We start from the raw sequence: 69,177 nt of genomic DNA, 5'->3' as shown, positions 1-69,177 counted from the left end.
GGTGTGAGCTGCACCTTTGGGTCCGGACTGGTCTGTCCGCAGTGCCCAGCGCTGGGTGTGAGCTGCTCCTGATGTCCAGACTGTTCAGCCCGCAGTGCCCAGCGCTGGGTGTGAATGTCGACTGTGTGGCCGGACTGGTCTGTCCGCAGTGCCCAGCGCTTGGTGTGAGTGTCTCCTGTGGGTCTGGACTGGTCTGTCCGCAATGCACAGCGCTGGGTGTGAGTGTCTCCTGTGGGTCCGGACTAGTCTGTCCGCAGTGTCCAGCGCTGTGTGTGAGCTGCTGCTGTGGGTCCGGACTGTTCTGTCTGCAGTGCCCAGCACTGGGTGTGAACCTGCTCCTGTGTGTCCGGACTGGTCTGTCCGCAGTGCCCAGCGCTGGTTGTGAGCTGCTCCTGATGTCTGGACTGGTCTGTCTGCAGTGCCCAGTGCTGGGTGTGAGTGTCGACTGTGTGGCCGGACTGGTCTGTCCGCAGTGAACAGCGCTTGGTGTGAGTGTCTCCTGTGGGTCCGGACTGGTCTGTCCGCAATGCCCAGCGCTGGGTGTGAGTGTCTCCTGTGGGTCCGGACTAGTCTGTCCGCAGTGTCCAGCGCTGTGTGTGAGCTGCTGCTGTGTGTCCGGACTGGTCTGTCTGCAGTGCCCAGCGCTGGGTGTGAGCGTCTCCTGTGTGTCCAGACTGATCAGACCGCAGTGCCCAGCGCAGGGTGTGAGCTGCTCCTGTGTTTCCAGACTGGTCTATCTGTAGGGCCCAGCGCTGGGTGTGAGTGTCTCCTGTGTGTCCGGACTGGTCTGTCTGCAGTGCCCAGCGTTGGGTGTGAGCTGCTCCTGTGTTTCCAGACTGGTCTGTCTGCAGTGCCCAGCGCTGGGTGTGAGCTGCTCTTGTGCGTCTGGACTGGTCTCTCCGCAGTGCCCATCGCTGGGTGTGAGTGTCTCCTGTGTGTCTGGACTGGTCTGTCCGTAGTACCCAGCGCTGGCTGTGAGTGTGCCGGACTGGTTTGTCCGCAGTGCCCAGTGCTGGGTGTGCGCTGCTCCTGTTTTGTCCGGAATGGTCTGTCCGCAGTGCCCTGCGCTGGGTGTGAGCGTCTCCTGTGTGTCCGGACTGATCAGACCGCAGTGCCCAGCGCAGGGTGTGAGCTGCTCCTGTGTTTCCAGCCTGGTCTATCTGTAGGGCCCAGCGCTGGGTGTGAGTGTCTCCTGTGTGTCCGGACTGGTCTGTCTGCAATGCCCAGCGTTGGGTGTGAGCTGCTCCTGTGTTTCCAGACTGGTCTGTCTGCAGTGCCCAGCGCAGGGTGTGAGCTGCTCCTGTGTTTCCAGACTGGTCTATCTGCAGGGCCCAGCGCTGGGTGTGAGTGTCTCCTGTGTGTCCGGAATTGTCTGCCCGCAGTGCCCAACGCTTGGTTTGAGCTGCTCCTGTTTTGTCCGGACTGGTCAGCCCGCCGTCCCCAGCGCTGGGTGTGAGCTGCTACTGTTTTGTCCGGACTGGTCTGTCCACACTGCCCAGCGCTGGGTGTGGGCTGCGCCTGTGTGTCCAGACTGGTCTGTCCGCATTACCCAGCGCTGGGCTTGAGCGTTTCTTGGATCCGGACTGGTCTCTCTGCAGTGCCCAGCGCTTGGTGAGAGCATGTCCTGTGTGCCCAGACTGGTCTGTCCGCAATGCCTAGCGCTGGGTGTGACTGTTTCCTGTGTGTCCGGACTGGTCTGTCCGCAGTGCCCAGCGCTGGGTGTGAGCTGCTCCTGTGTGTCCGGACTGGTCCATCCGCAGTGCCCAGCGTTGGGTGTGAGCTGCACCTGTGTGACCGAACTGGTCTGTCCGCAGTGCACAGCGCTGGGTGTGAGCTGCTCCTGTGTGTCTGGACTGGTCTGTCCGCAGTGCCCAGCGCTGGCTGTGAGCTGCTCCGGTGTGTCCGGACTGGTCTGCCCGCAGTGCCCAGCGCTGGGTGTAAGTGTCTCCTGTTTGTCCGGATTGGTCAGCTCACAGTGCCCAGCGCTGGGTGTGAGAGTCTCCTGTGTGTCCGGACTGGTCTGTCCGCAGTGCCCAGCACTGGTTGTGAGCTGCTCCTGTGTGTCCGGACTGTCTGTCCGCTGTGCCCAGCACTTGGTTTGAGCTGCTCCTGTTTTTTCCGGACATGTCTGTCGACAGTGCCCAGCGCTGGGTGTGAGCGTCTCTTGTGTCCGGACTGGTTTCTCCGCAGTACCCAGCGCTGGGTGTGAGCTGCTCCTCTGTGTCCAGACTGGTCTGTGCGCAGTGCACTGCGCTTGGTGTGAGTGTCTCCTGTGTTTCTGGACTGGTCTTTCTGCAGTGCCCAGCGCTGGGTGTGAGCTGCACCTGTGTGTCCAGACTTGTCAGACCGAAGTGCCCAGCGCTGGGTGTGAGTGTCTCTTGTGTGTCCGGACTGGTCTGTCCGCAGTGCCCAGCGCTGGGTGTGAGCTGCTTCTGTATGTCCGGACTGGTCAGCCCGCAGTGCCCAGCTCTGGGTGTGAGTGTCTCCTGTGTGTCCGGACTGGTCTGTCCGCAGTGCCCAGCGCTGGGTGTGAGCTGCACCTTTGGGTCCGGTCTGGTCTGTCCGCAGTGCCCAGCGCTGGGTCTGAGTGTGTCCGGTGTGTCCGGACTGGTCTGTCCGCAATGCCCAGCGCTGGGTGTGAGTGTCTCCTGTGTGTCCGGACTGGTCTGTCCGCAGTGCCCAGCACTGGGTGTGAGCTGCACCTTTGGGTCCGGACTGGTCTGTCCGCAGTGCCCAGCGCGGGGTGTGAGCTGCTCCTGATGTCCGGACTGTTCAGCCCGCAGTGCCCAGCGCTGGGTGTGCATGTCGACTGTGTGGCCGGACTGGTCTGTCCGCAGTGCCCAGCGCTGGGTGTGAGCTGCTCCTGATGTCCGGACTGTTCAGCCCGCAGTGCCCAGCGCTGGGAGAGCATGTCGACTGTGTGGCCGGACTGGTCTGTCCGCAGTGCCCAGCGCTTGGTGTGAGTGTCTCCTGTGGGTCTGGACTGGTCTGTCCGCAGTGTCCAGCGCTGTGTGTGAGCTGCTGCTGTGGGTCCGGACTGTTCTGTCTGCAGTGCCCAGCACTGGGTGTGAACCTGCTCCTGTGTGTCCGGACTGGTCTGTCCGCAATGCCCAGCGCTGGGTGTGAGTGTCTCCTGTGGGTCCGGACTAGTCTGTCCGCAGTGTCCAGCGCTGTGTGTGAGCTGCTGCTGTGGGTCCGGACTGTTCTGTCTGCAGTGCCCAGCACTGGGTGTGAACCTGCTCCTGTGTGTCCGGACTGGTCTGTCCGCAGTGCCTAGCGCTTGGTGTGAGTGTCTCCTGTGTGTCCAGACCGGTCTACTCGCAGGGCCCAGCGCTGGGTGTGAGCTCTCCTGGTGTGTCCGGACTGGTCTGTCCGAAGTGCCCAGCGCTGGGTGTGACCGTCTCTTGTGTCCAGTCTGGTCTATCCGTACTTCCCAGCGCTGGGTGTGAGCTGCTCCTGTGTGTCCGGACTGGTCTGTCCGCAGTGCCCAGCGCTGGGTGTGAGCTGCTCCTGTGCGTCCGGACGGGTCTGTCCGCAGTGCCCAGCGCTGGGTGTGAGCTGCTCTTGTGTGTCCGGACTGGTCTCTGCGCAGTGCCCTTCGTGGGGCGTGAGTGCCTCCTGTGTGTCTGGACTGGTCTGTCCGCAGTACCCAACGCTGGCTGTGAGTGTGCCGGACTGGTCTGTCCGCAGTGCCCAGTGCTGGGTGTGAGCTGCTCCTGCTTTGTCCGGACTGGTCTGTCCGCATTGCCCCGCGTTGGGTGTGAGTGTGTCCTGTGTTTCCGGACTGGTCGGTCCACAGTGCCCAGCGCTGGGTGTTAGCTGCTCCTGTGTGTCCGGACTGGTCCGTCCGCAGTGCCCAGCGCTGGGTGTGAGCTGCTCTTGTGTGTCCGGACTGGTCTCTGCGCAGTGCCCATCACTGGGCGTGAGTGTCTCCTGTGCGTCTGGACTGGTCTGTCCGCAGTACCCAGCGCTGGCTGTGAGTGTGCCGGACTGGTCTGTCCACAGTGCCCAGTGCTGGGTGTGAGCTGCTCCTGTTTAGTCCGGACTGGTCTGTCCGCATTGCCCAGCGCTGGGTGTGAGTGTGTCCTGTGTGTCCGGACTGGTCTGTCCGCTTTGCCCCGCATTGGGTGTGAGTGTGTCCTGTGTTTCCGGACTGGTCGGTCCACAGTGCCCAGCGCTGGGTGTGAGCTGCTCCTGTGTGTCTGGACTGGTCTGTCCGCAGTTCCCAGCACTGGGTGTGAGCGTCTCCTGTGTGTCCGGGCTGATCAGACCGCAGTGCCCAGCGCTGGGTGTGAGCGTCTCCTGTGTGTCCGGACTGGTCAGACCGCAGTGTCCAGTGCTGGGTGTGAGTGTGTCCTGTGTTTCCAGACTGGTCTGTCCACAGTGCCCAGCGCTGGGTGTGAGTGTCTCCTGTGTGTCCGGACTGGTCTGCCCGCAGTGCCCAGCGCTGGGTGTGAGCTGCTCTTGTGTGTCCGGACTGGTCTCTGCGCAGTGCCCTTCGTGGGGCGTGAGTGCCTCCTGTGTGTCTGGACTGGTCTGTCCGCAGTACCCAACGCTGGCTGTGAGTGTGCCGGACTGGTCTGTCCGCAGTGCCCAGTGCTGGGTGTGAGCTGCTCCTGTGTGTCCGGACTGCTCTGTCCGCAGTGCCCAGCGCTGGGTGTGAGCTGCTCTTGTGTGTCCGGACTGGTCTCTGCGCAGTGCCCTTCGTGGGGCGTGAGTGCCTCCTGTGTGTCTGGACTGGTCTGTCCGCAGTACCCAACGCTGGCTGTGAGTGTGCCGGACTGGTCTGTCCACAGTGCCCAGTGCTGGGTGTGAGCTGCTCCTGCTTTGTCCGGACTGGTCTGTCCGCATTGCCCCGCGTTGGGTGTGAGTGTGTCCTGTGTTTCCGGACTGGTCGGTCCACAGTGCCCAGCGCTGGGTGTTAGCTGCTCCTGTGTGTCCGGACTGGTCCGTCCGCAGTGCCCAGCGCTGGGTGTGAGCTGCTCTTGTGTGTCCGGACTGGTCTCTGCGCAGTGCCCATCACTGGGCGTGAGTGTCTCCTGTGCGTCTGGACTGGTCTGTCCGCAGTACCCAGCGCTGGCTGTGAGTGTGCCGGACTGGTCTGTCCACAGTGCTCAGTGCTGGGTGTGAGCTGCTCCTGTTTAGTCCGGACTGGTCTGTCCGCAGTGCCCAGCGCTGGGTGTGAGTGTGTCCTGTGTGTCCGGACTGGTCTGTCCGCTTTGCCCCGCATTGGGTGTGAGTGTGTCCTGTGTTTCCGGACTGGTCGGTCCACAGTGCCCAGCGCTGGGTGTGAGCTGCTCCTGTGTGTCTGGACTGGTCTGTCCGCAGTTCCCAGCGCTGGGTGTGAGCGTCTCCTGTGTGTCCGGACTGATCAGACCGCAGTGCCCAGCGCTGGGTGTGAGCGTCTCCTGTGTGTCCGGACTGGTCAGACCGTAGTGCCCAGCGCTGGGTGTGAGTGTGTCTTGTGTTTCCGGACTGGTCTGTCCACAGTGCCCAGCGCTGGGTGTGAGAGTGTCTTGTGTTTCCGGACTGGTCTGTCCGCAATGCCCAGCGCTGGGTGTGTGACTCTTTTGTGTCCGGACTGGTCTGTCCGCAATGCCCAGCGCTGGGTGTGAGTGTCTCCTGTGTGTCCGGACTGGTCTGTCTGCAGTGCCCAGCACTGGGTGTGAGCTGCACCTTTGGGTCCGGACTGGTCTGTCCGCAGTGCCCAGCGCTGGGTGTGAGCTGCTCCTGATGTCCGGACTGTTCAGCCCGCAGTGCCCAGTGCTGGGTGTGAGTGTCGACTGTGTGGCCGGACTGGTCTGTCCGCAGTGCCCAGCGCTGGGTGTGAGCTGCTCCTGATGTCCGGACTGTTCAGCCCGCAGTTCCCAGCGCTTGGTGTGATTGTCTCCTGTGTGTCTGGACTGGTTTGTCCGCAGTGCCCAGCGATGGGTGTGAGCTGCTCCTGTGTGTCCGGACTTGTCAGACCCCAGTGCCCAGCCCAGGGTGTGAGTGTCTCCTGTATGTCCGGTCTGGTCAGCCTGCAGTACCCAGCGCTGGGTGTGAGCTGCTGCTGTGCGTCCGGACTGGTCTGTCCGCAGTGCCTAGCGCTGTGTGTGAGCTGCTCCTGTGTGTCTGGACTGGTCTGTCCACAGTGCCCAGCGCTGGGTGTGAGTGTCGCGTGTATGTCCGGACTGTTCAGACCGCAGTGCCCAGCGCTGGGTGTGAGCGTCTCCTGTGTGTCCGAACTGGTCTCTCCGCCGAGCCCAGCGCTGGGTGTGAGTGTCTCCTGTGTGTCCGGACTGGTCAGACCGCAGTGCCCAGTGCTGGGTGTAAGTGTGTCCTGTGTTTCCCGACTGGTCTGTCCACAGTGCCCAGCGCTGGGTGTGAGCATCCCCTGTGTGTCCAGACAGGTCAGACCGCAGTGCCCGGCGCTGGGTGTGAGTGCGTCCTGCGTTTCCCGACTGGTCTGTCCACAGTGCCCAGCGCTGGGTGTGAGCTTCTTCTGTGTGTCCGGACTGTTCTGTCCGCAGTGTCAAGCGCTGGGTGTGAGTGTCTCCTGTATGTCCGGAATGGTCTGTCCGCAGTGCCCAGCGCTGGGTGTGAGTGTCTACTGTGTGTCCGAACTGGTCTGTCCGCAGTGTCCAGCGCTGGGTGTGAGTGTCTCCTGTGTGTCCGGATTGGTCTGTCCACAGTGTCCAGCGCTGGCTGTGAGTGTGTCCGGACTCGTCTCTCCGCAGTGCCCAGCGTGGGTGTGAGCTGCACCTGTGTGTCTGGACTGGTCTGTCCACTGTGCCCAGCGCTGGGTGTGAGCATCTCCTGTGTGTCCAGACTGCAGTGCCCAGCGCTGGGTGTGAGCGTCTCCTGTGTGTCCGGACTGGTCTGTTCGCAGTGCCAAGCGCTGGGTGTGCGTGTCTCCTGTGTGTCCGGACTGGTCTGTCCGCACTGCCCAACGCTGGTTGTGAGTGTCTCCTATGTGTCCGGACTGGTCTATCCGCAGTGCCCAGCGCTGGTGTGAGCTGCTCCCGTGTGTCCGCAATGCTCTGCCCGCATTGTCCAGCGCTGGGTGTGAGTGTCTCCTGTATGTCCGGAATGGTCTGCCCGCAGTGCCCAATGCTTGGTTTGAGCTGCTCCTATTTTGTCCGGACAGGTCTGTCCACAGTGCCCAGTGCTGGGTGTGAGCTGCTCCTGTGTGTCCGGTCTGGTCTGTCCGCAGTGTCCAGCGCTTGGTGGGAGCTGCTACTGTTATGTCCGGACTGGTCTGTCCACAGTTTACAGCGCTGGGCGTGAGCGTCTCTTGGGTCCGGACTGGTCTCTCCACAGTGCCCAGCGCTGGGTGTGAGTGCCTCCTGTGTGTCCGGACTGGTCTGTCCACAGTGCCCAGCGCTGGGTGTGGGTGTATCTTGTGTGTGCGGACTGGTCTGTCCGCAGTTGCCCGCGCTGGGTGTGAGCGTGTCCTCTGTTTCCGGGCTGGTCTGTCCGCAGTGCCCAACGCTTGGTGTGAGCTGCTCCTGTGTGTCATGACTGGTCAGACCGCAGTGCCTAGCGATGGGTGTGAGCTGCTCCTGTGTGTCCGGACTGGTCAGCCCGCAGTGCCCAGCGATGGGTGTGAGCTGCTCCTGTGTGTCCGGACTTGTCAGACCCCAGTGCCCAGCCCAGGGTGTGAGTGTCTCCGGTATGTCCGGTCTGGTCAGCCTGCAGTACCCAGCGCTGGGTGTGAGCTGCTGCTGTGCGTCCGGACTGGTCTGTCCGCAGTGCCTAGCGCTGTGTGTGAGCTGCTCCTGTGTGTCTGGACTGGTCTGTCCACAGTGCCCAGCGCTGGGTGTGAGTGTCGCCTGTATGTCCGGACTGTTCAGACTGCAGTGCCCAGCGCTGGGTGTGAGCGTCTCCTGTGTGTCCGGACTGGTCTGTCCGCAGTGCCCAGCGCTGGGTGTGCGTGTCTCCTGAGTGTCCGAACTGGTCTGTCCGCAACGCCCAGCTCTGGGTGTGAGTGTCTCCTGGGTGTCCGGACTGGTCTGTCCGCAGTGCCCAGCGCTGGGTGTGAGTGTCTCCTGTGTTTCCTAGCTGGTCTGTCTGCAGTGCCCAGCGCTGGTGGTTAGCTGCTCCTGTGTGTCCGGTCTGGTCTGTCCGCAGTACCCAGCACTGTCTGTGAGTGTGTTCGGACTGTTATGTCCGCTGTGCCCAGCACGTGTTGTGAGCTGCTCCTGTTTATTCCAGACTGGTCTGTCCGCAGTGCCCAGCGCTGGGTGTGCGTGTCTCCTGTGTGTCCGGACTGGTCTGTCCGCAGTGCACAGCGCTGGGTGTGAGGGTCTCCTGGGTGTCCGGATTGGTCTGTCCGCAGTGTCCAGCGCTGGGTGTGTGTCTCCAGGGTGTCCGGACTGGTCTGTCCGCAGTGCCCAGCGCTGGGTGTGAGTGTCTCATGTGTTTCCGGACTGGTCTGTCTGCATTGTCCAGTGCTGGTGGTGAGCTGCTTCTGTGTATCCAGACTGGTCTGTCTGCAGTGCCCAGCGCTGGTGGTGAGCTGCTCCTGTGTGTCCGGTCTGGTCTGTCCGCAGTACCCAGAACTGTCTGTGAGTGTGTCAGGACTGTTATGTCCGCTGTGCCCAGCACGTGTTGTGAGCTGATCTTGTTTTTTCCAGACTGGTCTGTCCGCAGTGTCCAGCGCTGGGTGTGAGCGTCTCTTCTGTCCGTACTGGTTTCTCCGCAGTACCCAGAACTGGGTGTGAGCTGTTCCTCTGTGTCTAGACTGGTCTGTGCGCAGTATACTGCGCTGGGTGTGAGTGTGTCCTGTGTTTCCGGACTGGTCTGTCCACAGTGCCCAGCGCTGGGTGTGAGCTGCTCCTGTGTGTCTGGACCGGTCTGTCCGCAGTGCACACCGCTGGGTGTGAGTGTCTCCTGTGTGTCCGGACTGGTCTGTCCGCAGTACCCAGCGCTGGCTTTGAGTGTGTCCAGACTGGTCTGTCCGCAGTGCCCAGTGCTGAGTGTGTGGTGCTCCTGTTTTGTCCGGACTGGTCTGTCCGCAGTGCCCAGCGCTGGGTATGAGTGTCTCCTGTGTGTCCGGACTGGTCTGTCCACAGTGCCCAGTGCTGGGTGTGAGTGTCTCCTGTGTTTCTGGACTAGTCGGTCCACAGTGCCTAGCGCTGGATGTGAGCTGCTCCTGTGTGTCTGGATTGGTCTGTCCGCAGTGCCCACCGCTGGGTGTGAGTGTCTCCTGTGTGTCCGGACTGGTCAGACCGCAGTGCTCAGCGCTGGGTGTGAGCGCCTCCTGTGTGTCCGGACTGGTCAGACCGCAGTGCCCAGCGCTGGGTGTGAGTGTCTCTTGTGTGTCCGGACTGGTCAGACCGTAGTGCCCAACAGTGTGTCAGGGTCTCCTGTGTTTCCAGACTGGTCTGTCCACAGTGCCCAACGCTGGTTCTGAGCTGCTACTGGTTTGCCCGGACTGGTCTGTCCACAGTGCCCAGCGCTGGGTGTGAGCTGCTCTTGTGTGTCCGGACTGGTCTCTCCGCAGTGCCCAGCGCTGGGTGTGAGCTGCTCCTGTGTGTCCGGACTGGTCTCTCCGCAGTGCCCATCACTGGGTGTGAGTGTCTCCTGTGTGTCAAGACTGGTGAGACCGCAGTGCCCAGCAATGGGTGTGAGCTGCTCCTGTGTGTTCGGACTGGTCTGTCCGCAGTACACAGCGCTGGCTTTGAGAGTGTCCGGACTGGTCTGTCCGCAGTGCCCAGTACTGGGTGTGAGGTGCTCCTGTTTTGTCCGGACTGGTCTGTCCGCAGTGCCCAGCGCTGGGTGTGAGTGTCTCCTGTGTGTCCGGACTGGTCTGTCCGCAGTGCCCAGCGCTGGGTGTGAGTGTCTCCTGTGTGTCCGGACTGGTCTGTCCGCAGTGTCCAGTGCTGGGTGTGTGTCTCCTGGGTGTCCGGACTGGTCTGTCCGCAGTGCCCAGCGCCGGGTGTGAGTGTCTCATGTGTTTCCGGACTGGTCTGTCTGCATTGTCCAGCGCTGGTGGTGGGCTGCTCCTGTGTATCCGGACTGGTCTGTCTGCAGTGCCCAGCGCTGGTGGTGAGCTGCTCCTGTGTGTCCGGTCTGGTTTGTCCGCAGTTCCCAGAACTGTCTGTGAGTGTGTCAGGACTGTTATGTCCGCTGTGCCCAGCACGTGTTGTGAGCTGATCTTGTTTTTTCCAGACTGGTCTGTCCGCAGTGTCCAGCGCTGGGTGTGAGCGTCTATTCTGTCCGTACTGGTTTCTCCGCAGTACCCAGAGCTGGGTGTGAGCTGTTCCTCTGTGTCTAGACTGGTCTGTGCGCAGTATACTGCGCTGGGTGTGAGTGTTTCCTGTGTTTCCGGACTGGTCTGTCCACAGTGCCCAGCGCTGGGTGTGAGCTGCTCCTGTGTGTCTGGAGCGGTCTGTCCGCAGTACCCAGAACTGTCTGTGAGTGTGTCAGGACTGTTATGTCCGCTGTGCCCAGCACGTGTTGTGAGCTGATCTTGTTTTTTCCAGACTGGTCTGTCCGCAGTGTCCAGCGCTGGGTGTGAGCGTCTCTTCTGTCCGTACTGGTTTCTCCGCAGTACCCAGAGCTGGGTGTGAGCTGTTCCTCTGTGTCTAGACTGGTCTGTGCGCAATATACTGCACTGGGTGTGAGTGTGTCCTGTGTTTCCCGACTGGTCTGTCCACAGTGCCCAGCGCTGGGTGTGAGCTGCTCCTGTGTGTCCGAACTGGTCAGACTGCAGTGCCCAGCGCTGTGTGTGAGTGTGTCCTGTGTTTCCGTACTGGTCTGTCCACAGTGCCCAACTCTGGGTCTGAGCTGCACTTGTGTGTTCCGACTGGTCTGTCCACAGTGCCCAGCGCTGGGTGTGAGTGTCTCCTGTGTGTCTGGACTGGTCTGTCTACAGTGCCCAGCGCTGGGTGTGAGTGCCTCCTGTGTGTCCGGACAGGTCAGACCGCAGTGCCCAGCGCTGGGTGTGAGTGTGTCCTGTGTTTCCCGAATGGTCTGTCCACAGTGCCCAGCGCTGTGTGTGAGCTGCTTCTGTGTGTCTGGACCGGTCTGTCCGCAGTGCCCAGCGCTGGGTGTGAGTGTCTCCTGTACGTCCGGACTGGTCTGTCCGCAGTGTCCAGCGCTGTGTGTGAGTGTCTCCTGTGTGTCCGGATTGGTCTCTCCACAGTGCCCAGCATGGGTGTGAGCTGCACCTGTGTGTCTGGACTGGTCTGTCCACTGTGCCCAGCGCTGGGTGTGAGTATCTCCTTTGTGTCCAGACTGGTCAGACCGCAGTGCCCAGCGCTGGGTGTGAGCGTCTCCTCGGTGTCCTGACTGGTCTGTCCGCAGTGCCCAGCGCTGAGTGTGCGAGTCTCCTGTGTGTCCAGACTGGTCTGTCCGCAGTGCCCAGTGCTGGGCGTTAGCATCTCTTGTGTCAGGACAGGTGTCTCCGCAGTGCCCAGCGCTGGGTGTGAGCTGCTCTTGTGTGTCCGGACTGGTCTCTCCGCAGTGCCCATCGCTGGGTGAGAGTGTCTCCTGTGTGTCCGGACTGGTGAGACCGCAGTGCCGAGCAATGGGTGCGAGCTGCTCCTGTGTGTCCGGACTGGTCTGTCCAGCGTGTCCAGTGCTGGGTGTGAGTGTCTCCTGTGTGTCTGGACTGGTCTGTCCGCAGTACCCAGCGCTGTCTTTGAGTGTGTCCGGACTGGTCTGTCCGCAGTGCCCAGTGCTGGGTGTGAGGTGCTCCAGTTTTGTCCGGACTGGTCTGTCCGCAGTGCCCAGCGCTGGGTGTGATCGTCTCCTGTGTGTCCGGACTGGTCAGACCGCAGTGCCCAGCGCTGGGTGTGAGTGTCTCCTGTGTGTCCGGTCTGGTGAGACCGTAGTGCCCAGCAATGGATGTGAGCTGTTCCTGTGTTTCCGGACTGGTCTGTCCACAGTGTCCAGCGCTGGGTGTGGGTGTCTCCTGTGTGTCCGGACTGGTCTGTCCGCAGTATCCAGCGCTGGCTTTGAGTGTGTCCAGACTGGTCTGTCTGCAGTGCCCAGTGCTGGGTGTGAGGTGCTTCTGTTTTGTCCGGACTGGTCTGTCCACAATGCCCAGCGCTGGGTATGAGTGTCTCCTGTGTGTCCGGACTGGTCTGTCTGCAGTGCCCAGCGCTGGGTGTGAGTGTCTCCTGTGTTTCTGGACTGGTCGGTCCACAGTGCCCAGCGCTGGGTGTGAGCTGCTCCTGTGTGTCTGGACTGGTCTGTCCGCACTGCACACCGCTGGGTGTGAGTGTCTCCTGTGTGTCCGGACTGGTCAGACCGCAGTGCCCAGCGCTGGGTGTGAGCGTCTCCTGTGTGTCCGGACTGGTCTGTCCGCAGTACCCAGCGCTGGCTTTGAGTGTGTCCGGACTGGTCTGTCCGCAGTGCCCAGTACTGGGTGTAAGGTGCTCCTGATTTGTCCGGACTGGTCTGTCCGCAGTGCCCAGCGCTGGGTGTGAGTGCCACCTGTGTGTCCGGACTGGTCTGTCCGCCGTGCCCAGCGCTGGGTGTGAGTGTCTGCTGTGTGTCTGGACTGGTCTGTCCGCAGTGCCCACCGCTGGGTGTGAGTGTCTCCTGTGTGTCCGGACTGGTCAGACCGCAGTGCCCAGCGCTGGGTGTGAGCGTCTCTTGTGTGTCCGAACTGGTAAGACCGCAGTGCCCAGCGCTGGGTTTGAGAGTCTCCTGTGTGTCCGGACTGGTCAGACCGCAGTGCCCAGCGCTGGGTGTGAGCTTCTCCTGTGTTTCCGGACTGGTCAGACCGCAGTGCCCAGCGCTGTGTGTGAGTGTCTCCTGTGTTTCCGGACTGGTCTGTCCACAGTGCCCAACGCTGGGTCTGAGCTGCTTCAGTGTGTCTGGACCGGTCTGTCCGCAGTGTCCAGCGCTGGGTGTTAGTGTCTCCTGTATGTCCGTAATGGTCTCTCCGCAGTGCCCAGCGCTGGGTGTGAGTGTCTCCTGTACGTCCGGACTGGTCTGTCCGCAGTGTCCAGCGCTGGGTGTGAGTGTCTCCTGTGTGTCCGGATTGGTCTCTCCACAGTGCCCAGCATGGGTGTGAGCTGCACCTGTGTGTCTGGACTGGTCTGTCCACTGTGCCCAGCGCTGGGTGTGAGTATCTCCTTTGTGTCCAGACTGGTAAGACTGCAGTGCCCAGCGCTGGGTGTGAGCATCTCCTCGGTGTCCGGACTGGTCTGTTCGCGGTGCCCAGCCCTGAGTGTGCGAGTCTCCTGTGTGTCCGGACTGGTCTGTCCGCAGTGCCCAGTGCTGGGCGTTAGCATCTCTTGTGTCAGGACAGGTGTCTCCGCAGTGCCCAGCGCTGGGTGTGAGCTGCTCCTGTGTGTCCGGACTGGTCTGTCCGTAGTGCCCCGCGCTGGGTGTGAGTGTGTCCTATGGTTCCGGACTGGTCAGACCGCAGTGCCCAGCGCTGGGTGTTGAGCGTCTCCTGTGTGTCCGGACTGGTCTGTCCGCAGTGCCCAGCGCTGGGTGTGCGTGTCTCCTGTGTGACCGGACTTGTCTGTCCGCAGTGCCCAGTGCTGAGTGTGAGCGTCTCCTGTGTGTCCGGACTGGTCTGTCCGCAGTGCCCAGCGCTGGGCGTGAGCATATCTTGGGTCCGGACTGGTCTCTCCGCAGTGCCCAGCGCTGGGTGTGAGTGTCTCCTGTGTGTCCGGACTGGTGAGACCGTAGTGCCCAGCAATGGGTGTGAGCTGCTCCTGTGTGTCCGGACTGGTCTGTCCACAGTGTCCAGCGCTAGGTGTGGGTGTCTCCTGTGTGCCCGGACTGGTCTGTCCGCAGTATCCAGCGCTGGCTTTGAGTGTGTCCAGACTGGTCTGTCTGCAGTGCCCAGTGCTGGGTGTGAGTGTCTCCTGTGTTTCCGGACTGGTCTGTCCACAGTGCCCAGCACTGGGTGTGAGCTGCTCCTGTGTGTCTGGACTGGTCTGTCCGCAGTGCCCACCGCTGGGGGTGAGTGTCTCCTGTGTGTCCGGACTGGTCAGACCGCAGTGCCCAGCGCTGGGTGTTGAGCGTCTCCTGTGTGTCCGGACTGGTCTGTCCGCAGTGCCCAGCGCTGGGTGTGCGTGTCTCCTGTGTGTCCGGACTGGTCTGTCCGCAGTGCCCAGCGCTGGGTGTGAGTGTCTCCTGGGTGTCCGGATTGGTCTGTCCGCAGTGTCCAGCGCTGGGTGTGTGTCTCCTGGGTGTCCGGACTGGTCTGTCCGCAGTGTCCAGCGCTGGGTGTGAGCTGCTCCAGTGGTCCGGACTGGTCTGTCCGCAGTGCCCAGCGCTGGGTGTGAGTGTCTCATGTGTTTCCGGACTGGTCTGTCTGCAGTGCCCAGCGCTGGTGGTGAGCTGCTCCTGTGTGTCCGGTCTGGTCTGTCCGCAGTACCCAGAACTGTCTGTGAGTGTGTCAGGACTGTTATGTCCGCTGTGCCCAGCACGTGTTGTGAGCTGATCTTGTTTTTTCCAGACTGGTCCGCAGTGTCCAGCGCTGGATGTGAGCGTCTATTCTGTCCGTACTGGTTTCTCCGCAGTACCCAGAGCTGGGTGTGAGCTGTTCCTCTGTGTCTAGACTGGTCTGTGCGCAGTATACTGCGCTGGGTGTGAGTGTTTCCTGTGTTTCCGGACTGGTCTGTCCACAGTGCCCAGCGCTGGGTGTGAGTGTCTTCTGTGTGTCTGGACTGGTCTGTCTACAGTGCCCAGCGCTGGGTGTGAGTGCCTCCTGTGTGTCCGGACTGGTCAGGCCGCAGTGCCCAGCGCTGGGTGTGAGTGTGTCCTGTGTTTCCCGAATGGTCTGTCCACAGTGCCCAACGCTGTGTGTGAGCTGCTTCTGTGTGTCTGGACCGGTCTGTCCGCAGTGTCCAGCGCTGGGTGTTAGTGTCTCCTGTATGTCCGGAATGGTCTGTCCGCAGTGCCCAGTGCTGGGTGTGAGTGTCTCCTGTACGTCCGGACTGGTCTGTCCGCAGTGCCCAGAATGGGTGTGAGCTGCACCTGTGTGTCTGGACTGGTCTGTCCACTGTGCCCAGCGCTGGGTGTGAGTATCTCCTTTGTGTCCAGACTGGTCAGACCGCAGTGCCCAGCGCTGGGTGTGAGCGTCTCCTCGGTGTCCGGACTGGTCTGTCCGCAGTGCCCAGCGCTGAGTGTGCGAGTCTCCTGTGTTTCCAGACTGGTCTGTCCGCAGTGCCCAGTGCTGGGCGTTAGCATCTCTTGTGTCAGGACAGGTGTCTCCGCAGTGCCCAGCGCTGGGTGAGAATGTCTCCTGTGTGTCCGGACTGGTGAGACCGCAGTGCCGAGCAATGGGTGTGAGCTGCTCCTGTGTGTCCGGACTGGTCTGTCCAGCGTGTCCAGTGCTGGGTGTGAGTGTCTCCTGTGTGTCCGGACTGGTCTGTCCGCAGTGCCCAGCGCTGGGTGTGGGTGTCTCCTGTGTGTCCGGACTGGTCTGTCCGCAGTATCCAGCGCTGGCTTTGAGTGTGTCCAGACTGGTCTGTCTGCAGTGCCCAGTGCTGGGTGTGAGGTGCTTCTGTTTTGTCCGGACTGGTCTGTCCGCAATGCCCAGCGCTGGGTATGAGTGTCTCCTGTGTGTCCGGACTGGTCTGTCTGCAGTGCCCAGCGCTGGGTGTGAGTGTCTCCTGTGTTTCTGGACTGGTCGGTCCACAGTGCCCAGCGCTGGGTGTGAGCTGCTCCTGTGTGTCTGGACTGGTCTGTCCGCACTGCACACCGCTGGGTGTGAGTGTCTCCTGTGTGTCCGGACTGGTCAGACCGCAGTGCCCAGCGCTGGGTGTGAGCGTCTCCTGTGTGTCCGGACTGGTCTGTCCGCAGTACCCAGCGCTGGCTTTGAGTGTGTCCGGACTGGTCTGTCCGCAGTGCCCAGTACTGGGTGTAAGGTGCTCCTGATTTGTCCGGACTGGTCTGTCCGCCGTGCCCAGCGCTGGGTGTGAGTGTCTGCTGTGTGTCTGGACTGGTCTGTCCGCAGTGCCCACCGCTGGGTGTGAGTGTCTCCTGTGTGTCCGGACTGGTCAGACCGCAGTGCCCAGCGCTGGGTGTGAGCGTCTCCTGTGTGTCCGAACTGGTCAGACCGCAGTGCCCAGCGCTGGGTTTGAGAGTCTCCTGTGTGTCCGGACTGGTCAGACCGCAGTGCCCAGCGCTGGGTGTGAGCTTCTCCTGTGTTTCCGGACTGGTCAGACCGCAGTGCCCAGCGCTGTGTGTGAGTGTCTCCTGTGTTTCCGGACTGGTCTGTCCACAGTGCCCAACGCTGGGTCTGAGCTGCTTCAGTGTGTCTGGACCGGTCTGTCCGCAGTGTCCAGCGCTGGGTGTTAGTGTCTCCTGTATGTCCGTAATGGTCTCTCCGCAGTGCCCAGCGCTGGGTGTGAGTGTCTCCTGTACGTCCGGACTGGTCTGTCCGCAGTGTCCAGCGCTGGGTGTGAGTGTCTCCTGTGTGTCCGGATTGGTCTCTCCACAGTGCCCAGCATGGGTGTGAGCTGCACCTGTGTGTCTGGACTGGTCTGTCCACTGTGCCCAGCGCTGGGTGTGAGTATCTCCTTTGTGTCCAGACTGGTAAGACTGCAGTGCCCAGCGCTGGGTGTGAGCATCTCCTCGGTGTCCGGACTGGTCTGTTCGCGGTGCCCAGCCCTGAGTGTGCGAGTCTCCTGTGTGTCCGGACTGGTCTGTCCGCAGTGCCCAGTGCTGGGCGTTAGCATCTCTTGTGTCAGGACAGGTGTCTCCGCAGTGCCCAGCGCTGGGTGTGAGCTGCTCCTGTGTGTCCGGACTGGTCTGTCCTCAGTGCCCCGCGCTGGGTGTGAGTGTGTCCTATGGTTCCGGACTGGTCTGTCCACAGTCCCCAGCACTGTGTGTGAGCTGCTCCTGTGTGTCTGGACTTGTCTGTCCGCAGTGCCCAGCACTGGGTGTGAGTGTCTCCTGTGTGTCTGGACTGGTCAGACCGCAGTGCCCAGCGCTGGGTGTTGAGCGTCTCCTGTGTGTCCGGACTGGTCTGTCCGCAGTGCCCAGCGCTGGGTGTGCGTGTCTCCTGTGTGACCGGACTTGTCTGTCCGCAGTGCCCAGTGCTGAGTGTGAGCGTCTCCTGTGTGTCCGGACTGGTCTGTCCGCAGTGCCCAGCGCTGGGCGTGAGCATATCTTGGGTCCGGACTGGTCTCTCCGCAGTGCCCAGCGCTGGGTGTGAGTGTCTCCTGTGTGTCCGGACTGGTGAGACCGTAGTGCCCAGCAATGGGTGTGAGCTGCTCCTGTGTGTCCGGACTGGTCTGTCCACAGTGTCCAGCGCTGGGTGTGGGTGTCTCCTGTGTGTCTGGACTGGTCTGTCCGCAGTATCCAGCGCTGGCTTTGAGTGTGTCCAGACTGGTCTGTCTGCAGTGCCCAGTGCTGGGTGTGAGTGTCTCCTGTGTTTCCGGACTGGTCTGTCCACAGTGCCCAGCACTGGGTGTGAGCTGCTCCTGTGTGTCTGGACTGGTCTGTCCGCAGTGCCCACCGCTGGGGGTGAGTGTCTCCTGTGTGTCCGGACTGGTCAGACCGCAGTGCCCAGCGCTGGGTGTTGAGCGTCTCCTGTGTGTCCGGACTGGTCTGTCCGCAGTGCCCAGCGCTGGGTGTGCGTGTCTCCTGTGTGTCCGGACTGGTCTGTCCGCAGTGCCCAGCGCTGGGTGTGAGTGTCTCCTGGGTGTCCGGATTGGTCTGTCCGCAGTGTCCAGCGCTGGGTGTGTGTCTCCTGGGTGTCCGGACTGGTCTGTCCGCAGTGTCCAGCGCTGGGTGTGAGCTGCTCCAGTGGTCCGGACTGGTCTGTCCGCAGTGCCCAGCGCTGGGTGTGAGTGTCTCATGTGTTTCCGGACTGGTCTGTCTGCATTGTCCAGCGCTGGTGGTGAGCTGCTCCTGTGTATCCGGACTGGTCTGTCTGCAGTGCCCAGCGCTGGTGGTGAGCTGCTCCTGTGTGTCCGGTCTGGTCTGTCCGCAGTACCCAGAACTGTCTGTGAGTGTGTCAGGATTGTTATGTCCGCTGTGCCCAGCACGTGTTGTGAGCTGATCTTGTTTTTTCCAGACTGGTCCGCAGTGTCCAGCGCTGGATGTGAGCGTCTATTCTGTCCGTACTGGTTTCTCCGCAGTACCCAGAGCTGGGTGTGAGCTGTTCCTCTGTGTCTAGACTGGTCTGTGCGCAGTATACTGCGCTGGGTGTGAGTGTTTCCTGTGTTTCCGGACTGGTCTGTCCACAGTGCCCAGCGCTGGGTGTGAGTGTCTTCTGTGTGTCTGGACTGGTCTGTCTACAGTGCCCAGCGCTGGGTGTGAGTGCCTCCTGTGTGTCCGGACTGGTCAGGCCGCAGTGCCCAGCGCTGGGTGTGAGTGTGTCCTGTGTTTCCCGAATGGTCTGTCCACAGTGCCCAACGCTGTGTGTGAGCTGCTTCTGTGTGTCTGGACCGGTCTGTCCGCAGTGTCCAGCGCTGGGTGTTAGTGTCTCCTGTATGTCCGGAATGGTCTGTCCGCAGTGCCCAGTGCTGGGTGTGAGTGTCTCCTGTACGTCCGGACTGGTCTGTCCGCAGTGCCCAGAATGGGTGTGAGCTGCACCTGTGTGTCTGGACTGGTCTGTCCACTGTGCCCAGCGCTGGGTGTGAGTATCTCCTTTGTGTCCAGACTGGTCAGACCGCAGTGCCCAGCGCTGGGTGTGAGCGTCTCCTCGGTGTCCGGACTGGTCTGTCCGCAGTGCCCAGCGCTGAGTGTGCGAGTCTCCTGTGTTTCCAGACTGGTCTGTCCGCAGTGCCCAGTGCTGGGCGTTAGCATCTCTTGTGTCAGGACAGGTGTCTCCGCAGTGCCCAGCGCTGGGTGAGAATGTCTCCTGTGTGTCCGGACTGGTGAGACCGCAGTGCCGAGCAATGGGTGTGAGCTGCTCCTGTGTGTCCGGACTGGTCTGTCCAGCGTGTCCAGTGCTGGGTGTGAGTGTCTCCTGTGTGTCCGGACTGGTCTGTCCGCAGTGCCCAGCGCTGGGTGTGGGTGTCTCCTGTGTGTCCGGAATGGTCTGTCCGCAGTATTCAGCGCTGGCTTTGAGTGTGTCCAGACTGGTCTGTCTGCAGTGCCCAGTGCTGGGTGTGAGGTGCTTCTTTTTTGTCTGGACTGGTCTGTCCGCAATGCCCAGCGCTGGGTATGAGTGTCTCCTGTGTGTCCGGACTGGTCTGTCTGCAGTGCCCAGCGCTGGGTGTGAGTGTCTCCTGTGTTTCTGGACTGGTCGGTCCACAGTGCCCAGCGCTGGGTGTGAGCTGCTCCTGTGTGTCTGGACTGGTCTGTCCGCACTGCACACCGCTGGGTGTGAGTGTCTCCTGTGTGTCCGGACTGGTCAGACCGCAGTGCCCAGCGCTGGGTGTGAGCGTCTCCTGTGTGTCCGGACTGGTCTGTCCGCAGTACCCAGCGCTGGCTTTGAGTGTGTCCGGACTGGTCTGTCCACAGTGCCCAGTACTGGGTGTAAGGTGCTCCTGATTTGTCCGGACTGGTCTGTCCGCCGTGCCCAGCGCTGGGTGTGAGTGTCTGCTGTGTGTCTGGACTGGTCTGTCCGCAGTGCCCACCGCTGGGTGTGAGTGTCTCCTGTGTGTCCGGACTGGTCAGACCGCAGTGCCCAGCGCTGGGTGTGAGCGTCTCCTGTGTGTCCGAACTGGTCAGACCGCAGTGCCCAGCGCTGGGTTTGAGCGTCTCCTGTGTGTCCGGACTGGTCAGACCGCAGTGCCCAGCGCTGGGTGTGAGCTTCTCCTGTGTTTCCGGACTGGTCAGACCGCAGTGCCCAGCGCTGTGTGTGAGTGTCTCCTGTGTTTCCGGACTGGTCTGTCCACAGTGCCCAACGCTGGGTCTGAGCTGCTTCAGTGTGTCTGGACCGGTCTGTCCGCAGTGTCCAGCGCTGGGTGTTAGTGTCTCCTGTATGTCCGTAATGGTCTCTCCGCAGTGCCCAGCGCTGGGTGTGAGTGTCTCCTGTACGTCCGGACTGGTCTGTCCGCAGTGTCCAGCGCTGGGTGTGAGTGTCTCCTGTGTGTCCGGATTGGTCTCTCCACAGTGCCCAGCATGGGTGTGAGCTGCACCTGTGTGTCTGGACTGGTCTGTCCACTGTGCCCAGCGCTGGGTGTGAGTATCTCCTTTGTGTCCAGACTGGTAAGACTGCAGTGCCCAGCGCTGGGTGTGAGCATCTCCTCGGTGTCCGGACTGGTCTGTTCGCGGTGCCCAGCCCTGAGTGTGCGAGTCTCCTGTGTGTCCGGACTGGTCTGTCCGCAGTGCCCAGTGCTGGGCGTTAGCATCTCTTGTGTCAGGACAGGTGTCTCCGCAGTGCCCAGCGCTGGGTGTGAGCTGCTCCTGTGTGTCCGGACTGGTCTGTCCGCAGTGCCCCGCGCTGGGTGTGAGTGTGTCCTATGGTTCCGGACTGGTCTGTCCACAGTCCCCAGCACTGTGTGTGAGCTGCTCCTGTGTGTCTGGACTTGTCTGTCCGCAGTGCCCAGCACTGGGTGTGAGTGTCTCCTGTGTGTCTGGACTGGTCAGACCGCAGTGCCCAGCGCTGGGTGTTGAGCGTCTCCTGTGTGTCCGGACTGGTCTGTCCGCAGTGCCCAGCGCTGGGTGTGCGTGTCTCCTGTGTGACCGGACTTGTCTGTCCGCAGTGCCCAGTGCTGAGTGTGAGCGTCTCCTGTGTGTCCGGACTGGTCTGTCCGCAGTGCCCAGCGCTGGGCGTGAGCATATCTTGGGTCCGGACTGGTCTCTCCGCAGTGCCCAGCGCTGGGTGTGAGTGTCTCCTGTGTGTCCACACTGGTGAGACCGTAGTGCCCAGCAATGGGTGTGAGCTGCTCCTGTGTGTCCGGACTGGTCTGTCCACAGTGTCCAGCGCTGGGTGTGGGTGTCTCCTGTGTGCCCGGACTGGTCTGTCCGCAGTATCCAGCGCTGGCTTTGAGTGTGTCCAGACTGGTCTGTCTGCAGTGCCCAGTGCTGGGTGTGAGTGTCTCCTGTGTTTCCGGACTGGTCTGTCCACAGTGCCCAGCACTGGGTGTGAGCTGCTCCTGTGTGTCTGGACTGGTCTGTCCGCAGTGCCCACCGCTGGGGGTGAGTGTCTCCTGTGTGTCCGGACTGGTCAGACCGCAGTGCCCAGCGCTGGGTGTTGAGCGTCTCCTGTGTGTCCGGACTGGTCTGTCCGCAGTGCCCAGCGCTGGGTGTGCGTGTCTCCTGTGTGTCCGGACTGGTCTGTCCGCAGTGCCCAGCGCTGGGTGTGAGTGTCTCCTGGGTGTCCGGATTGGTCTGTCCGCAGTGTCCAGCGCTGGGTGTGTGTCTCCTGGGTGTCCGGACTGGTCTGTCCGCAGTGTCCAGCGCTGGGTGTGAGCTGCTCCAGTGGTCCGGACTGGTCTGTCCGCAGTGCCCAGCGCTGGGTGTGAGTGTCTCATGTGTTTCCGGACTGGTCTGTCTGCATTGTCCAGCGCTGGTGGTGAGCTGCTCCTGTGTATCCGGACTGGTCTGTCTGCAGTGCCCAGCGCTGGTGGTGAGCTGCTCCTGTGTGTCCGGTCTGGTCTGTCCGCAGTACCCAGAACTGTCTGTGAGTGTGTCAGGACTGTTATGTCCGCTGTGCCCAGCACGTGTTGTGAGCTGATCTTGTTTTTTCCAGACTGGTCCGCAGTGTCCAGCGCTGGATGTGAGCGTCTATTCTGTCCGTACTGGTTTCTCCGCAGTACCCAGAGCTGGGTGTGAGCTGTTCCTCTGTGTCTAGACTGGTCTGTGCGCAGTATACTGCGCTGGGTGTGAGTGTTTCCTGTGTTTCCGGACTGGTCTGTCCACAGTGCCCAGCGCTGGGTGTGAGTGTCTTCTGTGTGTCTGGACTGGTCTGTCTACAGTGCCCAGCGCTGGGTGTGAGTGCCTCCTGTGTGTCCGGACTGGTCAGGCCGCAGTGCCCAGCGCTGGGTGTGAGTGTGTCCTGTGTTTCCCGAATGGTCTGTCCACAGTGCCCAACGCTGTGTGTGAGCTGCTTCTGTGTGTCTGGACCGGTCTGTCCGCAGTGTCCAGCGCTGGGTGTTAGTGTCTCCTGTATGTCCGGAATGGTCTGTCCGCAGTGCCCAGTGCTGGGTGTGAGTGTCTCCTGTACGTCCGGACTGGTCTGTCCGCAGTGCCCAGAATGGGTGTGAGCTGCACCTGTGTGTCTGGACTGGTCTGTCCACTGTGCCCAGCGCTGGGTGTGAGTATCTCCTTTGTGTCCAGACTGGTCAGACCGCAGTGCCCAGCGCTGGGTGTGAGCGTCTCCTCGGTGTCCGGACTGGTCTGTCCGCAGTGCCCAGCGCTGAGTGTGCGAGTCTCCTGTGTTTCCAGACTGGTCTGTCCGCAGTGCCCAGTGCTGGGCGTTAGCATCTCTTGTGTCAGGACAGGTGTCTCCGCAGTGCCCAGCGCTGGGTGAGAATGTCTCCTGTGTGTCCGGACTGGTCTGACCGCAGTGCCGAGCAATGGGTGTGAGCTTCTCCTGTGTTTCCGGACTGGTCAGACCGCAGTGCCCAGCGCTGTGTGTGAGTGTCTCCTGTGTTTCCGGACTGGTCTGTCCACAGTGCCCAACGCTGGGTCTGAGCTGCTTCAGTGTGTCTGGACCGGTCTGTCCGCAGTGTCCAGCGCTGGGTGTTAGTGTCTCCTGTATGTCCGTAATGGTCTCTCCGCAGTGCCCAGCGCTGGGTGTGAGTGTCTCCTGTACGTCCGGACTGGTCTGTCCGCAGTGTCCAGCGCTGGGTGTGAGTGTCTCCTGTGTGTCCGGATTGGTCTCTCCACAGTGCCCAGCATGGGTGTGAGCTGCACCTGTGTGTCTGGACTGGTCTGTCCACTGTGCCCAGCGCTGGGTGTGAGTATCTCCTTTGTGTCCAGACTGGTAAGACTGCAGTGCCCAGCGCTGGGTGTGAGCATCTCCTCGGTGTCCGGACTGGTCTGTTCGCGGTGCCCAGCCCTGAGTGTGCGAGTCTCCTGTGTGTCCGGACTGGTCTGTCCGCAGTGCCCAGTGCTGGGCGTTAGCATCTCTTGTGTCAGGACAGGTGTCTCCGCAGTGCCCAGCGCTGGGTGTGAGCTGCTCCTGTGTGTCCGGACTGGTCTGTCCGCAGTGCCCCGCGCTGGGTGTGAGTGTGTCCTATGGTTCCGGACATGTCTGTCCACAGTCCCCAGCACTGTGTGTGAGCTGCTCCTGTGTGTCTGGACTTGTCTGTCCGCAGTGCCCAGCACTGGGTGTGAGTGTCTCCTGTGTGTCTGGACTGGTCAGACCGCAGTGCCCAGCGCTGGGTGTTGAGCGTCTCCTGTGTGTCCGGACTGGTCTGTCCGCAGTGCCCAGCGCTGGGTGTGCGTGTCTCCTGTGTGTCCGGACTTGTCTGTCCGCAGTGCCCAGTGCTGAGTGTGAGCGTCTCCTGTGTGTCCGGACTGGTCTGTCCGCAGTGCCCAGCGCTGGGCGTGAGCATATCTTGGGTCCGAACTGGTCTCTCCGCAGTGCCCAGCGCTGGGTGTGAGTGTCTCCTGTGTGTCCGGACTGGTGAGACCGTAGTGCCCAGCAATGGGTGTGAGCTGCTCCTGTGTGTCCGGACTGGTCTGTCCACAGTGTCCAGCGCTGGGTGTGGGTGTCTCCTGTGTGTCCGGACTGGTCTGTCCGCAGTATCCAGCGCTGGCTTTGAGTGTGTCCAGACTGGTCTGTCTGCAGTGCCCAGTGCTGGGTGTGAGTGTCTCCTGTGTTTCCGGACTGGTCTGTCCACAGTGCCCAGCACTGGGTGTGAGCTGCTCCTTTGTGTCTGGACTGGTCTGTCCGCAGTGCCCACCGCTGGGGGTGAGTGTCTCCTGTGTGTCCGGACTGGTCAGACCGCAGTGCCCAGCGCTGGGTGTTGAGCGTCTCCTGTGTGTCCGGACTGGTCTGTCCGCAGTGCCCAGCGCTGGGTGTGCGTGTCTCCTGTGTGTCCGGACTGGTCTGTCCGCAGTGCCCAGCGCTGGGTGTGAGTGTCTCCTGGGTGTCCGGATTGGTCTGTCCGCAGTGTCCAGCGCTGGGTGTGTGTCTCCTGGGTGTCCGGACTGGTCTGTCCGCAGTGTCCAGCGCTGGGTGTGAGCTGCTCCAGTGGTCCGGACTGGTCTGTCCGCAGTGCCCAGCGCTGGGTGTGAGTGTCTCATGTGTTTCCGGACTGGTCTGTCTGCATTGTCCAGCGCTGGTGGTGAGCTGCTCCTGTGTATCCGGACTGGTCTGTCTGCAGTGCCCAGCGCTGGTGGTGAGCTGCTCCTGTGTGTCCGGTCTGGTCTGTCCGCAGTACCCAGAACTGTCTGTGAGTGTGTCAGGACTGTTATGTCCGCTGTGCCCAGCACGTGTTGTGAGCTGATCTTGTTTTTTCCAGACTGGTCCGCAGTGTCCAGCGCTGGATGTGAGCGTCTATTCTGTCCGTACTGGTTTCTCCGCAGTACCCAGAGCTGGGTGTGAGCTGTTCCTCTGTGTCTAGACTGGTCTGTGCGCAGTATACTGCGCTGGGTGTGAGTGTTTCCTGTGTTTCCGGACTGGTCTGTCCACAGTGCCCAGCGCTGGGTGTGAGTGTCTTCTGTGTGTCTGGACTGATCTGTCTACAGTGCCCAGCGCTGGGTGTGAGTGTGTCCTGTGTTTCCCGAATGGTCTGTCCACAGTACTCAACGCTGTGTGTGAGCTGCTTCTGTGTGTCTGGACCGGTCTGTCCGCAGTGTCCAGCGCTGGGTGTTAGTGTCTCCTGTATGTCCGGAATGGTCTGTCCGCAGTGCCCTGCGCTGGGTGTGAGTGTCTCCTGTACGTCCGGACTGGTCTGTCCGCAGTGCCCAGAATGGGTGTGAGCTGCACCTGTGTGTCTGGACTGGTCTGTCCACTGTGCCCAGCGCTGGGTGTGAGTATCTCCTTTGTGTCCAGACTGGTCAGACCGCAGTGCCCAGCGCTGGGTGTGAGCGTCTCCTCGGTGTCCGGACTGGTCTGTCCGCAGTGCCCAGCGCTGAGTGTGCGAGTCTCCTGTGTTTCCAGACTGGTCTGTCCGCAGTGCCCAGTGCTGGGTGTTAGCATCTCTTGTGTCAGGACAGGTGTCTCCGCAGTGCCCAGCGCTGGGTGAGAATGTCTCCTGTGTGTCCGGACTGGTGAGACCGCAGTGCCGAGCAATGGGTGTGAGCTGCTCCTGTGTGTCCGGACTGGTCTGTCCAGCGTGTCCAGTGCTGGGTGTGAGTGTCTCCTGTGTGTCCAGACTGGTCTGTCCGCAGTACCCAGCGCTGGCTTTGAGTGTGTTCGGACTGGTCTGTCCGCAGTGCCGAGTGCTGGGTGTGAGTGTCTCCTGTGTGTCCGGACTGGTCTGTCCGCAGTGCCCAGCGCTGGGTGTGAGTGTCTCCTGTGTGTCCGGACTGGTCTGTCCGCAGTGCCCAGCGCTGGGTGTGAGTGTCTCCTGTGTTTCCGGACTGGTCTGTCCACAGCGCCCAGAGCTGGGTGTGAGCTGCTCCTGTGTGTCTGGACTGGTCTGTCCGCCGTGCCCACCGCTGGGTGTGAGTGTCTCCTGTGTGTCCGGACTGGTCAGACCGCAGTGCCCAGCGCTGGGTGTGAGCATCTCCTGTGTGTCTGGACTGGTCAGACCGCAGTGCCCAGCGCTGGGTGTGAGTGTCTCCTGTTTGTCTGGTCTGGTGAGACCGTAGTGCCCAGCAATGGGTGTGAGCTGCTCCTGTGTGTCCGGACTGGTCTGTCCACAGTGTCCAGCGCTGGGTGTGGCTGTCTCCTGTGTGTCCGGACTGGTCTGTCCGCAGTATCCAGCGCTGGCTTTGAGTGTGTCCAGACTGGTCTGTCCGCAGTGCCCAGTGCTGGGTGTGAGGTGCTCCTGTTTTGTCCGGACTGGTCTGCCCGCAGTGCCCAGCACTGGGTATGAGTGTCTCCTGTGTGTCTGGACTGGTCTGTCCTCAGTGCCCAGCGCTGGGTGTGTGTGTCTCCTGTGTTTCTGGACTGGTCGGTCCACAGTGCCCAGCGCTGGGTGTGAGCTGCTCCTGTGTGTCTGGACTGGTCTGTCCGCAGTGCCCACCGCTGGGTGTGAGTGTCTCCTGTGTGTCCGGACTGGTCAGACCGCAGTGCCCAGCGCTGAGTGTGAGCGTCTCCTGTGTGTCCGGACTGGTCTGTCCGCAGTACCCAGCGCTGGCTTTGAGTGTGTCCGGACTGGTCTGTCCGCAGTGCCCAGTACTTGGTGTGAGGTGCTCCTGTTGTGTCTGGACTGGTCTTTCCGCAGTGCCCAGCGCTGGGTGTGAGTGTCTCCTGTGTGTCCGGACTGGTCTGTCCGCAGTGCCCAGCGCTGGGTGTGAGTGCCTGCTGTGTGTCTGGACTGGTCTGTCCGCAGTGCCCAGCGCTGGGTGTGAGTGTCTCCTGTGTGTCCGGACTGGTCGGACCGCAGTGCCCAGCGCTGGGTGTGAGCGTCTCCTGTGTGTCCGAACCGGTCAGACCACAGTGCCCAGCGCTGGGTGTGAGCGTCTCCTGTGTGTCCGGACTGGTCAGACCGCAGTGCCCAGCGCTGGGTGTGAGCGTCTCCTGTGTTTCCAGACTGGTCAGACCGCAGTGCCCAGCGCTGTGTGTGAGTGTCTCCTGTGTTTCCGGACTGGTCTGTCCACAGTGCCCAACGCTGGGTCTGAGCTGCTCTTGTGTGTCCGGACTGGTCTCTCCGCAGTGCCCAGCGCAGGGTGTGAGCTGCTCCTGTGTGTCCGGACTGGTCTCTCCGCAGTGCCCGTCACTGGGTGTGAGTGTCTCCTGTGTGTCCGGACTGGTGAGACCGCAGTGCCGGGTAATGGGTGTGAGCTGCTCCTGTGTGTCCGGACTGGTCTGTCCAGCGTGTCCAGCGCTGGGTGTGAGAGTCTCCTTTGTGTCTGGACTGGTCTGTCCGCTGTGCCCCGCGCTGGATGTGAGTGTGTCCTGTGTTTCCGGACTGGTCTGTCCACAGTGCCCAGCGCTGGGTGTGAGTGTCTCCAGTGTGTCCGGACTGGTCTGTCTGCAGTGCCCAGCGCTGGCTGTGAGCTGCTCCTGTGTTTCTGGACTCGTTTCTCCGCAGTACCCAGAGCTGGGTGTGAGCTGTTCCTCTGTGTCTAGACTGGTCTGTGCGCAGTGTACTGCGCTGGGTGTGAATGTGTCCTGTGTTTCCCGACTGGTCTGTCCACAGTGCCCAGCGCTGGGTGTGAGCTGCTCCTGTGTGTCCGGACAGGTCAGACCGCAGTGCCCAGCGCTGGGTGTGAGTGTGTCCTGTGTTTCCGGACTGGTCTGTCCACAGTGCCCAGCGTTGGGTGTGAGTGTCTTCTGTGTGTCTGGACTGGTCTGTCTACAGTGCCCAGCGCTGGGTGTGAGTGCCTCCTGTGTGTCCGGACTGGTCAGACCGCAGTGCCCAGTGCTGGGTGTGAGTGTGTCCTGTGTTTCCCGAATGGTCTGTCCACAGTGCCCAGTGCTGGGTGTGAGCTGCTTCGGTTTGTTGGACCGGTCTGTCCACAGTGTCCAGCGCTGGGTGTTAGTGTCTCCTGTATGTCCGGAATGGTCTGTCCGCAGTGCCCAGCGCTGGGTGTGAGTGTCTCCTGTACGTCCGGACTGGTCTGTCCGCAGTGTCCAGCGCTGGGTGTGAGTGTCTCCTGTGTGTCCGGATTGGTCTCTCCGCAGTGCCCAGCATGGGTGTGAGCTGCACCTGTGTGTCTGGACTGGTCTGTCCACTGTGCCCAGCGCTGGGTGTGAGTATCTCCTTTGTGTCCAGACTGGTAAGACTGCAGTGCCCATCGCTGGGTGTGAGCTTCTCCTCGGTGTCCGGACTGGTCTGTCCGCAGTGCTCAGTGCTGGGCGTTAGCATATCTTGGGTCAGGACAGGTGTCTCCGCAGTGCCCAGCTCTGGGTGTGAGCTGCTCCTGTGTGTCCGGACTGGTCTGTCCAGCGTGTCCAGCGCTGGTTGTGAGTGTCTCCTGTGTGTCCGGACATGTCTGTCCGCAGTGCCCCGCAATGGGTGTGAGTGTGTCCTGCGGTTCCGGACTGGTCTGTCCACAGTGCCCAGAGCTGGGTGTGAGCTGCTCCTGTGTGTCTGGACTGGTCTGTCCGCAGTGCCCACCGCTGGGTGTGAGTGTCTCCTGTGTGTCCGGACTGGTCAGACCGCAGTGCCCAGCGCTGGGTGTGAGCGTCTCCTGTGTGTCCGGACTGGTCAGACCGCAGTGCCCAGCGCTGGGTGTGAGTGTCTCCTGTGTGTCCGGTCTGGTGAGACCGTAGTGCCCAGCAATGGGTGTGAGCTGCTCCTGTGTGTCCGGACTGGTCTGTCCACAGTGTCCAGCACTGGGTGTGAGTGTCTCCTGTGTGTCCGGACTGGTCTGTCCGCAGTATCCAGCGCTGGCTTTGAGTGTGTCCGGACCGGTCTGTCCGCAGTGCCCAGTACTTGGTGTGAGGTGCTCCTGTTGTGTCTGGACTGGTCTTTCCGCAGTGCCCAGCGCTGGGTGTGAGTGTCTCCTGTGTGTCCGGACTGGTCTGTCCGCAGTGCCCAGCGCTGTGTGTGAGTGTCTGCTGTGTGTCTGGACTGGTCTGTCCGCAGTGCCCACCGCTGGGTGTGAGTGTCTCCTGTGTGTCCGGACTGGTCAGACCGCAGTGCCCAGCGCTGGGTGTGAGTGTCTCCTGTGTGTCCGGTCTGGTGAGACCGTAGTGCCCAGCAATGGGTGTGAGCTGCTCCTGTGTGTCCGGACTGGTCTGTCCACAGTGTCCAGCACTGGGTGTGAGTGTCTCCTGTGTGTCCGGACTGGTCTGTCCGCAGTATCCAGCGCTGGCTTTGAGTGTGTCCGGACCGGTCTGTCCGCAGTGCCCAGTACTTGGTGTGAGGTGCTCCTGTTGTGTCTGGACTGGTCTTTCCGCAGTGCCCAGCGCTGGGTGTGAGTGTCTCCAGTGTGTCCGGACTGGTCTGTCTGCAGTGCCCAGCGCTGGCTGTGAGCTGCTCCTGTGTTTCTGGACTCGTTTCTCCGCAGTACCCAGAGCTGGGTGTGAGCTGTTCCTCTGTGTCTAGACTGGTCTGTGCGCAGCGTACTGCGCTGGGTGTGAATGTGTCCTGTGTTTCCCGACTGGTCTGTCCACAGTGCCCAGCGCTGGGTGTGAGCTGCTTCTGTGTGTCCGGACAGGTCAGACCGCAGTGCCCAGCGCTGGGTGTGAGTGTGTCCTGTGTTTCCGGACTGGTCTGTCCACAGTGCCCAGCGTTGGGTGTGAGTGTCTTCTGTGTGTCTGGACTGGTCTGTCTACAGTGCCCAGCGCTGGGTGTGAGTGCCTCCTGTGTGTCCGGACTGGTCAGACCGCAGTGCCCAGTGCTGGGTGTGAGTGTGTCCTGTGTTTCCCGAATGGTCTGTCCACAGTGCCCAGTGCTGGGTGTGAGCTGCTTCGGTTTGTTGGACCGGTCTGTCCACAGTGTCCAGCGCTGGGTGTTAGTGTCTCCTGTATGTCCGGAATGGTCTGTCCGCAGTGCCCAGCGCTGGGTGTGAGTGTCTCCTGTACGTCCGGACTGGTCTGTCCGCAGTGTCCAGCGCTGGGTGTGAGTGTCTCCTGTGTGTCCGGATTGGTCTCTCCGCAGTGCCCAGCATGGGTGTGAGCTGCACCTGTGTGTCTGGACTGGTCTGTCCACTGTGCCCAGCGCTGGGTGTGAGTATCTCCTTTGTGTCCAGACTGGTAAGACTGCAGTGCCCATCGCTGGGTGTGAGCTTCTCCTCGGTGTCCGGACTGGTCTGTCCGCAGTGCTCAGTGCTGGGCGTTAGCATATCTTGGGTCAGGACAGGTGTCTCCGCAGTGCCCAGCTCTGGGTGTGAGCTGCTCCTGTGTGTCCGGACTGGTCTGTCCAGCGTGTCCAGCGCTGGTTGTGAGTGTCTCCTGTGTGTCCGGACATGTCTGTCCGCAGTGCCCCGCAATGGGTGTGAGTGTGTCCTGCGGTTCCGGACTGGTCTGTCCACAGTGCCCAGAGCTGGGTGTGAGCTGCTCCTGTGTGTCTGGACTGGTCTGTCCGCAGTGCCCACCGCTGGGTGTGAGTGTCTCCTGTGTGTCCGGACTGGTCAGACCGCAGTGCCCAGCGCTGGGTGTGAGCGTCTCCTGTGTGTCCGGACTGGTCAGACCGCAGTGCCCAGCGCTGGGTGTGAGTGTCTCCTGTGTGTCCGGTCTGGTGAGACCGTAGTGCCCAGCAATGGGTGTGAGCTGCTCCTGTGTGTCCGGACTGGTCTGTCCACAGTGTCCAGCACTGGGTGTGAGTGTCTGCTGTGTGTCTGGACTGGTCTGTCCGCAGTGCCCACCGCTGGGTGTGAGTGTCTCCTGTGTGTCCGGACGGGTCGGACCGCAGTGCCCAGCGCTGGGTGTGAGCGTCTCCTGTGTGTCCGAACTGGTCAGACCGCAGTGCCCAGCGCTGGGTGTGAGCGTCTCCTGTGTGTCCGGACTGGTCAGACCGCAGTGCCCAGCGCTGGATGTGAGCGTCTCCTGTGTTTCCGGACTGGTCAGACCGCAGTGCCCAGCGCTGTGTGTGAGTGTCTCCTGTGTTTCCAGACTGGTCTGTCCACAGTGCCCAACGCTGGGTCTGAGCTGCTCTTGTGTGTCCGGACTGGTCTCTCCGCAGTGCCCAGCGCTGGGTGTGAGCTGCTCCTGTGTGTCCGGACTGGTCTCTCCGCAGTGCCCATCACTGGGTGTGAGTGTCTCCTGTGTGTCCAGACTGGTGAGACCGCAGTGCCGAGCAATGGGTGTGAGCTGCTCCTCTGTGTCCGGACTGGTCTGTCCAGCGTGTCCAGCGCTGGGTGTGAGAGTCTCCTTTGTGTCCGGACTTGTCTGTCCGCAGTGCCCCGCGCTGGATGTGAGTGTGTCCTGTGTTTCCGGACTGGTCTGTCCACAGTGCCCAGCGCTGGGTGTGAGTGTCTCCTGTGTGTCCGGACTGGTCTGTCTGCAGTGCCCAGCGCTGGCTGTGAGCTGCTCCTGTGTTTCCGGACTCGTTTCTCCGCAGTACCCAGAGCTGGGTGTGAGCTGTTCCTCTGTGTCTAGACTGGTCTGTGCGCATTGTACTGCGCTGGGTGTGAATGTGTCCTGTGTTTCCCGACTGGTCTGTCCACAGTGCCCAGCGCTGGGTGTGAGCTGCTCCTGTGTGTCCGGACAGGTCAGACCGCAGTGCCCAGCGCTGGGTGTGAGTGTGTCCTGTGTTTCCGGACTGGTCTGTCCACAGTGCCCAGCGTTGGGTGTGAGTGTCTTCTGTGTGTCTGGACTGGTCTGTCTGTAGTGCCCAGCGCTGGGTGTGAGTGCCTCCTGTGTGTCCGGACTGGTCAGACCGCAGTGCCCAGCGCTGGGTGTGAGTGTGTCCTGTGTTTCCCGAATGATCTGTCCACAGTGCCCAGTGCTGGGTGTGAGCTGCTTCAGTGTGTCTGGACCGGTCTGTCCACAGTGTCCAGCGCTGGGTCTTAGTGTCTCCTGTGTGTCCGGAATGGTCTGTCCGCAGTGCCCAGCGCTGGGTGTGAGTGTCTCCTGTACGTCCGGACTGGTCTGTCCGCAGTGTCCAGCGCTGGGTGTGAGTGTCTCCTGTGTGTCCGGATTGGTCTCTCCGCAGTGCCCAGCATGGGTGTGAGCTGCACCTGTGTGTCTGGACTGGTCTGTCCACTGTGCCCAGCGCTGGGTGTGAGTATCTCCTTTGTGTCCAGACTGGTAAGACTGCAGTGCCCATCGCTGGGTGTGAGCTTCTCCTCGGTGTCCGGACTGGTCTGTCCGCAGTGCTCAGTGCTGGGCGTTAGCATATCTTGGGTCAGGACAGGTGTCTCCGCAGTGCCCAGCTCTGGGTGTAAGCTGCTCCTGTGTGTCCGGACTGGTCTGTCCAGCGTGTCCAGCGCTGGTTGTGAGTGTCTCCTGTGTGTCCGGACTTGTCTGTCCGCAGTGCCCCGCGATGGGTGTGAGTGTGTCCTGTGGTTCCGGACTGGTCTGTCCACAGTGCCCAGCGCTGTGTGTGAGCTGCTCCTGTGTGTCTGGACTTGTCTGTCCACAGTGCCCAGCGCTGGGTGTGAGTGTCTCCTGTGTGTCTGGACTGGTCAGACCGCAGTGCCCAGCGCTGGGTGTTGAGCGTCTCCTGTGTGTCCGGACTGGTCTGTCCGCAGTGCCCAGCGCTGGGTGTGCGTGTCTCCTGTGTGTCCGGACTGGTCTGTCCGCAGTGCCCAGTGCTGAGCGTGAGCGTCTCCTGGGTGTCCGGACTGGTCTGTCCGCAGTGCCCAGCGCTGGGTGTGAGAATCTCTTGGGTCCGGACTGGTCTCTCTGCAGTGCCCAGCGCTGGGTGTGAGTGTCTCTTGTGTGTCTGGACTGGTGAGACCGTAGTGCCCAGCAATGGGTGTGAGCTGCTCCTGTGTGTCCGGACTGGTCTGTCCACAGTGTCCAGCGCTGGGTGTGGGTGTCTCCTGTGTGTCCGGACTGGTCTGTCCGCAGTATCCAGCGCTGGCTTTGAGTGTGTCCAGAGTGGTCTGTCCGCAGTGCCCACCGCTGGGGGTGAGTGTCTCCTGTGTGTCCGGACTGGTCAGACCGCAGTGCCCAGCGCTGGGTGTGAGCGTCGCCTGTGTGTCCGGACTGGTCAGACCGCAGTGCCCAGCGCTGGGTGTGAGCATCTCCTGTTTGTCCGGACTGGTCAGACCGCAGTGCCCAGCGCTGGGTGTGAGCGTCTCCTGTGTGTCCGGACTGGTCAGACCGCAGTGCCCAGCGCTGTGTGTGAGTGTCTCCTGTGTTTCCGGACTGGTCTGTCCGCAGTGCCCAGCGCTGGGTGTGAGTGTCTCCTGTGTTTCCGGACTGGTCTGTCCACAGTGCCCTGCGCTGGGTGTGAGCTGCTCCTGTGTGTCTGGACTGGTCCGTCCGCAATGCCCAACGCTGGGTGTGAGTGTCTCCTGTGTGTCCACACTGGTGAGACCGTAGTGCCCAGCAATGGGTGTGAGCTGCTCCTGTGTGTCTGGACTGGTCTGTCCACAGTGTCCAGCGCTGGGTGTGGGTGTCTACTGTGTGTCCGGACTGGTCTGTCCGCAGTATCCAGCGCTGGCTTTGAATGTGTCCAGACTGGTCTGTCCGCAGTTCCCAGTGCTGGGTGTGAGGTACTCCTGTTTTGTCCGGACTGGTCTGTCCTCAGTGCCCAGCGCTGGGTATGAGTGTCTCCTGTGTGTCCGGACTGGTCTGTCTGCAGTGCCCAGCGCTGGGTGTGAGTGTCTCCTGTGTTTCTGGACTGGTCGGACCACAGTGCCCAGCGCTGTGTGTGAGCTGCTCCTGTGCGTCTGGACTGGTCTGTCCGCAGTGCCCACCGCTTGGTTTGAGTGTCTCCTGTGTGTCCGGACTGGTCAGACCGCAGTGCCCAGCACTGGGTGTGAGTGTGTCCTGTGTGTCCGGACTGGTCTGTCTGCAGTGCCCAGCGCTGGGTGTGAGCTGCTCCTGTGTGTCTGGACTGGTCTGCCCGCAGTGTCCAGCGCTGGGTGTGAGTGTCTCCTGTATGTCCGGAATGGTCTGCCCGCAGTGCCCAACGCTTGGTTTGAGCTGCTCCTATTTTGTCTGGACTGGTCAGCCCGCAGTCCCCAGCGCTGGGTGTGAGTTGCTACTGTTTTGTCCGGACTGGTCTGTCCGCAGTGCCCAGCGCTGGGTGTGAGTGTCTCCTGTGTGTCCGGACTGGTCTGTCCACATTGCCCAACGCTGGGTCCGAGCTGTCCTGTGTGTCCGGACTGGTCTCTCCGCAGTGCCCAGCGCTGGGTGTGAGCTGCTCCTGTGTGTCCGGACTGGTGAGACCGCAGTGCCGAGCCATGGGTGTGAGCTGGTCTTGTGTGTCCGGACTGGTCTCTCTGCAGTGCCCAGCGCTGGGTGTGAGTGTCTCCTGTGTGTCCAGACTGGTGAGACGGCAGTGCCGAGCCATGGGTATGAGCTTCTCCTGTGTGTCCGGACTGGTCTGTGCAGCGTGTCCAGCGCTGGGTGTGAGAGTCTCCTGTGTGTCCGAACTGGTCTGTCCGCAGTGCCCCGCGCTGGATGTGAGTGTGTCCTGTATTTCTGGTCTGGTCTGTCCACAGTGCCCAGCGCTGGGTGTGAGTGTCTCCTGTGTGTACGGACTGGTCTGTCTGCAGTGCCCAGCGCTGGCTGTGAGATGCTCCTGTGTGTCCGGACTGGTCTGTTCGCAGTGCCCAGCGCTGGGTGTGAGCTGCTCCTGTGTGTCCGAACTGGTCTGTCCACAGTGCCCAACGCTGGGTGTGAATGTGTCCTGTGTGTCCGGACTGGTCTGTCCACAGTGCCCAGCGCTGTGTGTGAGCTGCTCCTGTGTGTCTGGACTTGTCTGTCCACAGTGCCCAGCGCTGGGTGTGAGTGTCTCCTGTGTGTCTGGACTGGTCAGACCGCAGTGCCCAGCGCTGGGTGTTGAGCGTCTCCTGTGTGTCCGGACTGGTCTGTCCGCAGTGCCCAGCGCTGGGTGTGCGTGTCTCCTGTGTGTCCGGACTGGTATGTCCGCAGTGCCCAGTGCTGAGCGTGAGCGTCTCCTGGGTGTCCGGACTGGTCTGTCCGCAGTGCCCAGCGCTGGGTGTGAGCATCTCTTGGGTCCGGACTGGTCTCTCTGCAGTGCCCAGCGCTGGGTGTGAGTGTCTCTTGTGTGTCCGGACTGGTGAGACCGTAGTGCCCAGCAATGGGTGTGAGCTGCTCCTGTGTGTCCGGACTGGTCTGTCCACAGTGTCCAGCGCTGGGTGTGGGTATCTCCTGTGTGTCCGGACTGGTCTGTCCGCAGTATCCAGCGCTGGCTTTGAGTGTGTCCAGAGTGGTCTGTCCGCAGTGCCCACCGCTGGGGGTGAGTGTCTCCTGTGTGTCCGGACTGGTCAGACCGCAGTGCCCAGTGCTGGGTGTGAGCGTCGCCTGTGTGTCCGGACTGGTCAGACCGCAGTGCCCAGCGCTGGGTGTGAGCGTCTCCTGTTTGTCCGGACTGGTCAGACCGCAGTGCCCAGCGCTGGGTGTGAGCGTCTCCTGTGTGTCCGGACTGGTCAGACCGCAGTGCCCAGCGCTGTGTGTGAGTGTCTCCTGTGTTTCCGGACTGGTCTGTCCGCAGTGCCCAGCGCTGGGTGTGAGCTGCTACTGTTTTACCCGGACTGGTCTGTCCACAGCGCCCAGCGCTGGGTGTGAGCTGCTCTTGAGTGTCCGCACTGGTCTCTCCGCAGTGCCCAGCGCTGGCTTTGAGTGTGTCCAGACTGGTCTGTCCGCAGTGTCCAGCGCTGGGTGTGGGTGTCTCCTGTGTGTCCGGACTGGTCTGTCCGCAGTACCCAGTGCTGGCTTTGTGTGTGTCCGGACTGGTCTGTCTGCAGTGCCTGGTGCTGGGTGTGAGGTGCTCCTGTTTTGTCCGGACTGGTCTGTCCACAGTGCCCAGCGCTGGGTGTGAGTGTCTCCTGTGTGTCCGGACTGGTCTGTCCGCAGTGCCCAGCGCTGGGTGTGAGTGTCTCCTGTGTGTCCGGACTGGTCTGTCCACAGTGCCCAGCGCTGGGTGTGAGTGTCTCCTGTATGTCCGGACTGGTCTGTCTGCAGTGCCCACCGCTGGGTGTGAGCTGCTCCTGTGTGTCTGGACTGCTCTGCCCGCAGTGTCCAGCGCTGGGTGTGAGCTGCTCCTGTGTGTCCGGACTGTTCTGTCCGCAGTGCCTAACGCTGGGTGTGAGCTGCTCTTGTGTGTCTGGATTGGTCTGTCCGCAGTGCCCAGCGCTGGGTCTGAGTGTCTCTTGTGTCCGGATTGGCCTGCTGCAGTGTCCAGCACTGATTGTGAGCTGCTCCTGTGTGTCCGGACAGGTCTGTCCACAGTGCCCAGCGCTGGGGGTGAGCTGCTCCTTTGTTTCCGGATTGCTCTGTCCGCAGTGCCCAGCGCTGTGTGTGAGCTTCTCCTGTGTGTCCGGACTGGTCTGTCCGCAGTTCCCAGCGCTGGGTGTGAGCTGCTCCTGTGTGTCCGGACTGGTCCGTCCGCAGTGCCCAGCGCTGGGTGTGAGTGTGTCCTGTGTGTCCGGACTGGTCTGTCAGCAGTGCCCAGCGCTGGGTGTGAGCTGCTCCTGTGTGTCCGGACAGGTCTGTCCGCAGTGCCCAACGCTGGGTGTGAGCTGCTCCTGTGTGTCCGGACTGCTCTGTACGCAGTGCCAGGAGCTGGGTTTGAGTGTCTCCTGTGTGTCCGGACTGGTCTATCCGCAGTGCCCAGCGCTGGGTGTGCGTGTCCCATGTTTTTCCGGGCTGGTCAGTCTGCAGTGCCCAGCGCTGGATGTGAGCTGCTCCTGTGTGTCCGGACTGGTCTGTCTGCAGTGCCCAGCGCTGGGTGTGAGTGTCTCCTGTGTTTCCGGACTGGTCGCCCGCAGTGCCCAGCGCTGGGTGTGAGCTGCTCCTGTGTGTCCGGACTGGTCTGTCCGCAGTGCCCAGCAATGTGTGTGAGCGGCTCCTGTGTGTCCGGACTGGTCTGTCCGCAGTTCCCAGCGCTGGGTGTGAGCTGCTCCTGTGTGTCCGGACTCGTTAGTCCTCAGTGCCCAGCGCTGGGTGTGCATGTCTCCTGTGTGTCCGGACTGGTCTGTCTGCAGTGCCAAGCGCTGGGTGTGAGCTGCTCCTGTGTATCCGAAGTGGTCTGTTCGCAGTGCCCAGCGCTGGGTGTGAGCTGTTCCTGTGTGTCCGAACTGGTCTGTCCACAGTGCCCAGCGCTGGGTGTGAGCTGCTCCTGTGTGTCCCAACTGGTCTGTCCACAGTGCCCAGCGCTGGGTGTGAGCTGCTCCTGTGTGTCCCAAATGGTCAGTCCGCAGTACCGAGCACTGGGTGTGAGTGTCTCCTGTGTGTCTGGACTGGTCCGTCCGCAGTGCCCAGCGCTAAGTGTGTGCTGCTCCTCTATGTACGATATGGTCTGTCCGCAGTGCCCAGCGCTGGGTCTGAGTGTCTCTTGTGTCCGGATTGGCCTGTCCGCAGATCCCAGCGCTGGTTGTGAGCTGCTCCTGTGTGTCCGGACCGATCTGTCCACAGTGCCCAGCACTGTGTGTGAGCTGCTCCTGTTTGTCCGGACTGGTCTGTCCGCAGTGCCCAGCGCTGTGTGTGCGTGTCTCCTGTGTGTCCGGACTGGTCTGTCCGCAGTGCCCAGCACTGTGTGTGAGCTGCTCCTGTGTGTCCAGACTGGTCAGTCCGCATTGCCCAGCACTGGGTCTGAGCTGCTCCTGTGTGTCCGGACTGGTCTGTCCGCAGTGCCCAGCGCTGGGTGTGAGCTGCTCCTGTCTGTCCGGACTGGTCTGTCCGCAGTGCCCAGCGCTAGATGTGTGCTGCTCCTCTGTGTACGAAATGGCCAGTCCGCAGTGCCGAACACTGGGTGTGAGTGTCTCCTGTGTGTCTGGACTGGTCTGTCCGCAGTGCCCAGCGCTGTGTCTGAGTGTCTCTTGTGTCTGGATTGGCCTGTCCGCAATGCCCACCGCTTGCTGTGAGCTGCTCTTCTCGGTCCGGACTGGTCTGTCTGCAGTGCCCAGCGCTGTGTGTGAGTATCTCCTGTGTGTCCGCGCTGGTCTCCCCACAGTGCCCAGTGCTGGGTGTGAGCATCTCTTATGTGACCGGACTGGTCTCCCTAAAGTGCCCAACGCTTGTTGTGAGTGTCTCCTGTGTGTCCGGACTGGTCTGTCCGCAGTGCCCAGCACTGGGTTTGAGCATCTCCTGTGTGTCCGCGCTGGTGTCCCCACAGTGCCCGATGCTGGGTGTGAGCATCTCTTATGTGACCGGACTGGTCAGCCCGCTGTGCCGAGAACCGGGTGTGAGTGTCTCCTGTATGTCTGGACTGGTCTGTGCGTAGTGCCCAGCGCTGGGTGTGAGCTGCTCCTGTGTGTCCGGTCTGGTCTATCCGCAGTGCCCACCGCCGGGTGTGAGCTGCTCCTGTGTGTCCGGACTGGTCTGTCCGCAGTGCCCATCGCTGGGTGTGCGTGACTCCTGTGTGTTCGGACTGGTCTGTCCGCAGTGCCCAGCGCTGGGTGTGAGCTACTCCTGTATATCCGGACTGGTCTGTCTGCAGTGACCTGCGCTGGCTGTGAGTGTCTCCTCTGTGTCCGGACTGGTCTGTCCGCAGTGCCCATCGCTGGGTGTGAGTGTCTCCTGTGTGTCCGGACTGGTCTGCCCCCAGTGCCCAGCGCTGGGTGTGAGTGTCTCCTGTGTGTCCGGACTGGTCAGTCCGCAGTGCCCAGTGCTAGTTGTGAGTGTCTCCTGTGTGTCCGGACTGGTCTGTCCGCAGTACCCAGCGCTGGGTGTGAGCTGCTCCTGTGTGTCCGGACTGTTCTGTGCGCAGTGCCCAGCGCTGGGTATGAGCTGCTCCTCTGTGTACGAACTGGTCTGTCCGCAGTGCCCAGCGCTGTGTGTGAGTGTCTCCTTTTAGTCTGGACTGGTCTGTCTGCAGTGCCCAGCACTGGGTGTGCGTGTCTCCTGTGTGTCCGGACTGGTCTGCCCCCAGTGCCCAGTGCTGTGTGTGAGTTTCTCCTGTGTGTCCGGACTGGTCAGTCCGCTTTGCCCAGCACTGGGTGTGAGCTGCTCCTGTGCGTCCGGACTGGTCTGTCCGCAGTGCCCAGCGCTGTGTGTGAGCTGCTTCTCTGTGTCCGAACTGGTCTGTCCGCAGTGCCCAGCACTGTGTGTGAGCTGCTCCTCTGTGAACTGACTGGTCTGTCCGCAGTGCCCTGCGCTGGGTGTGAGTGTCTCCTGTGTGTCCGGACTGGACTGTCTGCAGTGCCCAGCGCTGGGTGTGCGTGTCTCCTGTGTGTCCGGACTGGTCTGTCCGCAGTGCCCAGCGCTGGGTGTGAGTGTCTCCTGTGTGTCCGGACTGGTCTGTCTGCAGTGCCCAGCGCTGGGTCTTAGTGTCTCTTGTGTCCGGATTGGCCTGTCCGCCGTGCCCAGCGCTGGTTTGAGCTGCTCCTGTGTGTCCAGACTGGTCTGTCCACAGTGCCCAGCGCTGGATGTGAGCTGCTCCTTTGTTTCCGGACTGGTCTGTCCGCAGTGCCCTGCGCTGGGTGTGCGTGTCTCCTGTGTGTCCGGACTGGTCTGCCCGCAGTGCTCAGCGCTGGGTGTGAGCTGCTCCTGTGTGTCCGGTCTGGACTGTCTGCAGTGACCAGCGCTGGGTGTGAGCTGCTCCTGTGTGTCCGGACTGGTCAGTTAACAGTGCCCAGCGCTGGGTGTTAGTGTCTACTTTGTGTCTGGACTGGTTTGTCCGCAGTGCCCAGCGCTGGGTATTAGTGTCTCCTGTGTATCCGGACTGGTCAGCCCGCAGTGACGAGCAGTGGGTGTGAATGTCTCCTGTGTGTCTGCACTGGTCTGTCCACATTGCCCAGCGCTGGTTGTGAGCTACTCGTGTGTGTCCGGACTGGTCTATCTGCATTGCCCAGCGCTGGGTGTGAATGTCTCCTTTGTGTCCGGACTGGTCTGCCCGCTGTGCCTATCGCTGGGTGTGAGTGTCTCCTGTTTGTCCGGACTGGTCAGTCCGCATTGCCCAGTACTGGGTGTGAGCTTCTCCTGTGTGTCCGGTCTGGTCTGTCCGCAGTACCCAGCGCTGGGTGTGAGCTGCTCCTGTGTGTCCGAACTGGTCTGTCCGCTTTGCCCAGTACTGCGTGTGAGCTTCTCCTGTGTGTCCGGTCTGGTCTGTCCGCAGTACTCAGCGCTGGGTGTGAGTGTCTCCTGTTTGTCCGGACTGGTCAGTCCGCAGTGCCCAGCGCTGGGTGTGAGCTGCTCCTGTGTGTCCGGACTGGTCTGTCCGCAGTGTCCAGCGCTGGGTGTGAGCTGCTCCTGTGTGTCCGGACTGGTCTGTCCGCAGTGCCCAGCGCTGGGTGTGAGCTGCTCCTGTGTGTCTGGACTGGTCTGTCCACAAGGCCCAGCGCTGGGTCTTAGTGTCTCTTGTGTCCGGACTGTCCTGCCCGCAGTGCCCAGCGCTGGTTGTGAGCTGCTCCTGTGTGTCCGGACTGGTATGCCCGCTGTGCCCATCGCTGGGTGTGAGTGTCTCCTGTGTGTCCGGACTGGTCTGTCTGCAGTGCCCAGCGCTGGGTGTGAGCGGCTCCTGTGTGTCTGGACTGGTCTGTCCACAAGGCCCAGCGCTGGGTCTTAGTGTCTCTTGTGTCCGGACTGTCCTGTCCGCAGTGCCCAGCGCTGGTTGTGAGCTGCTCCTGTGTGTCCGGACTGGTCTGTCCGTAGTGCCTATCGCTGGGTGTGAGTGTCTCCTGTTTTCCGGACTGGTCAGTCCGCAGTGCCCAGCGCTGGGTGTGAGCTGCTCCTGTGTGTCTGGACTGGTCTGTCCACAAGGCCCAGCGCTGGGTCTTAGTGTCTCTTGTGTCCGGACTGTCCTGCCCGCAGTGCCCAGCGCTGGTTGTGAGCTGCTCCTGTGTGTCCGGACTGGTATGCCCGCTGTGCCCATCGCTGGGTGTGAGTGTCTCCTGTGTGTCCGGACTGGTCTGTCTGCAGTGCCCAGCGCTGGGTGTGAGCGGCTCCTGTGTGTCTGGACTGGTCTGTCCACAAGGCCCAGCGCTGGGTCTTAGTGTCTCTTGTGTCCGGACTGTCCTGTCCGCAGTGCCCAGCGCTGGTTGTGAGCTGCTCCTGTGTGTCCGGACTGGTCTGTCCGTAGTGCCTATCGCTGGGTGTGAGTGTCTCCTGTTTTCCGGACTGGTCAGTCCGCAGTGCCCAGCGCTGGGTGTGAGCTGCTCCTGTGTGTCCGGACTGGTCTGTCCGCAGTGTCCAGCGCTGGGTGTGAGCTGCTCCTGTGTGTCCGGACTGGTCTGTCCGCAGTGCCCAGCGCTGGGTGTGAGCGACTCCTGTGTGTCTGGACTGGTCTGTCCACAAGGCCCTGCGCTGGGTCTTAGTGTCTCTTGTGCCGGACTGTCCTGTCCGCAGTGCCCAGCGCTGGTTGTGAGCTGCTCCTGTGTGTCCGGACTGGTATGCCCGCTGTGCCCATCGCTGGGTGTGAGTGTCTCCTGTTTGTCCGGACTGGTCAGTCCGCATTGCCCAGTACTGGGTGTGAGCTTCTCCTGTGTGTCCGGATTGGTCTGTTCGCAGTGCCCAGCGCTGGGTGTGAGCTGCTCCTGTGTGTCCGGACTGGTCTGTCTGCAGTGACCTGCGCTGGGTGTGAGTGTCTCCTGTGTGTCCGGACTGGTCTGTCCGCAGTGCCCAGCGCTGGGTGTGAGCTGCTCTTGTGTGTCCGGACTGGTCTGTCTGCAGTGACCTGCGCTGGGTGTGAGTGTCTCCTGTGTTCCGGACTGGTCTGTCCGCAGTGCCTATCGCTGGATGTGAGTGTCTCCTGTTTGTCCGGACTGGTCAGTCCGCATTGCCCAGTACTGGTGTGAGCTTCTCCTGTGTGTCCGGTCCGGTCTGTCCGCAGTACCCAGCGCTGGGTGTGAGCTGCTCCTGTGTGTCCGAACTGGTCTGTCCACAGTGCCCAGCGCTGGGTGTGAGCTGCTCCTGTGTGTCCGGACTGGTCTGTCCTCAGTGCCCAGCGCTGGGTTTGAATGTGTCCGGATTGGTGTGTCCGCAGTGCCCCGCGATGGGCGTGAGCTGCTCCTGTGTGTCCGGACTGGTCTGTCTGCGGCGCGCAGCGCTGGGTGTGTGTGTCTCCTGTGTGTCCGGACTGGTCTGTCTGCAGTGCCCAGCGCTGGGTGTGAGCTGCTCCTGTGTGTCCGGACTTGTGTATACGCAGTCCCCAGCGCTGGGTGTGAGTGTCTCCTGTGTGTCTGGACTGGTCTGTCCGCAAGGCCCAGCGCTGCTTGTGAGCTGCTCCCGTGTGTCCGGACTGGACTGCACGCTGTGCCCATCGCTGGGTGTGAGTGTCTCCTGTTTGTCCGGACTGGTCAGTCCGCATTGCCCAGTACTGGGTGTGAGCTTCTCCTGTGTGTCCGGATTGGTCTGTCCGCAGTGCCCAGCGCTGGGTGTGAGCTGCTCCTGTGTGTCCGGACTGGTCTGTCCGCAGTGCCCATCGCTGGGTGTGTGTGTCTCCTGTATGTTCGGACTGGTCTGTCCGCAGTGCCCAGCGCTGGGTGTGAGCTGCTCTTGTGTGTCCGGACTGATCTGTGTTCAGTGACCTGCACTGAGTGTGAGTGTCTCCTGTGTGTCCGGACTGGTCTGTCCGCAGTGCCCATCGCTGGGTGTGCGAGTCTCCTGTGTGTCCGGACTGGCCTGTCTGCAGTGACCTGCGCTGGGTGTGAGTGTCTCCTGTGTGTCTGGACTGGTCTGTCCACAGTGCCCAGCACTGCTTGTGAGCTTGTCCTGTGTGTCCGGACCTGTCTGCCCGCAGTGCCCAGTGCTGGGTTTGAGTGTCTCCTCTGTTTCCAGACTGGTCTGTCCGCAGTGCCCAGCGCTTGGTGTGAGGTGCATCTGTGTGTCCGGACTGCTCTGTACGCAGTGCGCAGCCCTGGGTGTGAGTGTCTCTTGTGTGTCCGGACTGGTCTGCCCACAGTGCCCAGTGCTGGGTGTGAGTGTCTCCTGTGTGTCCGGACTGGTCAGTCCGCAGTGCCCAGCACTGGGTCTGAGCTGGTCCTGTGTGTCCGGACTGGTGTGCCCGCCATGCCCTGCGTTGGGTGTGGGTGTCTCCTGTGTGTCCGCACTGGTCTGCCCGCAGTGCCGAGCACTGGGTGTGTGTTTCTCCTGTGTGTCCGGACTGGTCTGTCCTCAGTGCCCAGTGCTGGGTGTGAGCTGCTCCTGTGTGTCCAGACTTGTGTAACCGCAGTTCCCAGCGCTGGGTGTGAGTGTCTCCTGTGTGTCTGGACTGGTCTGTCCGCAAGGCCCAGCGCTGGGTCTTAGTGTCTCTTGTGTCCAGACTGTTCTGTCCGCAGTGCCCAGCGCTGGTTGTGAGCTGCTCCTGTGTGTCCGGACTGGTATGCCCTCTGTGCCCATCGCTGGGTGTGAGTGTCTCCTGTTTGTCCGGACCGGTCATCCGCATTGCCCAGTACTGGGTGTGAGCTTCTCCTGTGTGTCCGGATTGGTCTGTTCGCAGTGCCCAGCGCTGGGTGTGAGTGTCTCCTGTGTGTCCGAACTGCTCTGTCTGCATTGACCAGCGCTGGGTGTGAGCTGGTCCTGTGTGTCCGAACTGGTCTGTCCACAGTGCCCAGTGCTGGGTGTGAGCTGCTCCTGAGTGTCCGGACTGATCTGTCCTCACTGCCCAGCGCTGGGTGTGAGCTGCTCCTGTGTGTCCGGACTGGTCTGTCTGCAGTGCCCATCGCTGGGTGTGCGTTTCTCCTGTGTGTTCGGGCTGGTCTGTCCGCAGTGCCCAGCGCTGGGTGTGAGCTGCTCTTGTGTGTCCGGACTGATCTGTCTGCAGTGACCTGCGCTGGGTGTGAGTGTCTCCTGTGTGTCCGGCCTGGTCTGTCCGCAGTGCCCAGCACTGGTTGTGAGCTGGTCCTGTGTGTCCGGACTGGTCTGTCCTCAGTGCCCAGCGCTGGGTGTGAGCTGCTCCTGTGTGTCCGGACTGGTCTGTCCGCAGTGCCCAGCGCTGGGTGTGAGCTGCTTTTGTTTGTACGAAATGGTCTGTCCGCAGTGCCCAGCGCTAGGTTTGTGTCTCCAGTGTGTCCGGACTGGTCTGTCCGCAGTGCCCATCGCTGGGTGTGCGAGTCTCCTGTGTGTCCGGACTGGCCTGTCTGCAGTGACCTGCGCTGGGTGTGAGTGTCTCCTGTGTGTCTGGACTGGTCTGTCCACAGTGCCCAGCACTGCTTGTGAGCTTGTCCTGTGTGTCCGGACCTGTCTGCCCGCAGTGCCCAGTGCTGGGTTTGAGTGTCTCCTCTGTTTCCAGACTGGTCTGTCCGCAGTGCCCAGCGCTTGGTGTGAGGTGCATCTGTGTGTCCGGACTGCTCTGTACGCAGTGCGCAGCCCTGGGTGTGAGTGTCTCTTGTGTGTCCGGACTGGTCTGCCCACAGTGCCCAGTGCTGGGTGTGAGTGTCTCCTGTGTGTCCGGACTGGTCAGTCCGCAGTGCCCAGCACTGGGTCTGAGCTGGTCCTGTGTGTCCGGACTGGTGTGCCCGCCATGCCCTGCGTTGGGTGTGGGTGTCTCCTGTGTGTCCGCACTGGTCTGCCCGCAGTGCCGAGCACTGGGTGTGTGTTTCTCCTGTGTGTCCGGACTGGTCTGTCCTCAGTGCCCAGTGCTGGGTGTGAGCTGCTCCTGTGTGTCCAGACTTGTGTAACCGCAGTTCCCAGCGCTGGGTGTGAGTGTCTCCTGTGTGTCTGGACTGGTCTGTCCGCAAGGCCCAGCGCTGGGTCTTAGTGTCTCTTGTGTCCAGACTGTTCTGTCCGCAGTGCCCAGCGCTGGTTGTGAGCTGCTCCTGTGTGTCCGGACTGGTATGCCCTCTGTGCCCATCGCTGGGTGTGAGTGTCTCCTGTTTGTCCGGACCGGTCATCCGCATTGCCCAGTACTGGGTGTGAGCTTCTCCTGTGTGTCCGGATTGGTCTGTTCGCAGTGCCCAGCGCTGGGTGTGAGTGTCTCCTGTGTGTCCGAACTGCTCTGTCTGCATTGACCAGCGCTGGGTGTGAGCTGGTCCTGTGTGTCCGAACTGGTCTGTCCACAGTGCCCAGTGCTGGGTGTGAGCTGCTCCTGAGTGTCCGGACTGATCTGTCCTCACTGCCCAGCGCTGGGTGTGAGCTGCTCCTGTGTGTCCGGACTGGTCTGTCTGCAGTGCCCATCGCTGGGTGTGCGTTTCTCCTGTGTGTTCGGGCTGGTCTGTCCGCAGTGCCCAGCGCTGGGTGTGAGCTGCTCTTGTGTGTCCGGACTGATCTGTCTGCAGTGACCTGCGCTGGGTGTGAGTGTCTCCTGTGTGTCCGGCCTGGTCTGTCCGCAGTGCCCAGCACTGGTTGTGAGCTGGTCCTGTGTGTCCGGACTGGTCTGTCCTCAGTGCCCAGCGCTGGGTGTGAGCTGCTCCTGTGTGTCCGGACTGGTCTGTCCGCAGTGCCCAGCGCTGGGTGTGAGCTGCTTTTGTTTGTACGAAATGGTCTGTCCGCAGTGCCCAGCGCTAGGTTTGTGTCTCCAGTGTGTCCGGACTGGTCTGTCCGCAGTGCCCAGCGCTGGGTGTGAGTGTCTCCTGTGTTTCCGGACAGGTCTGCCCCCAGTGCCCAGCGCTGGAAGTGAGTGTCTCCTGTTTGTCCGGACTGGTCAGTCCGCAGTGCCCAGCGCTGGGTGTGAGTGTCTCCTGTTTGTCCGGACTGGGCTGTCCGCAGTGCCCATCGCTGGGTGTGCGTGTCTCCTGTTTGTTTGGACTGGTATGTGCGCAGCGCCCAGCGCTGGGTGTGAGCTGCTCTTGTGTGTCCGGACTGGTCTGTCTGCAGTGACCTGCGCTGGGTGTGAGTGTCTCCTGTGTGTCCGGACTGGTTTGTCCGCAGTGCCCAGCGCTGGGTGTGAGTGTTTCCTCTTTGTCCGGACTGGTCTGACCGCAGTGCCCAGCGCTGGGTGTGAGTGTCTCCTGTGTGTCCGGACTGGTCAGCCTGCAGTGCCCTCCGCTGTGTGTGAGTGTCTCCTGTGTGCCTGGACTGGTCTGTCTGCAGTGCCCAGCTCTGGTTGTGAGCTTGTCCTGTGTGACCGGTCCTGTCTGCCCGCAGTGCCCAGCGCTGGGTGTGAGTGTCTCCTGTGTGTCTGGACTGGTCTGCCCGCTGTGTCGAGCACTGGGTGTTAGTGTCTCCTGTGTGTCCAGACTGGTCTGCCCCCAGTGCCCAGCGCTGGGTGTGAGTGTCTCCTGTTTGTCCGAACTGCTCTGGCTGCAGTGCCCTGCGCTGGGTGTGAGCTGCTCCTGTGTGACCGAACTGGTCTGTCCACAGTGCCCTGCGCTGGGTGTGAGCTGCTCCTGTGTGTCCGGACTGGTAGTCCTCAGTGCCCAGCCCTGGATGTGAGTGTCTCCTGTGTGTCCGGACTGTTCTGTCCGCAGTGCCCATCGCTGGGTGTGCGTGCCTCCTGTTTGTTCGGACTGGTCTGTCCGCAGTGCCCAGCGCTGGGTGTGAGTGTCTCCTGTGTGTCCAGACTGGTCAGTCCGCAGTGCCCAGTGCTGGTTGTGAGTGTCTCCTGTGTGTCCGGACTGGTCTGTCCGCATTACCCAGTGCTGGGTGTGAGCTGCGCCTGTGTGTCCGGACTCTTCTGTCCGCAGTGCCCAGTGCTGGGTGTGAGCTGCTCCTGTTTGTCCGGACTGGTCTGTCCGCAGTGCCCAGCGCTGGGTGTGAGTGTTTCCTCTGTGTCTGGACTGGTCTGGCCGCAGTGCCCAGTGCTGGGTGTGAGTGTCTCCTGTGTGTCCAGACTAATCTGTCTGCAGTGCCCAGCGCTGTGAGTGAGCTGCTCCTCTGTGTCTGGACTGGTGTGTCCGCAGTGCCCAGTGATGGGTGTGAGCTGCTCCTGTGTTTCCGAACTGGTCTACCCGCAGTGCCCAGTGCTGTGTGAGAGCATCTGCTGTTTGTCCGGACTGGTCTGTCCGCAGTGCCCAGTGCTGGGTGTGAGTGTCTCCAATGCGTCCGGACTGGTGTAACCGCAGTGCCCAGCGCTGGGTGTGAGCTGCTCCTGTGTGTCCGGACTGGTCTGTCCACAGTGTCCAGCGCTGGGGTGAGTGTCTCCTGTGTATCCGGACTGGTCTATCCGCAGTGCCCAGCGCTGGGTGTGAGTGTCTCCTGTTTGTCCGGACTGTTCAGTCCGCATTGCCCAGTACTGGGTGTGAGCTGCTGCTGTGTGTCCGGACTGGACTGTCTGCAGTGCCCAGCGCTGGGTGTGAGCTGCTCCTCTGTGTACAAACTGGTCTGTCTGCAGTGCCCAGCGCTGGGTGTGAGTGTTTCCTCTGTGTCTGGACTGGTCTGGCCGCAGTGCCCAGTGCTGGATGTGAGTGTCTCCTGTGTGTCTGGACTGGTCTGTCCGCAGTGCCCAGCGCTGGGTGTGAGCTGCTCCTCTCTGTATGAACTGGTCTGTCCGCAGCGCCCAGCGCTGGGTGTGAGTTTCTCCTGTGTGTCCGGACTCGTCTATCCGCAGTGCCCAGCGCTGGGTGTGCGTGCCTCCTGTGTGTCCGGACTAGTCTGCCCTCAGTGCCCAGCGCTGGGTGTGCGTGTCTCCTGTGTGTCCGGACTGGTCTGCCCTCAGTGCCCAGCACTGGGTGTGAGTGTCTCCTGTTTTTCCGGACTGCTCAGTCCGCAGTGCCCAGCACTGGGTGTGAGCTGCTCCTGTGTGTCCGGACTGGTCGGTCCGATGTGCCCAGCTCTGGGTGTGAGTATCTCCTGTGTGTCCGGACTGGTTTGTCCGTAGTGCCCAGCGCTGGGTGTGAGCGTCTCCTATATGTCCGGAGTGGTCTCACCACACTGCCCAGCGCTGGGTGTGAGCGTCTCCTATGTGTCTGGACTGGTCTGTCCGCAGTGCGCAGCGCTGTGGGTGAGCTGCTCCAGTGTGTCTGGCCTGTTCTGTCCGTAGTGCCCTGTGCTGGGTGTGAGCTGCTCCTGTGTGTCCGGACTGGTCAGTCCACAGTGCCCAGCGCTGGGTGTGAGTGTCTCCTGTGTGTCCAGACTAATCTGTCTGCAGTGCCCAGCACTGTGTGTGAGCTGCTCCTCTGTGTCTGGACTGGTGTGTCCGCAGTGCCCAGTGATGGGTGTGAGCTGCTCCTGTGTTTCCGAACTGGTCTACCCGCAGTGCCCAGTGCTGTGTGAGAGCATCTGCTGTTTGTCCGGACTGGTCTGTCCGCAGTGCCCAGCGCTGGGTGTGAGCGTCTCCTGTGTGTCCGGACTTTTCTGTCCGCAGTGCCCAGTGCTGGGTGTGAGTGTCTCCAATGCGTCCGGACTGGTGTAACCGCAGTGCCCAGCGCTGGGTGTGAGCTGCTCCTGTGTGTCCGGACTGGTCTGTCCACAGTGTCCAGCGCTGGGGTGAGTGTCTCCTGTGTATCCGGACTGGTCTATCCGCAGTGCCCAGCGCTGGGTGTGAGTGTCTCCTGTTTGTCCGGACTGTTCAGTCCGCATTGCCCAGTACTGGGTGTGAGCTGCTGCTGTGTGTCCGGACTGGACTGTCTGCAGTGCCCAGCGCTGGGTGTGAGCTGCTCCTCTGTGTACGAACTGGTCTGTCCGCAGTGCCCAGCGCTGGGTGTGAGTGTCTCCTGTGTGTCCGGACTGGTCTGTCTGCAGTGCCCAGCGCTGGGTGTATGCTGCTCCTCTCTGTACGAACTGGTCTGTCTGCAGTGCCCAGCGCTGGTTGTGAGTGTCTCCTGTGTGTCCAGACTGGTCTGTCTGCAGTGACCACCGCTTGGTGTGAGCTGCTCCTTTATGTCCGGACTGGTCTGTCCGCAATGCCCAGCGCTGGGTGTGAGTGTCTCCTGTGTGTCCGGACTGGTCTGTCCGCAGTGCCCAGCACTGGTTGTGAGCTGCTCCTTTGTGTCCGGACTGGTCTGTCCGTACTGCCCAGTGCTGGGTGTGCATGTCTCCTGTGTATCCGGACTGGTCTCTCCGCAGTGCCCAGCGCTGGGTGTGAGTGTCTCCTGTGTGTCCTGACTGGTCTGTCCGCAGTGCCCAGCGCTGGGTGTGAGTTGCTCCTCTGCGTCCGGACTGGTCTGTCCGCAGTGCCCAGCCCTGGGTGTGAGTGTCTCCTGTGTGTCCGGATTGGTCTGCCCGCAGTGCCCAGCGCTGGGTGTGAGCTGCTCCGGTGTGTCCGGACTGGTCTGTCCGCAGTGCCTAGCACTGGGTGTGAGTGTCTCCTGTGTGTCCGGACTGGTCTGTCCGCAGTGCCCAGCGCCGGGTGTGAGTGTCTCCTGTGTGTCCGGACTGGTCTGTCCGCAGTGCCCTGCGCTGGGTGTGGGCTGCTCCTGTGTGTCCGGACTGGTCTTTCCGCAGTGCCCAGCGCTGGGTGTGGGCTGCTCCTGTGTGTCCGGACTGCTCTTTCCGCAGTGCCCAGCGCTGGGTGTGAGTGTCTCCTGTTTGTCCGGACTGGTCAGCCCGCAGTGCCCAGCGCTGGGTGTGCTCTGCTCCTGTGTGTCCGGACTGGTCTCTCTGCTGTGCCCAGCGCTGTGTGTGAGTGTCTCCTGTGTGTCCGGACTAGTCTGTCCGCAGTGCCCAGCGATGGGTGTGAGTGTCTCCTGTGTGTCCGGACTGGTCAGCCCGCAGTGCCCAGCGCTGGGTGTGCTCTGCTCCTGTGTGTCCGGACTGGTCTCTCTGCTGTGCCCAGCGCTGTGTGTGAGTGTCTCCTGTGTGTCCGGACTAGTCTATCCGCAGTGCCCAGCGATGGGTGTGAGTGTCTCCTGTGTGTCCGGACTGGTCTGTCCGCAGTGCCCGGCGCTGGGTGTGAGTATCTCCTGTGTGTCTGGACTGGTCTGTCCCCAGTTGTCCTGCACTGGGTGTGAGTATCTCCTGTGTGTCCGGACTGGTCTGTCTGCAGTGCCCTGCACTGGGTGTGAGTGTCTCCTGTGTGTTCGGACTGGTGTGTCCGCAGTGCCCGGCACTGGGTGTGAGTGTCTCCTGCGTGTCCGGACTGGTCTATCCGCAGTCCCCTGCGTTGGGTGTGTGTCTCCTGTGTGTCTGGACTGGTCTGTCCGCAGTGCCCAGCAATGGGTGTGAGTGTCTCCTGTGTGTCCGGACTGGTCTGTCCGCAGTGCCCAGCGATGGGTGTGAGTGTCTCCTGTGTGTCCGGACTGGAGTGTCCGCAGTGCCCGGCGCTCGGTGTGAATATGTCCCGTGTGTCTGGACTGGTCTGTCTGCAGTGCCCTGCACTGGGTGTGATTGTCTCCTGTGTGTCTGGTCTGGTGTGTCCACAGTGCCCGGCGCTGGGTGTGAGTATCTCCTGTGTTTCCGGACTGGTCTGTCCGCAGTGACCAGCGCTGGGTGATTTGTCTCTCTGCTTGTCCTTGGACACTGGCTGAGGTTCCGTCTGGGCTGTGTTGCTGAGCCTATTCCATGTCTCTTTATTTGTTATTTGATGGTTTCTCAGAGCCTCCTGCTCTGGCAGAGCCCTGGGAGACTGCACTAATAATGCGTTTGATCGACTCCTGGACTGTATACAAGCGATTATTGTCTTGTACTCAGTCAAAGGTATTGATTTTGTTAGAAATATGAGGCAAGCAATGGAGGGAGCTTGTCACTTGCAATAATCAGACACTCTGGGGAGTTGTTTCGCTGAACACAATCAGTCTCCTTTAATTACCATGCTGCTTTCATTTCTCTCTCAGACACACTGACACAATCCTGGCCCAGGACCACAGACATGCTGCTCGCTGGCGATTGGCTCTGAGAGGATGCCCACAATTAATGACTGACTAGGCCTGGACCGGACACGGCAGGGGTCAGAGCCGGGGTCAGAGCCATGCACAGCGGGGGTCAGAGCTGGGGTCAGAGCCATGCACAGCGGGGATCAGAGCTGGGGTCAGAGCCATGAACAGCGGGGGTCAGAGCTGGGGTCACAGCTATGCACAGCGGGGGTCAGAGCCGGGGTCAGAGCCATGCACAGCGGGGGTCAGAGCCGGGGTCAGAGACTTGCACAGCGGGGGTCAGAGCCGGGATCAGAGCCATGCACAGCGGGGGTCAGAGCCGGGGTCAGAGACTTGCACAGCGGGGGTCAGAGCCGGGGTCAGAGCCATGCACAGCGGGGGTCAGAGCTGGGGTCAGAGCCATGCACAGCGGGGGTCAGAGCCGGGGTCAGAGCCATGCACAGCGGGGGTCAGAGCCGGGGTCAGAGACTTGCACAGCGGGGGTCAGAGCCGGGATCAGAGCCATGCACAGCGGGGGTCAGAGCCGGGGTCAGAGACTTGCACAGCGGGGGTCAGAGCCGGGGTCAGAGACTTGCACAGCGGGGGTCAGAACCGGGATCAGAGCCATGCACAGCGGGGGTCAGAGCCGGGATCAGAGCCATGCACAGCGGGGGTCAGAGCCGGGATCAGAGCCATGCACAGCGGGGGTCAGAGCCGGGATCAGAGCCATGCACAGCGGGGGTCAGAGCCGGGATCAGAGCCATGCACAGCGGGGGTCAGAGCCGGGATCAGAGCCATGCACAGCGGGGGTCAGAGCCGGGGTCAGAGACTTGCAAAGCGGGGGTCAGAGCCGGGATCAGAGCCATGCACAGCGGGGGTCAGAGCTGGGGTCAGAGCCATGCACAGCGGGGGTCAGAGCCGGGGTCAGAGACTTGCACTGCGGGGGTCAGAGCCGGGGTCAAGCTCCCCACACCGAGTCCACGATGTGTCCTTTCTCCCCATGATGTGTCCGCTCTCCCCACAGGGAGTCCTCTCTCCCCACACGGTGTCCGCTCTCCCCACAGGGGGTCCTCTCTCCCCACATGGGGTCTGCTCTCCCCACACAGGGTCCTCTCTCCCCACAGGGGGTCCTCTCTCCCCACAAGGTGTCCGCTCTCCCCACAGGGGGTCCTCTCTCACAACACGGTGTCCGCTGTCCCCACACGGTGTCGGCTATCCCCACAGGGTGTCCTCTCTCCCCACACGGGGTCCTCTCTCCCCACACGGTGTCCACTCTCCCCACACGGTGTCTGCTCTCCCCACAGGGGGTTCCCTCTCCCCACACGGGTTTCTCTCTCTCTGTTTGGGATCAACTCTCTCTCCACCCGCGTCTCTCTCTCTCCACCCGGGTCTCTCTCTCTCTCTGCCCTGGTTTCTCTCTCTCCACCCGGGTTTTCTCTCTCCACCTGGGTCTCTCTCTCTCTGCCCTGGTTTCTCTCTCTCCACCCGGGTTTCTCTCTCTCCGCCCGGGTCTCTCTCTCCACCCGGTTTTCTCTCTCTCCGCCCGGGTCTCTCTCTCTCTTCGCCTGGGTTTTTCTCTCTCCGCCCAGGTTTCTCTCTTTCCACCTGGGTTTCTCTCTCTGTCCGCCCGGGTCTCTCTCTCTCTGCCCTGGTTTCTCTCTCTCCACCCGGTTTTCTCTCTCTCCGCCCGGGTCTCTCTCTCTCTCCGCCCGGTTTTCTCTCTCTCTGCCCAGGTTTCTCTCTCTCTGCCTGGGTCTCTCTTTCTCCACCTGGGTCTCTCTCTCTCTCCGCCCGGTTTTCTCTCTCTCTGCCCAGGTTTCTCTCTCTCCACCCGGGTTTTCTCTCTCCACCTGGGTCTCTCTCTCTCTGCCCTGGTTTCTCTCTCTCCACCCGGGTTTCTCTCTCTCCGCCCGGGTCTCTCTCTCCACCCGGTTTTCTCTCTCTCCGCCCGGGTCTCTCTCTCTCTCCGCCTGGGTTTTTCTCTCTCCGCCCAGGTTTCTCTCTTTCCACCTGGGTTTCTCTCTCTGTCCGCCCGGGTCTCTCTCTCTCTGCCCTGGTTTCTCTCTCTCCACCCGGTTTTCTCTCTCTCCGCCCGGGTCTCTCTCTCTCTCCGCCCGGTTTTCTCTCTCTCTGCCCAGGTTTCTCTCTCTCTGCCTGCGTCTCTCTTTCTCCACCTGGGTCTCTCTCTCTCCGCCTGGGCTTCTCTCTCTCCGCCTGGGTTTCTCTCTCTCCGCCCGGGTCTCTCTCTCTCCGCCCGGGTCTCTCTCTCTCTCCGCCCAGGTCTCTCTCTCTCTGCCCGGGTCTCTCTCTCTCTGCCCGGGTCTCTGTCTCTCCGCCCAGGTCTCTCTCTCTCTCTCCGCCCGGGTCTCTCTCTCTCTCCGCCCGGTTTTCTCTCTCTCTGCCCAGGTTTCTCTCTCTCTGCCTGGGTCTCTCTTTCTCCACCTGGGTCTCTCTCTCTCCGCCTGGGTTTCTCTCTCTCTGCCTGGGTTTCTCTCTCTCCGTCCTGGTCTCTCTCTCTCCGCCCGGGTCTTTCTCTCTCTCTGCCTGTGTCTTTCTCTCTCCGCCCTGGTCTCTTTCTCTCCGCCCGGGTCTCTTTCTCTCTCAGCCCGGGTTTCTCTCTCTCCGCCCGGGTCTCTCTCTCTCTCTCCGCCCGGGTTTCTCTCTCTCCGCCCGGGTCTCTCTCTCTCTCTCCGCCCGGGTTTCTCTCTGCCCGGGTTTCTCTCTGCCCGGGTTTCTCTCTCTCCGCCCGGGTTTCTCACTCTCCGCCCGGGTCTCTCTATCTCTCCGCCCGGGTTTCTCTCTCTCTGCCCGGGTTCCTCTCTCTCCGCCCGGGTCTCTCTCTCTCCGCCCGGGTCTCTCTCTCTCCGCCCGGGTCTCTCTCTCTCCGCCCTGGTCTCTCTCTCTCTCCGCCCGGGTCTCTCTATCTCTCCGCCCGGGTTTCTCTCTCTCTGCCCGGGTTTCTCTCTCTCCGCCCGGGTTTCTCTGTCTCCGCCCGGGTTTCTCTCTTTCCGCCCGGGTTTCTCTGTCTCCGCCCGGGTTTCTCTCTCTCTGCCCGAGTCTCTCTCTCTGCCCGGGTCTCTCTCTATGCCCGGGTCTCTCTCTCTCTGCCCGGGTCTCTCTCTCTCTGCCCGGGTCTCTCTCTCCGCCCGGGTCTCTCTCTCTCTGCCCGGGTCTCTCTCTATGCCCGGGTCTCTCTCTCTCTGCCCGGGTCTCTCTCTCTCCGCCCGGGTCTCTCTCTCTCCGCCCGGGTCTCTCTCTCTCTCCGCCCGGGTCTCTCTCTCTCTGCCCGGGTCTCTCTCTCCGCCCGGGTCTCTCTCTCTCTGCCCGGGTCTCTCTCTATGCCCGGGTCTCTCTCTCTCTGCCCGGGTCTCTCTCTCTCCGCCCGGGTCTCTCTCTCTCCGCCCGGGTCTCTCTCTCTCTCCGCCCGGGTCTCTCTCTCTCTCCGCCCGGCTCTCTCTCTCTCCGCCCGGGTCTCTCTTTCCTCTCCACACTCATGTTTGTGGTGCTGAAGTCGGTGATGCAGTGAAAGCCACCTTGGGCAGGCCTGTTTGTTGGAGGGGGGCCTTCTCCTGGTGGATGTGCTTCTGTGGGAAATCTGTAGGCCCAGGAATCCCCGCAGGGCCTCTGTGTGTGTGTGTGCTCGGCCCAGCGCAGTGTGAGAGACTGCGCGCTGACCCCGGTCCAGGGCCTGACTGTCACATAACAACCTTATCCAGGCCCTGAAGGAGCTAAAGAAATAGAATTGTTCGCTTCACACACAGGGGCCTTTGCATTTCTAGCGAGGTGAAGCTTTTAACATGTACCTCATCAGGTGGCTGAGTCACATGTTCACCTTCTTTAAAAACTCTTTGTTTCTCGTTATTAGATTGTTCAACTCCCTCCTCCTCCCTCCCCCCTCACTCCATGGGACAGCTCCGGGCCTTTGGGGAGGGGTCAGTGTGCTGATCCCGCGGGACAGCTCCAGGCCTTTGGGGAGGGGTCAGTGTGCTGATCCCACGGGACAGCTCCAGGCCTTTGGGGAGGGGTCAGTGTGCTGATCCCACGGGACAGCTCCGGGCCTTCGGGGAGGGGTCAGTGTGCTGATCCCACGGGACAGCTCCGGCCTTCAGGGAGGGGTCAGTGTGCTGATCCCGCGGGACAGCTCCGGGCCTTTGGGGAGGGGTCAGTGTACTGATCCCGTGGGACAGCTCCGGGCCTTTGGGGAGGGGTCAGTGCGCTGATCCCGCGGGACAGCTCTGGGCCTTTGGGGAGGGGTCAGTGCGCTGATCCCGCGCCCCTGGATGCCCAGCGCCTGCGCTGCCAGCGGCTGCTCCTGGGCCTGTCTGCCGATGGGAAAAGCCTGCTGTCCGCTTGTGGCCCTGGCAACAGCTGCTTCACACACTGGAGACTTTCACAGCGCAAACACTGCAGCATTCGTGCTGCTCATCCTCTATCATCACCGAGATCCAGCGCTTACAGAGCGCGACACAGCAGCCGCTGCTCTCCTCACCCGTCCGTCTGATTGACTGATCTCCCTCAATATGTTACAGAGACCGGATTTAGAAAGGAGCAACAGCCGGGGTGATCCCTCCTGGGATTCAGCATGATCTGTACTGGGATACGGGGTGATCTCTACGGCGATACGGAGTGATCTGTTCTGGGAAATGGTGTGATCTGTACTGGGATACGGTGTGATCTGTACTGGGATACAGGGTGATCTGTACTGGTATACGGCGCGATCTGTACTGGGATATAGAGTGATCTGTACTGGAATACGGTGTGATCTGCACTGGGATATGGAGCAATCTGTACTGGGATATGGCAAGAGCTGTCCCGGATACAACATGATCTGTAGTGGGATACTGTGTGATCTATATTGGATACGGTGTGACCAGTTCAGGGATCTGGCGTGATTTGTACTGGAGTATGGAGTGATCTGTACTGGGATACAGCGTGATCTGTACTGGGATACGGCATGATCTGTTCTGGGATACAACGTGATCTGCACTGGGAAATGGAGTGATCAGTACAGGGATACGGCATGTTCTGTACTGGGATACGACATGTTCTGTACTTGGATACGACATGTTTTGTGCTGGGATACGACATGTTCTGTACTGAGATACAGTGTGATCTGTACTGGGATGGGCATGATCTCTACATGGATATGGAGTGATCTGTACATGGATACAGAGTGATCTATACTGGGATACGTCGCGATCTGTATTGGGATACGACGTGATCTGTACTGGGATACGGTGTGATCTGCAGTGGTATGCGGCGTGATGTGTACAGGATACGGTATGATCTGTACTGATTTACGGCATGATCTGTACAGGATACGGTGTGATCTCTACTGGGACATGGAGTGATCTGTATGGGATACGGTGTGATCTGTACTGGGATATGACGTGATCTGTACTGGGATACAGTGCGATCTGTAATTGGATATGGCGTGATCTGTACTGGGATACAGAGTGATCTGTACTGGGATACGGAGTGATCTGTACTGGGATAGGATATGATCTGTACTGGGATTCAACGTGATCTGCATTAGGAAATGGAGTGATCAGTACTGGGATACAACATGTTCTGTACTGGGATACTGTGTCATCTGTACTGGGATGGGCATGATCTCTACATGGATATGGAGTGATCTGTACATGGATACAGAGTGATCTGTACTGGCATACGGTGTGATCTGCCCTTGGATAGGACTGATCTGTATTGGGATATGGAGCGATCTGTACTGGGATACGGAGTGATATGTACTTGGATACGGGGTTATCTGCACTGGGATATGGAGTGATCTGTATTGGGATATGGGGTTATCTGCACTGGGATACGGAGCGATCTGTACTGGGATATAGAGCGATAAGTATTGGGATACGGTGTGATCTGCATTGGGATACGGTGTGATCTGCACTGGGATATAGAGCGATCTGTACTGGGATACGGTGTGAACTGCACTGGGATATGGAGCAATCGGTACTGGGATATGCCAAGAGCTGCCCCGGATACAACATGATCTGTACTGGGATACTGTGTGATTTATACTCAGATATAACGTGACCTGTTCTGGGATCGGGCGTGATTTGTACTGGAGTATGGAGTGATCTGTACTGGGATATGGCACGATCTGTACTGGGATACGGCATGATCTGTTCTGGGATACAATGTGATCTGCAATGGGAAATGGAGCGATCAGTGCAGGAATACAACATGTAATGGGATACGGCGCGATCTGTACTGTGATGCAGCGTGATCTGTATTGGGATGCGGTGTGATCTGTATTGGGATACGACATGTTCTGTACTGGGATACGACATGTTCTGTACTGGGATACGATATGTTCTGTACTTGGATACGACATGTTTTGTGCTGGGATACGATATGTTCTGTACTGGGATACGACATGTTTTGTACTGGGATACGACATGTTCTGTACTGGGATACTGTGTCATCTGTACTGGGATGGGCATGATCTCTGCATGGATATGGAGTGATCTGTACATGGATACAGAGCGATCTGTACTGGCATACGGTGTGATCTGCCCTTGGATAGGACTGATCTGTATTGGGATATGGAGCGATCTGTACTGGGAAATGGTATGATTTGTACTGGGATACGGTGTGATCTCTACTCGGATATGGAGTGATATGCACTGGGATACGGAGCGATCTGTAATGGGATACGGAGTGATATGTACTTGGATACGGGGTTATCTGCACTGGGATATGGAGTGATCTGTATTGGGATATGGGGTTATCTGCACTGGGATACGGAATGATCTGTACTGGGATATAGAGCGATAAGTATTGGGATACGGTGTGAATTGCATTGGGATACGGTGTGATCTGCACTGGGATATAGAGCGATCTGTACTGGGATACGGTGTGATCTGCTCTGGGATATGGAGCAATCGGTACTGGGATATGCCAAGAGCTGCCCCGGATACAACATGATCTGTACTGGGATACTGTGTGATTTATACTCAGATATAACGTGACCTGTTCTGGGATTGGGCGTGATTTGTACTGGAGTATGGAGTGATCTGTACTGGGATACGGCACGATCTGTACTGGGATACGGCATGATCTGTTCTGGGATACAATGTGATCTGCACTGGGAAATGGAGCGATCAGTACAGGAATACGACATGTAATGGGATACGGCGCGATCTGTACAGTGATGCAACGTGATCTGTATTGGGATGCGGTGTGATCTGTATTGGGATACGACATGTTCTGTACTTGGATACGACATGTTTTGTACTGGGATATGATATGTTCTGTACTGGGATTTGGTGCGATCTGTACTGGGATGGGCATGATCTCTACATGGATATGGAGTGATCTGTACATGGATACAGAGTGATCTGTACTGGCATACGGTGTGATCTTCCCTTGGATAGGACTGATCTGTATTGGGATATGGAGTGATCTATACTGGGAAATGGCGTGATTTGTACTGGGATACAGAGAGATCTGTACTGAGATACGGTGTGATCTGTACTGGGATACGGTGTGATCTGTACTCGGATATGGGGTGATATGCACTGGGATACGGAGCGATCGGTACTGGGATATAGAGCGATCTGTACTGGGATACGGTGCGATCTGCACTGGGATATGGAGCAATCTGTACTTTGATATGGCATGAGCTGCCCCGGATACAACATGATGTGTAGTGGGATACTGTGTGATCTATACTGGATACGGCGTGACCAGTTCTGGGATCGGGCATGATTTGTACTGGAGTATGGAGTGATCTGTACTGGGATATGGCGCGATCTGTACTGGGATACGGTGCGATCTGTACTGGGATACAGTGTGATCTGTAATGGGATATGGCGTGATTGTACTGGGATACGGCGTGATCTGTACTGGGATACGGCGTGATCTGTACTGGGATACGATGTGATCTGTACTGGGATTTCAACGTGATCTGCATTGGGAAAATGTGCGATCAGTACTGGGATACGACATGTTCTGTACTGGGATACTGTGTCATCTGTACTGGGATGGGCATGATCTCTGCATGGATATGGAGTGATCTGTACATGGATACAGAGCGATCTGTACTGGCATACGGTGTGATCTGCCCTTGGATAGGACTGATCTGTATTGGGATATGGAGCGATCTGTACTGGGAAATGGTATGATTTGTACTGGGATACAGAGAGATCTGTACTGGGATACAGTGTGATCTCTACTCGGATACGGGGTGATATGCACTGGGATACGGAGCGATCTGTAATGGGATACGGAGTGATATGTACTTGGATACGGGGTTATCTGCACTGGGATATGGAGTGATCTGTATTGGGATATGGGGTTATCTGCACTGGGATACGGAGCGATCTGTACTGTGATATAGAGCGATAAGTATTGGGATACGGTGTGATCTGCATTGGGATACGGTGTGATCTGCACTGGGATATAGAGCGATCTGTTGGGATACGGTATGATCTGCACTGGGATATGGAGCAATCGGTACTGGGATATGCCAAGAGCTGCCCCGGATACAACATGATCTGTACTGGGATACTGTGTGATCTATACTCAGATATAACGTGACCTGTTCTGGTATCGGGCGTGATTTGTACTGGCGTACGGAGTGATCTGTACTGGGATACGGCACGATCTGTACTGGGATACGGCATGATCTGTTCTGGGATACAATGTGATCTGCACTGGGAAATGGAGCGATCAGTACAGGAATACGACATGCAATGGGATACGGCGCGATCTGTACTGTGATGCAGCGTGATCTGTATTGGGATGCGGTGTGATCTGTATTGGGATACGACATGTTCTGTACTTGGATACGACATGTTCTGTACTGGGATACGACATGTTTTGTGCTGGGATATGATATGTTCTGTACTGGGATACGGTGCGATCTGTACTGGGATGGGCATGATCTCTACATGGATATGGAGTGATCTGTACATGGACACAGAGCGATCTGTACTGGCATACGGTGTGATCTGCCCTTGGATAGGACTGATCTGTATTGGGATATGGAGCGATCTGTACTGGGAAATGGCATGATTTGTACTGGGATACAGAGAGATCTGTACTGGGATACGATGTGATCTGTACTGGGATACGGTGTGATCTCTACTCGGATATGGGGTGATATCCACTGGGATACGGAGCGATCTGTACTGGGATACGGAGTGATATGTACTTGGATACGGGGTTATCTGCACTGGGATATGGAGTGATCTGTATTGGGATATGGGGTTATCTGCACTGGGATACGGAGCGATCAGTACTGGGATATAGAGCAATAAGTATTGGGATACGGTGTGATCTGAACTGGGATACGGTGTGATCTGCACTGGGATATAGAGCGATCTGTACTGGGATACGGTGTGATCTGCACTGGGATATGGAGCAATCTGTACTGGGATACGGCAACAGCTGTCCCGGATATGACATGATCTGTACTGGGATACTGTGTGATCTATACTCGGATACGGCGTGACCTGTTCTGGGATCTGGCGTGATTTGTACTGGAGTATGGAGTGATCTGTTCTGGGATACAACGTGATCTGCACTGGGAAATGGAGCGATCAGTACTGGGATACAACATGTTCTGTACTTGGACACGACATGTTTTGTGCTGGGATACGACATGTTCTGTACTGGGATACAGTGTGATCTGTACTGGGATGGGCATGATCTCTACATGGATATGGAGAGATCTGTACATGGATACAGAGCGATCTGTACTGGGAAATGGCGCGATCTGTATTGGGATTCGGTGTGATCTGCAGTGGGATGAAGCGTGATGTGTACAGGATACGGTGTGATCTGTGCTGGGATACGGTATGATCTGCATGGGATACTGTGTGATCTGCACTGGGATACGGTGTGATCTGTAATGGGATATGACATGTTCTGTACTGGGATACTGTGTCATCTGTACTGGGATGGGCCTGAACTCTACATGGATATGAAGTGATCTGTACTTGGATACAGAGCGATCTGTACTGGCATACGGTGTGATCTGCACTCGAATAGGAGTGATCTGTATTAGGATATGGAGTGATCTGTACTGGGCAATGACGTGATTTGTACTGGGATTCGATGTGATCTGTATTGGGATACGACACGATCTGTACTGGGATACAGTGTGATATGCACAGGGATACGGAGCAATCTGTACTGGGATATAGAGCAATCTGTACTGGGATACGGTGTGATCTGCACAGGGATGCGGCGTGATCTGTACTGGGATACGACATGTTCTGTACCGGGATATGACATGTTCTGTACTGGGATACATGTTCTGTACTGGGATACTGTGTCATCTGTACTGGGATGGGCATGTTCTCTACATGGATACAGAGTGATCTGTACTGGCATACGGTGTGATCTGCCATTGGATAGGAGTGATCTGTATTGGGATATGGAGCAATCTGTACTGGGAAATGGCGTGATTTGTATTGGGATACGGGGAGATATGTACTGGGATACAGTGTGATCTGTACTGGGATACGGTGTGATCTGCACTGGGATATGGAGCAATCTGCACTGGGATATGGAGCAATCTGTACTGGGATACGGCAACAGGTGTCCCGGATACAACATGACCTCTGCTCGGATACTGTGTGTTTTATAATCGGATACGGCCTGACCTGTTCTGGGATCTAGCGTGATTTGTACTGGAGTATGGAGTGATCTGTACTGGGATACAGCATGATCTGTACTGGGATACTGCATGATCTGTACTGGGATGTGGCGTGATCTGTTCTGGGATACATTCTGGGATGCACTGGGAAATGGAATGATCAGTACTGGGATACAACATGTTCTGTACTTGGACACAACATGTTTTGTGCTGGGATACGATATGTTCTGTACTGGGATACAGTGGGATGGGCATGATCTGTACATGGATATGACGTGATCTGTACTGGGATATGAAATGTTCTGTACTGGGATACGACATGTTTTATGCTGGAATACGACATGTTTTGTACTGGGATACTGTGTCATCTGTACTGTGATGGGCCTGAACTCTACGTGGATATGGAGTGATTTGTACAAAGATACACAGCGATCTGTACTGGCATACAGTGTGATCTGCACTCGAATAGGAGTGATCTGTATTGGGATAAGGAGTGATCTGTACTGGGAAATGACGTGATTTGTACTGGGATACGGTGTGATCTGTACTGGGATGCGACATATTCTGTACTGGGATGCGGCGTGATCTGTCCTGGGATACGACGTGATCTGTACTGGGAAAAGACATGTTCTGTTTTGAGATACGACATGTTTTGTACTGGGATACTGTGTCATCTGTACTGTGATGGGCCTGAACTCTACATGGGTATGTCGTGATTTGTACAAAGATACAGAGTGATCTGTACTGGCATACAGTGTGATCTGCACTCGATTAGAAGTGATCTGCATTGGGATATGGAGTGATCTGTACTGGGAAATGATGTGATTTGTACTGGGATACAGTGTGATCTGTATTGGGATACGACACGATCTGTACTGCGATACAGTGTGATCTGCACGGGGATACGGAGCAATCTGTACTGGGATATAGAGCGATCTGTACTGGGATATGGTGTGATCTGCACTGGGATATGGAGCAATCTGTACTGGGATATGCCAAGAGCTGCCCCGGATACAACATGATCTGTGCTGGGATACTGTGTGATCTATACTCGGATACGGCGTGACCTGTTCTGGGATCGGGCATGATTTGTACTGGAGTATGGAGTGATCTGTACTGGGATACGGCGCGATCTGTACTGGGATACCGCCTGATCTGTTCTGGGATATAATGTGATCTGCACTGGGAAGTGGAGCGATCAGTACTAGAATATGACATGTCCTGTGCTGGGATATGACATGTTCTGTACTTGGATACAACATGTTCTGTACTGGGATATGGCATGATCTGTTCTGGGATACAAAGTGATCTGCACTGGGAAATGGAGCGATCAGTATAGGGAAACGACATGTTCTGTACTTGGATACGACATGTTTTGTGCTAGGATACGACACGTAATGGGATACGGTGTGATCTGTACTGGGATGCGACATGTTCTGTACTGGGATGCGGCGTGATCTGTCCTGGGATACGACGTGATCTGTACTCGGAAAAGAGATGTTCTGTACTTGGATACAACATTGTCTGTACTTGGATACGACATGTTTTGTGCTGGGATACGACATGTTCTGTACTGGGATACAGTGTGATCTGTACTGGGATGGGCATGATCTCTGCATGGGCATGGAGTGATCTGTACATGGATACAGAGTGATCTATACTGGGATACGGCGCAATCTGTATTGGGATACGACGTGATCTGTACTGGGATACGATGTGATCTGTACTGGGATACGGTGTGATCTGCAGTGGGATGCGGTGTGATGTGTACAGGATACGGTATGATCTGTACTGATTTACGGCGTGATCTGTACAGGATACGGTGTGATCTCTACTGGGACCCAGAGTGATCTGTATGGGATACGGTGTGATCTGTACTGGGATACAACATGATCTGTAGTGGGATACAGTGTGATCTGTAATTGGATACGGCGTGATCTGTACTGGGATACGATGTGATCTGTACTGGGATTCAACGTGATCTGCATTGGGAAATGGAGCAATTAGTACTGGGATACGACATGTTCTGTACTGGGATACGACATGTTTTGTGCTGGGATACGACATGTTCTGTACTGGGATACGGCGTAATCTGTACTGTAATACGGCGTGATCTGTACTGGGATGCGAAATGTTCTGTCCTGGGATACGACGTGATCTGTACTGGGAAAAGACATGTTCTGTACTGGGATACGACATGTTCTATTTTGGGATACGACATGTTTTGTATGGGGATACCGTGTCATCTGTACTGTGATGGGCCTGAACTCTACATGGATATGTAGTGATTTGTACAAAGATACAGAGCGATCTGTACTGGCATACAGTGTGATCTGCACTCGATTAGGAGTGATCTGCATTGGGATATGGAGTGATCTGTACTGGGAAATGACGTGATTTGTACTGGGATACGGTGTGATCTGTATTGGGATACGGAGCGATCTGCACTGGGATACGGTGTGATCTGTACCGAGATACGGAGCGACCTATACTGGGATACGACACGATCTGTACTGGGATACAGTGTGATCTGCACGGCGATATGGAGCGATCTGTACTGGGATATAGAGCAATCTGTACTGGGATATGCCAAGAGCTGCCCCGGATACAACATGATCTGTGCTGGGATACTGTGTGATCTATACTCGGATACGGCATGACCTGTTCTGGGATCGGGCATGATTTGTACTGGAGTATGGAGTGATCTGTACTGGGATACGGCGCGATCTGTTCTGGGATACAGCATGATCTGTTCTGGGATACAATGTGATCTACACTGGGAAATGGAGTGATCAGTACAGAGATACGACATGTTCTGTACTTGGATATGACATGTTTTGTACTGGGATACGAAATGTTCTGTACTGGGATACCACGTGATCTGTACTGGGATACAACGTGATCTGCATTGGGAAATTGAGTGCTCAGTACTGGGATAAGACATGTTTTGTACTGGGATACAACATGTTTTGTGCTGGGATACGACATGTTCTGTACTGGGATACGACATGTTTTTTACTGGGATACATGTTCTGTACTGGGATACTGTGTCATCTGTACTGGGATGGGCATGATCTCTACATGGATATGGAGTGATCTGTACATGGATACAGAGCGATCTGTACTGGCATACGGTGTGATCAGTCATCGGATAGGACTGATCTGTATTGGGATGTGGAGCGGTCTGTACTGGGAAATGGCGTGATTTGTACTGGGATATGTAGTGATCTGTACTGGGATATGGTGTGATCTGTACTGGGATATGGAGCAATCTTTACTGGGATATGGCAACAACTGTCACGGATATGACATGATCTGTGCTGGGATACTGTGTGATTTATACTCGGATATGGCGTGACCTGTTCTGGGATCTGGCGTGATTTGTACTGGAGTATGGAGTGATCTGTACTGGGATACAGCACAATCTGTTCTGGGTTACTGCATGATCTGTACTGCGATGTGGCGTGATCTGTTCTGGGATACAACGTGATCTGCACTGGGAAATGGAGCGATCAGTAGTGGGATACAACATGTTCTGTATTTGGACACGACATGTTTTGTGCTGGGATACGACATGTTCTGTACTGGGATTCAGTGTGATCTGTACTGGGATGGGCATGATCTCTACATGGATATGGAGAGATCTGTACATGGATACAGAGCGATCTGTACTGGGATATGGCGCGATCTGTATTGGGATTCGGTGTGATCTGTATTGGGATTCAGTGTGATCTGCAGTGGGACACGGCATGATGTGTACAGGATAAGGTGTGATCTGTAATGGGATACAACATGTTCTGTACTGGGATACGACATGTTTTGTGCTGGGATATGACATGTTCTGTACTGGGATACTGTGTCATCTGTACTGTGATGGGCCTGAACTCTACATGGATATGGAGTGATCTGTACTTGGATAATACAGAGCGATCTGTACTGGCATATAGTGTGATCTGCACTCGAATAGGAGTGATCTGTATTGGGATATGGAGTGATCTGTACTGGGCAATGACGTGATTTGTACTGGGATATGGTGTGATCTGTATTGGGATACGACACGATCTGTACTGGGATACAGTGTGATCTGCACAGGGATACGGAGCAATCTGTACTGGTATATACAGCGATCTGTACTGGGATACGGTGTGATCTGCACGGGGATATGGAGCAATCTGTACTGGGATATGCCAAGAGCTGCCCCGGATACAACATGATCTGTGCTGGGATACTGTGTGATCTATACTCGGATACGGCATGACCTGTTCTGGGATCGGGCATGATTTGTACTGGAGTATGGAGTGATCTGTACTGGGATACGGCGCGATCTGTTCTGGGATACAGCATGATCTGTTCTGGGATACAATGTTTACTACACTGGGAAATGGAGTGATCAGTACAGGGATACGACATGTTCTGTACTTGGATATGACATGTTTTGTACTGGGATACGAAATGTTCTGTGCTGGGATACCACGTGATCTGTACTGGGATACAACGTGATCTGCATTGGGAAATTGAGTGCTCAGTACTGGGATAAGACATGTTTTGTACTGGGATCCAACATGTTTTGTGCTGGGATACGACATGTTCTGTACTGGGATACGACATGTTTTTTACTGGGATACATGTTCTGTACTGGGATACTGTGTCATCTGTACTGGGATGGGCATGATCTCTACATGGATATGGAGTGATCTGTACATGGATACAGAGCGATCTGTACTGGCATACGGTGTGATCAGTCGTCGGATAGGACTGATCTGTATTGGGATATGGAGCGGTCTGTACTGGGAAATGGCTTGATTTGTACTGGGATATGGAGAGATCTGTACTGGGATATGGTGTGATCTGTACTGGGATATGGAGCAATCTTTACTGGGATATGGCAACAACTGTCACGGATATGACATGATCTGTGCTGGGATACTGTGTGATTTATACTCGGATATGGCGTGACCTGTTCTGGGATCTGGCGTGATTTGTACTGGAGTATGGAGTGATCTGTACTGGGATACAGCACAATCTGTTCTGGGTTACTGGATGATCTGTACTGCGATGTGGCGTGATCTGTTCTGGGATACAACGTGATCTGCACTGGGAAATGGAGCAATCAGTAGTGGGATACAACATGTTCTGTATTTGGACACGACATGTTTTGTGCTGGGATACGACATGTTCTGTACTGGGATTCAGTGTGATCTGTACTGGGATTGGCATGATCTCTACATGGATATGGAGAGATCTGTACATGGATACAGAGCGATCTGTACTGGGATATGGCGCGATCTGTATTGGGATTCGGTGTGATCTGTATTGGGATTCAATGTGATCTGCAGTGGGACACGGCATGATGTGTACAGGATACGGTGTGACCTGTAATGGGATACAACATGTTCTGTACTGGGATACGACATGTTTTGTGCTGGGATACGACATGTTCTGTACTGGGATACTGTGTCATCTGTACTGTGATGGGCCTGAACTCTACATGGATATGGAGTGATCTGTACTTGGATAATACAGAGCGATCTGTACTGGCATATAGTGTGATCTGCACTCGAATAGGAGTGATCTGTATTGGGATATGGAGTGATCTGTACTGGGCAATGACGTGATTTGTACTGGGATACGGTGTGATCTGTATTGGGATACGACACGATCTGTACTGGGATACAGTGTGATCTGCAGAGGGATACGGAGCAATCTGTACTGGGATATAGAGCGATCTGTACTGGGATACGGTGTGATCTGCACGGGGATATGGAGCAATCTGTACTGGGATATGCCAAGAGCTGCCCCGGATACAACATGATCTGTGCTGGGATACTGTGTGATCTATACTCGGATACGGCATGACCTGTTCTGGGATCGGGCATGATTTGTACTGGAGTATGGAGTGATCTGTACTGGGATACGGCACGATCTGTTCTGGGATACAGCATGATCTGTTCTGGGATACAATGTGATCTACACTGGGAAATGGAGTGATCAGTACAGGGATACGACATGTTCTGTACTTGGATATGACATGTTTTGTACTGGGATACGAAATGTTCTGTACTGGGATACCACGTGATCTGTATTGGGATACAACGTGATCTGCATTGGGAAATTGAGTGCTCAGTACTGGGATAAGACATGTTTTGTACTGGGATACAACATGTTTTGTGCTGGGATACGACATGTTCTGTACTGGGATACGACATGTTTTTTACTGGGATACATGTTCTGTACTGGGATACTGTGTCATCTGTACTGGGATGGGCATGATCTCTACATGGATATGGAGTGATCTGTACATGGATACAGAGCGATCTGTACTGGCATACGGTGTGATCAGTCGTCGGATAGGACTGATCTGTATTGGGATATGGAGCGGTCTGTACTGGGAAATGGCGTGATTTGTACTGGGATATGGAGAGATCTGTACTGGGATATGGTGTGATCTGTACTGGGATATGGAGCAATCTTTACTGGGATATGGCAACAACTGTCACGGATATGACATGATCTGTGCTGAGATACTGTGTGATTTATACTCGGATATGGCGTGACCTGTTCTGGGATCTGGCGTGATTTGTACTGGAGTATGGAGTGATCTGTACTGGGATACAGCACAATCTGTTCTGGGTTACTGCATGATCTGTACTGCGATGTGGCGTGATCTGTTCTGGGATACAACGTGATCTGCACTGGGAAATGGAGCGATCAGTAGTGGGATACAACATGTTCTGTATTTGGACATGACATGTTTTGTGCTGGGATACGACATGTTCTGTACTGGGATTCAGTGTGATCTGTACTGGGATGGGCATGATCTCTACATGGATATGGAGAGATCTGTACATGGATACAGAGCGATCTGTACTGGGATATGGCGTGATCTGTATTGGGATTCGGTGTGATCTGTATTGGGATTCAGTGTGATCTGCAGTGGGACACGGCATGATGTGTACAGGATACGGTGTGATCTGTAATGGGATACAACATGTTCTGTATTGGGATACGACATGTTTTGTGCTGGGATACGACATGTTCTGTACTGGGATACTGTGTCATCTGTACTGTGATGGGCCTGAACTCTACATGGATATGGAGTGATCTGTACTTGGATAATACAGAGCGATCTGTACTGGCATATAGTGTGATCTGCACTCGAATAGGAGTGATCTGTATTGGGATATGGAGTGATCTGTACTGGGCAATGACGTGATTTGTACTGGGATACGGTGTGATCTGTATTGGGATACGACACGATCTGTACTGGGATACAGTGTGATCTGCACAGGGATACGGAGCAATCTGTACTGGGATATAGAGCGATCTGTACTGGGATACGGTGTGATCTGCACGGGGATATGGAGCAATCTGTACTGGGATATGCCAAGAGCTGCCCCGGATACAACATGATCTGTGCTGGGATACTGTGTGATCTATATTCGGATACGGCATGACCTGTTCTGGGATCGGGCATGATTTGTACTGGAGTATGGAGTGATCTGTACTGGGATACGGCACGATCTGTTCTGGGATACAGCATGATCTGTTCTGGGATACAATGTTTACTACACTGGGAAATGGAGTGATCAGTACAGGGATACGACATGTTCTGTACTTGGATATGACATGTTTTGTGCTGGGATACGAAATGTTCTGTACTGGGATACCACGTGATCTGTACTGGGATACAACGTGATCTGCATTGGGAAATTGAGTGCTCAGTACTGGGATAAGACATGTTTTGTACTTGGATACGACATGTTTTGTGCTGGGATACGACATGTATTGGGATACGGTGTGATCTGTCCTGGGATACGACTTGAACTGTACTTGGATACGACATGTTCTGTACTTGGATACGCCATGTTCTGTACTTGGATACGACATGTTTTGTGCTGGGATATGACATGTTCTGTACTGGGATACGGTGCGATCTGTACTGGGATGGGCATGATCTCTACTTGGATATAGAGTGGTCTGTACATGGATACAGAGTAATCTGTACTGGGATATGGCGTGAACTGTTTTGGGATACGTCGTGATCTGTACTGGGATATGGTGTGATCTGCAGTGGGACGCGGCGTGATGTGTACAGGATACGGTGTGATCTGTACTGGGATACGGCGTGATCTGTACTGGGATACGGCGTGATCTGTACGGGATACGGTGTGATCTCCACTGGGATACGGCATGATCTGTATGGGATACGCTGTGATCTGTACTGGGATGCGGCGTGATCTGTACTGGGAAACGACGTGATCTGTACTGGGATACGGTGTGATCTGTAATGGAATACGGTGTGATCTGTAATGGGATAAGGTGTAATCTGTACTGTCATACGACGTGCTCTGTACTGGGATGTGGCGTGATCTGTACTGGGATACGACATGTTCTGTACCGGGATACGACATGATCTGTACTGGAATACATGTTCTGTACTGGGATACTGTGTCATCTGTACTGGGATGGACATGTTCTCTACATGGATACAGAGTGATCTGTACTGGCATACGGTGTGGTCTGCCATTGGATAGGAGTGATCTGTATTGGGA

This window comes from Carcharodon carcharias (genome assembly GCF_017639515.1).
Source record: "Carcharodon carcharias isolate sCarCar2 chromosome 29 unlocalized genomic scaffold, sCarCar2.pri SUPER_29_unloc_1, whole genome shotgun sequence".
In the NCBI taxonomy this organism is placed as follows: domain Eukaryota; kingdom Metazoa; phylum Chordata; class Chondrichthyes; order Lamniformes; family Lamnidae; genus Carcharodon; species Carcharodon carcharias.
The sequence above is the reverse complement of the archived record's forward strand: the minus strand, read 5'-3'. Positions refer to the sequence as shown.